The sequence below is a fragment of the Cyrtonyx montezumae genome, unplaced genomic scaffold, assembly GCF_038088225.1.
Source record: "Cyrtonyx montezumae isolate F1298 unplaced genomic scaffold, pur_monq_1.0 scaffold_21, whole genome shotgun sequence".
NCBI classification, from domain to species: Eukaryota; Metazoa; Chordata; class Aves; order Galliformes; family Odontophoridae; genus Cyrtonyx; species Cyrtonyx montezumae.
The window spans coordinates 5,501,501-5,572,222 of record NW_027071948.1 but is presented as its reverse complement, the minus strand read 5'-3'; the positions used below and the strand labels follow the sequence as shown (position 1 = coordinate 5,572,222).

The following is a 70,722-nucleotide window of genomic DNA, read 5'->3' as shown; positions in this document are numbered from 1 at the left end:
TTTCAGAGCTGAAAATTGGCTGCCACTGCTTCACCTTCAAGTAGGGGTTACCTCTGCCAGATATCTTTCTCAGCTCTCCACGTGGAGTCTTGCAAGACTGAGAACTTGCTTTTACTAAAAAGGTGTATGAGATGGGAACAACAGCTCTCATGAGTTCAGCTTCCAAGTTTGGAAGGGAGATTCTGTGTACATTCCATTTATTTGTATGTTTTCATGCTTGTGTTTGTGTACACATCTTTTCTTGACTAATGTCTCTGAACTAATGCTGCAAGGAGTCGTAGAATCACAGAATATCCCTTGAAAGGGCCATCGAGTCCAAATCCTGGGCCCCTGGGATCCTCACTGTGCTTTGTGGCTTTCAGGACTTGTGGGCTCACAAGTTGGCTTTCAGCATCTTACACACACATATAATCATAGAATAGAATCATTAAGGTTGGAAAAGATCACTAAGATCATCCAGTCCAACCCCAACCCATCCCCACTGTGCCCACTAAACCACATCCCTCAATTCCACACCTGCTCTTCTCTTGAAAACATCCAGGGATGGTGACCCCACCACTTCCTTGAGCAAAGAGTGATGGAAATGAATGCAGGGTGTACACTCTGCAGTATGTAGCCTTTTTTCCATAGACCATGCAGCAAAATGGAGGTGTTTGCTCCATGACACTACATTGCTTTGAATCTGCTTAATTCAATTTAGATGAGTCGGCTATGCATTTTCAGCTGAATTATTCCTCTTCTATAAGTATGTTGCTGCAGTAATCAACTGGCACATAATTAACAAACAATAACTGTCCTATTAAATCTAAATGAAATGCAAATGCAATTCGGATTCATTTAGATCCTCAGCAGTGAGTTCCTCTGGCTCCCCTTCAGCCATTGCTCCCCTTGAAGGAGAGCTGCTGCTGTGGCTGTTGCTATAATTGGCATGATGCCTTCTGGGTCAGCGTTGAACCAATGTTTCACGCACACCTTGTGCTTGCACAGCAAGTCACTGTGGGCAAAGCTGGATCAATGCACTCATCAGCTGTAGGCCACAATGCACTGTGCTTTATTAACCCTCTAATCCTGATGCTTCCCTAAAGGGGCACTTCAGACAGCACAGAGATCAAGGCCCTTTCTTTTCACTCCATGCCACCAGCTTTGTAGCTGCTTTCTTTGCCATAAACTGTGGCTACTGTCAGGTTCTGTCCCAGACCCTCTAATCAGTGCTTTGCACTGAGCTGGTGTGCAGCTGTAGCACTTCCCCAGGCTGAAGCAGCAGCTGTTCTGTGTGTGCTTGCTGCCTGCCCTGCCACTGCTGGCCCTTACTGCAGCTGCTCCAGGCTGGATTAATACAATTTCTGCTTGGGAGCTGTTGTGTTGCTGGGAGCCCTACTGAGCAGTCTTTGCTAGCTATCAGATAGTGCTTTGGTCCTGATGAAATCTGAGCTCAAATGCTTATCAGTTGATTACCATGGGTTGGAGACTGGAATTGGATTACAGAAATTAGAGAGAGTGTCGGGGTGGCAGTTGTCCTAAACTGCCGTGTATCATTGGTATGCAGTTCTCACAATGTGAAGTTCAGCTGAGGAATGGTTGTGCTCAGTGGTGAATGAGCTGATCCTTACCTCATGTCATCCAGAGCATTGGAACAACACTTGAGGCACTTGAGTGTGTTTTTGGCTCAGCCAGTGAGCTGCTCCACTACCTTGAGCATGTCATTCAATTTCTCTGTGCTTTCATTTTCCTGTTTATAAAATGGCCATAATGATAGATACTTGCTGCATGAAAAGCCTAAATACCTTTTACTGAATAGAGCTGTGCAAGACTAGATGTTTTCTTTAAAATCCTCTAGTTTGATGTTTTGCTAAAATAAAAAGCACCACAGATGAGAAGATTAGATACAAATTTGATAAGTGCTGACAGATTGTTATTAACAAGAAAGCAACTGGAAAGCATTCCTTGCTGATTTAGACCATCGCGGGCAAATTCTATTCTATAAGTGCACATTTCACAACTTCCTTGTGTGTGGATCACCTTTGGACCCTGCTTACACCAATAGAATTGATGACTGACAGATAATTTAATTAATTAGCAGAGAAGCTGAAGATAGCAATGGTGTGCTGACAGGGAACTGTTTCAGTTACACAGAGTGATTGAAAGGCTTTGATGAGTTGTCCTGTTGTTGAGTTCCTTGTTGTCTTATATGCATCTACAGCAGAAGGCTTCTCCTATGAAACTAAGCTGTGTCTGAACTTACTGCAAAGCAGAGGCATACATTCATAAAAGGACAGACACATTTCAACATCTTTTAGAGAAGTACAAAGTAAAACGTAAAATTCTGCCTTAAATATTCAGACTAGGGTCTCCAGGCCATGCTCACACAGCTTTTAATTAACTCCTGGCATCTTGCAAGGTAAGTTGGTCCCAAAGTACATCTCAAGCATGTCTTAGTTCCTCGTGCTGCTTTAAGCTTCGTTCTCAGCCCAAAGGAGCTGAATATAAGTTTATCATAGGCTTCAGCAGAGCAGGAGCTAGCTTTTTATAGAAGGAAGTTTTGATTATAGTGTAGTGATGGAAAGGGTCACAGAGCCAGAATATTTCATAGAATCCTAGAATGGCCTGGGTTGAAGAGAACCTCAAAAATCATCAAGTTTCAATCCCCCTGTCGTGGGCAGGGTTGCTAACCACTAGACCTGGCTACCTGGAGCCACATCCAGCCTTGCCTTGAATGCCTCCAGGGATGGAGCATCCACAGCCTCTTTGGGCAACCTGTTCTGGTGCATCACTGCTTTCTGTGTTTCAGCTGTGATGTCTCTGTAAGAAATCTGTGCATGCTTTCTACATAGAATGGACAGAGTGAGTCCAACATTCAGGATCCACCAGATATGTTGTGCATAGGCTATGGTGGCAACATACCATCGATTTTCGCCATGAGGAGACTTACAGCTGCTATGGATCTGGTGATAAAGTAGAAAAAATACATGCTTTTGTCTTTTATGAGACACTCTGTATTTATAGGATATGTAGCAACTGCTCAGATTGAACTGTGACTTTTGGGAGAGTAGATACAAAACTGTAGGAGTGATTTCATACCCTGTAATAGTGGTCCAGGATCATTAAGGAGCAGAGTGTCATCTACTGCATGCCAAGTATCTTGTTTATGTACCTACATCCTGTTTTAGGAATTTTAATCTCAACACTTGAAAGCACTTGCAAGTCACATTGGAGATGAAACTGGGAGGATGCCACAGGGAACTCTGATGTGAAACCAACTGGCTCATGCATTTCAAAGTAGAAAACTATTGCCAATGTAAATCGTAAGGGGGCAACTGCAGGGTCTGCCTGAAAGCACTAGAACAGTCCAGGGCCAAGAAAAGGTTATAATGCCAATATTTCTGCAGCTGTTGGCCAACCACTGTGTGGGGAACCCCTGAGGTCTCCTTTCAAATGTATGCTGGTTGCCATACAGAATCATAGAATCATTTGAGTTGAAAGGGACCTCTGAAGGTCATCTAGTCCATCTAGGGTTGATCAGCCTTAGCCATCAGTTATCAAAAGGACACCAGATGGCCTTCAGAGGTCCCTTCCAACTCCAAATTCTATGAAAACCAACCTGATTTTCTCAGTGGGGCTGACCCTCAGCTCTCGTAACAACTAGGCCTCTTCAATTTAAAGCACCCAGGGAATTATGTCCTTCTGTTGTTTCAGGTGGAAAGAGCAGTGGGATGTGCAGAGCTGATTACTTGGTGGCTCAGCCCCAGCAATCATTGCCAAGCAGTTAATGTATGCCAAGTCACTCCTGTAGCACTCACTTCTAAAGCACCGAAGACTTGTGGCAAGGCAGGGTCAGCCTCAGCTGCTCGCTCCCTTCTTTATTTTTCTTCACTTTAACTGATGGATTCCCATGCCAAAATGAGTTCCAGTGCAACATGCTGTACACAAAGCAGCAGTTCAGCACAGTGAGGCTACTCACACCGAAATGGGTTCTTGAAGGTCTGTGTCCCTTCTTCTAGCCATACCTGAAACGGGTGCATTTTCTATGTGCAAACAGAAAAAGAAAGGGAGAAATTAGATTTCTTCCCTGATGTTTTGTTGATGTTGCTCTGGAATGTGTTCCACCAGTGCTGGGTTCCCTCCCAGTGGTGACAGTTCACAGCTGCTTTGTGCTGCTGTAAATTGGGACGCAAGAACAAGGTGGAAAATAGACAAGGCCAGTGCCTGGTGGGAGTTTGGGCTGGAAGTTCTCTGTACTGAAGGCCCTTGCCCTGTTCTTTATCAGAAGGTGACTTGTGTAAGTAAGGCAGCTACTGTCTCTATTACAGAGACATTAAGTAGATGTTCCTGAAATAGGAGCAGATCAATTGATTCATGAGTAATTAATGCATTCCCCTCCCCCTAGGCAACACAGGATCTACAGCTCAGGAATTAGATAACGCAGTTAAGCACTGTTTGGCTGAGAAAACACTGGCACTAGTATTCCTCAAGCCCTTGCACATGTCACTGTGAGAACCATCTCTCCTATTGCTTTCCCTTCTCCTGTGGAGAACCTGGCAGTTATCTCTTGCATGAACTGGAGCACCTCCTTCTGTGGCTGCAAAGCCTGGTACATCCATCTGCAGAGGCTCTGGGACACAGAATTGGGGATGGGATTGAGTTCTTCATAGGTTTCTTTATCTCGTTGCAAAGCACCAACTCTGCATCTGTGTACCTGGGAACAACTTTTCCTAAGCTGCTTTGCCTTTGACTTCAGAGTAAGGGTAGGCAAGGCTTTTCTTCAATTTCTGACCATAAACAACCTTCTAATGGCAGCGGTCCTTGTTTGAGAGCTGTTAAGCTGCAAAAACCATTGAGCGTGCAGTGTGGCCAGCAGGATGGTGTGGGTCTTGGGAATTCCAGTGGTGTTCCCTCTGATGCCAGGGTCAGTTGGACCAAATGAAAACAAAGATCCTCAAAGGCCCAGGCTGAGTTCCTGCAGCCTTTCAACACTCTGCAGTGTCTTGCAGAGGCTCTGACTCAAGCTCCCCAGGCATGTCCTAGGGACTGAGCAATGGGCTTGCATTGAACAGAAAAAAACGAAGCTCCTAATATTTCCAAGGCTTATGGGAATACTATTATTTTTATTTATTATTTGCAGTCACTACAAACACTAATTAGCAACTTCCCAGGGGAATCTGCTAGCTGTGCATCCTGCTGGGCTTGAAAGCTACTGCATTCATCTTGTGTTTAAGTTGATGTTTTAATTAAACTGTCCCCTAATTATCTTAACTAGCTTTTAAGTAATAACTTTCCACTGAACCATTTGCATTGGCTGCTAATTGGCTCCCTTCTGTTTACACAGATTTTTTTGGCTCAGGCAAATGTGGCAGTGGAATGGCAGGTGGGTTTGGGAAGGGGCTGTGTTTCATACGCTGTGCTGTGTTTGCTTTCATGGTGATGAATCAGATTCCAGAGTGAAATGGAGATGGCTGTGCTGAGGAGCACTTCACTGTTTATTCGTGGGCTGTATGTGATAAGAATATTAGGTGCTGGTGTTTCCTCAGGTTACTCTACTTCAGGGCATCTGATCCTTGGGCCAACTGCAAATTATTCAGTTTCTCAGTTCACCCAGTTTGGGCTAATTCACAGTGCATAATTAATGCACCTTGACCTCAGCTGGGAGCAGGGTCAGTTCCTGGCACAGCCAGTGGCATTAATAATGTACACAGCGGCTGCTGCAAATTGTAGAGGTCACCACAGAAGCTCAGTGGTTCATGGGCTTGCTCTGTCTTGTACGCAGTAGGACTGGAAGGAGGAGTAGCACATCCTCCATTCCAGGCATCCCTCAGCATGCTCATGCCCTTTCCTTCCCTGGGGCAGTACTCCTTGTGCTGGGAGAAGGCTGGATACTGGATGTGGTGCCGGTCACACCACCAACTCATACAGCTGGGTTGTGGAGAGCCTGCAATGCAGACATGACACCTTGTTCAAGCACATGTATGTGTATTTTGGTGATGACGAGTGCTGAGGTTTGGGGTGTCTGCACGTCATTGGAGTACTGCCTGCAACTGAGGTGCAAAGGTGTAGGTCCTCAGATGAGCGTGCACCTTGCTGTGCTGTGCCAACAAAGCTTGTGTGCTTGTCTGCAAATGGCTTTGAGTTCCTGGAGGTATTCACACATACTGGTGGGCAGATACATGGCTACACACTTGTTAGCACGCAGGAATCAGATTTGATTCAGAGTTCTGAAGTCATGTGTTATTTAATGCTGGATTTCATTCCCAGGAGTCCGATTAACTTTATCATGCAGTTTGTCACCTTGCTTTTCTTTTCTTGTTTTCTTACGTTTGTTTAAAACTTCTACCACAAAACTAGCAAAACATGACATGAAAAAAGGTGTCCCAGAGGCAGCAGATAAATCTATGTAATCCTTCATTGCTTGTGTCACCAACGCAAAACCATCCTACATGCCATCAGCTCCCATTTAGAGATGTGTGCTAATTAGACTTTTATTACAACATGTGTTTGAAAACAATTCAAATTATAGTGCCAGCATGTGTCTCATTTAACATCAGGATGTTGACAGAGTCAGCATGTGGTGACTCAGTATGATTACCAGAGAGCATGGCATGGCCTTTAGGTGCCACCGCAGCCACATGGGGTCACACACATTGGTCAGTGCTCCTTGGCATCCTACAGGTACTAAAAATCTGTCTAGATTTTTTGGTGCAAATGTCTCAAGACTCCTGAACATTTATGTTGATCTATAAGAAGAAAGTGTGCGTGGTGGATGGCATGCCAGGTGTGCTTGGGCCGGATGCAGGCTGTCCTTTACCCTACCACCAATCAACATTTTCATCTTCTGAGGGCTGTGGAGCCTGTGTGTCAGTACTTGCACCCATGCACTTCAGTGCTGGGCTGTAGTAATGCAACGATGGTTCAGCTGGGGGTGGAGCAGTGTAGGTCTCTGTCACAAGTTTCTTTCAAGTGAAAACTCTAAGTGCACTTTTAGAAGATAGGACAAGAAATAATGGCTCTAAGTTGTGCCGGGGTGGTTCAGGTTGGATATTAGGCACTATTTCTTTTCAGAACGAGTGGTGATGCACTGGCACAGCTGCCCAGGGAGGTGGTGGGGTCACTGCCCCTGGAGGTGTTCAAGAACCATGGAGATGTGGCACTGAGGGACGTGGTCAGTGGGCATGGTGGGGATGGGTTGATGGTTGCATTCAGTGATCTCAGTGTTCTTTTCAACCTTAATGATTCTGTAATTCTTTAAAGGGACAGTTCTGTAATTGCTGACAGGCATCTGTTTCCATGGTTTTCCACAGCTTTGTGCAGTGTAACAGAACTGAGACCACCAATTCGTGTGACCTGAAGCTGTCAGTAAACCTGGAGCCAGTGATCTCTGCTGTCTGACTACACCTGTTACCTGAAAGAGAAAGGCTTTGCCTTCATGGCTCTTCTCCTGATTCACTTGGCATTGCTCCAAATGCCATTTGCATTCAGTGATCCTCATCTACTCTTGTTAACTTCCATGTCACAAGACAAAATAAAGGCCTTCATCCATATCTCTTAAGTGCAAAATTTTCCTGACTTTATAGGGGAAGCCTGAATCCTCCTTTTGCCATCACAACCATTTGTTTTCAAATAGACAGGTAGGAGGTCAGTTTGGGTTTGACAGAGAGGGTTTGCTGTTTGTAAATTCTCTCTTTGTAAAACCAGCACTGTTGTGACAGGTTTAACCTCTGCAGCTGCTTTTCTGTGCTTCAAATCCTGTATGTATTTTTTTTAACCTGTGTCTGTGAAATTCTGTACCTCTGATAAAGGGAGAACAAGAAGAAAAAGGCCAAGAGTTTTGCACAGGATGGCTACTGATGTATATGCACGGTCTCCCCAGCCTCCTCCTTCGAATGAATGCATTGGCAGGTGCCTTCTTTGGCAGCTTCCAGTTTCTGCCTGGATTAATGTAGTGGTAACTCAGGTTTTAAGCACCTTGCATTCATGTCAATGGCTATAATTGTCAGTTAAAATTTGCTTCTGGAATGAAGTAAATACCCCTGAATGTATAAAAATCCAAAGCTGGAGATAAGAAGCTGCTTAATACTGACTTTCATTCCAGAGGCTGGAAGAGGAACATAGTTTTTTTGTAATCTGTGCAAAGCTTTTATGCACCAAAAAGGACAGAAGAGCAGAGAGAAATGCAGAGATTGATGAATGAACAGGAGGAGAGAGAGGAGAACACACGGAAAATGAAGTGGTGAAGGGAATCACTTCCTATAGTTTCCATTCTATACATCAGATATTATGTTGCTTCTTCTAAGGGCACCTTCACAATTGCAGAGCGATGCAGATGTGAACACTATGGTCCTTCAGCCTTTTGCTGGCACCTGAGGGGAGCTTATGGGGCTCCCACAAACGTCTGATGAGAGAACTACCAATTTTTGCAGGCAGGCAGGAAAAGGACTAGGATGAGCTTTGTTCCACCTTTGCACTTCTACTACAGAGCACAGTGAGATGTGTCCTTTTCAAAGGGTTCTTTTTGCCAGGGATATGAGGAAAACTGAAGCACTGATCTGCCCAGTGCTCACCCTGGCGAGCTGTCCTTACTGATCTTGATGTGCAGAACATAACCCCAGGGACGGCAGAGCTGAGACCTAGGGAAAATTGTTTAGCTTTGAGTCAGTAAGTTAAGACTGCAGCTGAAGTTTTCCACTGAAATTACTGACCATTTTAGCACCATGTTCAATAGAATCAGTTTTTACCTTAATCTTTCTGAAAAGCCAACCACAGGCTGTTGTATTCTGCAGCAGTATCTGGCTGAAGTGCCATACACTGTCCTGTGCTAACTAGACGACTGCAGGACTTATTGCTGATAGTATCTTTTATCAAAAGACAGCCTCATTATTTACAAATGTCTGTGCCAGTGGATTTGAACATGAGATGTGAGTTGCCTTGCACCCTCAGTTCAGCCCTGCAATTCATTTCCTTTCGTAGCTCACCACACCTGTCTATTTTAACTTTCTCTATGTTTGAAACCCAGAATGTGCTGAGGACCTCATTTTTCCTGTCCACAACCTCATGCTTTCCTTCGTCTTTCAGGTAGGCTCAAAGAAGTGAATGAAATTTTTGGACTTACTTTGATGTAAAACAGGTTGTGCTCATTTTCTTTGTTAATAAGTTTGAGCTACTGACACTGTAATACAGAAACAATGGGGCTTTGTGCCCATACAGGAGTCAGATTAATGAGTACACTAAAGCTATAACACAAAGGAACTTTGCTGTGAAGACACGTCTTCTAAGAGCTCATGTGAGTGCCAGGTGTTATACTAGAGCTCTGCTATCCTGGAATGATGGAGGCACAAAAAACTCATTGGATTTTGCTGTAATGGAAAAGCAGATCTTTGGGGATAGTTCAGTCCCTTTACAGCTTTAATGTTAGAAGAACTTGTACGTTTTGGCCTGTTACGCTTCATTGTTAAAATATTGTAACAGGAAAAAAAAAAAAAAGAGAGAGAAAGTGAGAAATGGAAAGATTGGATTTTCTTGATTACATAATTCTCTTTTAAAACAAACAAACCATTTTGCAGCTGAAAGGATTTATGTAGATACTTAATCTGGAGCTAATCACAATCTCTAAAAATGCAGCTTCCTGTAGCTGGCTTGCTATAATATCTGAAGTTTATAGAATTGGTGCAGCGACTGTGGGACCCTCGGAGAATCATATCATCTCAGTTCCTTCAGCTGAGAGAAGCAGCTTGCTTCTTTTTATGAGCTTCTCCTACCCCTTCATCTTCCCTTGATTACTGTTTTCTTGAAATTAGCTCCTTAAAATTCTTACAGCCAATCTCCTAGACCTCCCAGCTGACACATCCATCTTACACTGCTGTTCTCCTCCTTCATAAGAATTCACGTGGAGCATGTGAAGTGCTTCACATTTTGTTTGCTAATAAAGACCATGGAGAGATGTTAAACCAATAGAAACTACCATACAAGAAGACGGGTTGAAAAAGTGTAGACCACCACATCCTTTCTTTGATTCATAACCCCAGCTCGCAGCCTGGCCATGTTTTTAAGCTTGATGTTCCTAAGAAATGCAACCAATAGAGGTGGAAGTAGAAGGCACTGTGGTTTAATGGTGAATGCACCAGATGCCAACATTGCCAACAGCTCAACTCTGTGGCTTCAAACCATGCACTGTCTTTGTGTGCATTTATTTCTGCGTGTGTGGAAAAATGATGTCATTTTGCCTTTTCCTCCTCTCTCTCGTGTTAATCCCCCCTCCAAGGTATTTCTGGTATTTTATTCAGTTTACTTTAGTAAATCCACGGCATGCAGACCTGCTTTAAAACTTGAACTACCATGGAGATGATGGGGTAATGCCTTGCAGTTTGTTTATCTTTTATTTAGGATTCCGGGGGAAGCATCTGGAAATCATTCCCTCTGCCATGCTCTTATCTTTTCATTTGATCTATTAATTAAATATTTCTTTATTTCATAATTTCAAGGTTGTTTTTTTTTTTCTTGTTTCTCTCATCTAGACAAACTGAGAGAGATATTTAATTCATTGTCTCCTGCATATGTGCTGTTCTCTCATCTCTAAGATGTCTCCCAGGGAGTTCTTCCTTATGAAAGCACTGGGCTTCTTTGTTGTCATTTCTGCAAACTTCTGTATTTACTGAATTTGCCAAAGGTGATTATGTATTTAACCAGAAGGAAAAAAAAATCATAAGCATCTGGGATTCTTTATTTGTACTTGTGTTTCTCTTCTCAGATCTGCAGTTTGTTAAGGCGCACTGTATGTGAGTATTTAACAATCTTTTTTCTCCTCATGCAATGCTTGTTTATGTGAGGAAAAATAGACCCTGATTGCATGGTGTAGCTGATTAGTTAAATGAATGTTCCACAAGGCTAAGACGCAGTGGAGCTTTGTATCTTGGCCCTGCATACTATTTATCTGCATATAACAAATAGTGGAGTGGTCTGTATTCACACTTAGCAGAAATTGGCATAGCAAGTGCTGCTGGCTTACACCACCTAAAGAAATATTTACGCTGCTCATAATGATGGATTTTGTCAAAACTCCAGATGCCACTAGCAGGGCAGATTGCAATGAGAACAGGATGAGCTGGGATCAATAGCATTTTGATTTCCTTAGGTCTGCAGTCCTGTAGCAAGCACGGCTTTCTTATTATTATTATTCTTTCAGAACCATGGCCAGCAGCCAGAGCGGTTCCGTGCGCAGCTCCGGGCTCTCTGAGGGATTAATTCGCGTCTCTTGGTTACTGACGATGGCATTCGGGTCTCTGGTGTGACTGTATAAATTCCCTGCAGGCCTGAAAAAATGGAGAAATGACTCCCTCAGGACATTTGCCTAACCCAGAAATTCAGCAGAGTCAGAAGCAACAAAAGAAAACAGATTCTGCCTTGTTCTAACAAAGTTTTGCCATTCCCTTATCTCTGGGGATCTGGTATTCTCATTACCACTAAAGTGATGGTAGCAGTCACAGGCACAGATTGACTGGATGCATAGGCAGATACTCATTTATTCTTACAGATGAGGCAAGTGCAGAGAGAGGAGGCAGGGGGGAGCTGGCAGGGAAGATGCAATACTGCCATCCCCAACTGCTGTAACTTGAAGACACATCTTTAGATGTTCCCGAGGTGCAATTAGGGAGGTAATTAAATAACCCTGTGAAAACCATCCTGGCAGCTAAGTATGTGGTGAGCTAGGAACTGAAGAAGTGTTATACTGCTGTCCATGGCAGGAGGTAGGCATGAAAATTATCTGTTCCCATTTTTGCCCTTGCAGCAGTTTGTAAAGTCTAATCATAGAATCATAGTATCATTAAGGTTGGAAAGGTCACTGAGATGCTCTAGACCAACCATCAACCTGTGCCTGTAATCTCTTTAAACCATTCCGTGCCACTGTGTTCTTGAAAACCTTCAGGAGCAGTGACTCCACCACCTCCTTGGGCAGCATTGCCACTCCTTCTTAGAAGCTGTTCTTCTTAGTATACAACCTGAGCCTCCTCAGTGCAACTTAATGCCATTAGGATTTGTCCTATTGACAGGTTCTAGTCCTAGTCTTGTCCCAGTAATTTATTGCATTAAAATCCAGGTAGGACTAAACTGTGTTGCCAAAAGTGCTGTTCATCCAAAGGATTTTAAGATAACAGGTTTGTCTAAGCCGAAATCTTGGATTGATATTAACTCACAGTGTACATAGTATTTGCACCTTCCATTTAACTGTTCTAGATAGCAATAGCAATGCGAGTGCAATTGCAGAAGGAGGCAATGGGTTGAACATATGCCATGCACACATACAACACCTGGAAGGCATGTGGAGCACATGCTGAATTTGCTGCTAATCCTGCTGCGTGCTTATCTGAAGCTAGCTCAGGGATTCACACTGCAGGCAGGCTCCAGCAGTACTGCAGGTGAAGGTGCAGGATAAACCAGTTGCTAGCGCTCATTTTTACACAATAAGCGAGTGCAGAATTCCACAGTGATCACATCCAATTGGAACAACTTCAAGGCATAGGCAGGACTGTTTGAATATGCTGGGTTGCTTCTTTGTCAGGGGACCTGAATACTCTGAATTGTGTAGCAATTATGAATATAATAGCTTGACAATGTTAAATATCATTAATGACTGATCTAAGGGAACTTGCAAATGACCATGTAGTTACACAGTGTTGGCAGCATAAATACCAATTAATGTTGTAACTGTAGCTGTTTGTACTTAGTAGATTATATCAGGGAATCCCACAGAGAGGGAAGGAGTGTCAAATGATCTAACACAGGAGAAAATAATAATGATAGTGATAATATGAAACTGATAATTAAGGAAATTGTGTGTCCTCCCTCTGTTACATCCGCTGAAGTGATGCTCAGGAGTCATATGCAGAAACCTGAACGATGGTACGTGTGTATCCATGTCTGTGTCCATCCACCTGTCCCTAACAAATTAAACAAGGCAAAGGAATTGCTGTGACGGTTAGATGAAGAAATGGTGCTTTAGCTTAAGCTGCAGAGGTTTATATTCTTGGAGGAAGAAAAAGCGTGGGATTCTGGGATCTGTTCTCTGTGATGTTTGCAGTGATTATCTACAGTACGCAAAACTTAGATTTGTTTTTACTAAAAGCTGGAAAGTGCTCCGGTGCAAAGCTAGTTCTGGACTCACTCCAGAGCCCATACTGGCAGCCAGTGAGTGTCTGTCGCAGTCACAGAGCACCAAAATGATGCACCAGCTCATCAGCTGCAGCGAAGAACTTATATCTCTGTCTGATGTACTGGTCAGGAAGATGTAAAGGGGAGAAAGCAGCCAGTTAGCCTGGGTTTGCTTCACAAGGAAGCTTGGGAAGAAGTGGTATTTCATTGCAGATAGAAGTTGCTGGTGCTGTTTTCTCCCTTTCTCTTGTCTATAAGTGAGATCTGGAGGGAGGAACATAGAGAGCAAGGAACACATTGATAAAATGCCATCCTGATCTTTGGTCAGTACACTTGTTTCCAATTGGGAATGACAGCAGCAGCAGGTGCACAGTGTATGTTCTGCTACAGAGTACTCATTGTAATGGTAAGAAGCCAAATTTTTCTAATACTTGCATCAGCATGAATGTGAAGTAATCCGTGTGAAATCATGGCACTTATCCTGGTTTTATACCAATATCAAAGTAAGTAAAATCTGTCTGATTTATGCAAAGAGCCTTCTTTGCTGTAATGATTAAAACAGCCCTGTACTGCAGCTTTCTTCTTACAGGCTTAAGGATTCCCTCCTTTTCCTTAGTATAGGGTTTGATGGTCTCATTTCTCAGCCCAGTGGTAAATGCTTTGACTTTTGCTACAGAGACTGGAATTATTGATTTTGTGTATGTAGGTATTGCTCTGTGCTGTGACATCATGGAGGCGACATCTTTGGTGCCTGGTGTCCCTGTTGTCTGATGGGAATACAATAGTAATAAAGCATTTGCATCTGAAAGGGAGAAATAATAAAATGAATAAAGTGTGTGGGGAGAGTTTCAACTTGTGTGGAAGAGGCAGGAAGAAGAGAGGAGAGATGAAGCAGTAGATTGAAGTGAGAGTGTTGGGCATGAGGTGGTGCAGATGGGCAGATGGAGTTCTTCCAAACCACGTCTTAAGAAGTCCTGTCCCAAAACACCCACCCTCCCTTCTCCATTCCAATGTCTGAACCAATGTCCATCAAGCAAATTAGTTTCAGGTGAATATTGGCAGCAAAAAGCATGTTGTAGGGCGGAGTCAAAAGACCTGGATGGGTAGGTGCAGATTCAAGTGCAAGTGAGAGATGGAAAAAAGCTTTGAATTTAGTGACTAGGACATGAGCATGGGAGAGCAGCACAAAGGGGCAGCATAGGAAACACTGTGGTCTCCAAGTGTGTCAGTATCACACAAAGGTGACAGCTGTCAAGGCAGATGACATCCTGATGAATTGTCATCCGCATTGACAGAGAACTAAACTCTGCTTATTGTGGAATATTTTTGATTTAATGGTACACTGAATTGTTTTTTCTGTTTTTCAGAGTTGGTCTAAATTCTGATCTCTGCTAGATGCTGTTAGTGATTTCCATTGAAATCAAAAAGCCTTGTACACCTCATCAGCAGCATGGTTGGCCGTAGGTCCATTGGTATCAATGGAGCTGGTTCTCTCTGAGTAGATCTGGAAGGATTCTATAAGTTCATAAGTTCATAAGGTTAAAGGTTGGAAAGGACCTATAAGATCATCTAGTCCAACCATCCTCCTATCACTATCCCTACCCAACTACTAAATTAAATCCTTTAGCACCTCATCTAAACGCTTCTTGAACAGCGCTAGGGATGGTGCCTCAACCACCTCCCTAGGCAGGCCATTCCAGTGCCTGACCACTCTTTCAGAAAAGAAATGCTTCCTCAGGTCTAATCTAAATCTTCCCCGGTGCAACTTGTGGCCATTCCCTATAGGCACAAATGCTTTCAGGAACAGGGGGTGAGCAGATAACCTCAACAATGCACTCTTGCACAGCCTCTCATTAGCGTATCCTACCAGTTTGAATCATCTATTATTCTTTCCCCTTCACCATTCTCCTTCATGGAGCTGAGGAGAAGTTGAACTATGCTAGCTACTAATTCAAAAAGGCGTATCTGTATCTCTGCTTTACTGCAGTAAAGATGGTTTTTGCTGAGTATTTATGTAACTTTGTTATTCTCACTACACAGGATCAGGATGGGGACAGGATCAGGGGTTCAGTACTTTGCAGGAGCTGACCCCTGGTGAAAGGGCACAACTCAGGTTATGAAAGAGGTGGGGACTGGAGACAGGAAGGAAATCTGCTGATATTTAACATTCCTGCTCCATGGGCAAACACCAGTGAAGGTCTCTTTCATCCACCAAGAGCAGGAAGTCATTTTACAGTAGGGGAAACAGAGGCAGGGAGATAGCAGTGGTCCATTTTTCAAACAGGACTCAGTTTTGGATGTCTCTGTTTCTTCCTAAAACATGGCCCAAGTTTGTCGGTCTGAGATCCTGGATGTTGTCAGTGGAAAGCCAGAAACAGAACCCAGGGGGGCAGGCTGCCTGAACCAAGAGCACAGGGTCAGATCCCAAAGCAGCTGGAGGTATAAAACCTACATCAAAGGCAGGAAGGGATGAGCAGCTGGGGTACAGGCAGAAATAGTTAATGGAAGAAAATATTCACCTAAACTTTAATTATTTAGAGGCAGAATTAATTTTGCAGTTCCTCTGGCAGGTTTCTCTGGTCATTAGGGCATTGGCAGTGAGTCTTTCCCAGCAACCTGGCTATCGATCAGTCTCTCTGAGGGCTAAAGTGTCACTGGGATGTTGGAGATATCCGTATCTCAGAGCAGAAGCTGAGTGAGGCAGAGTTTATCTGTGCTCTTAAACTATGTTTTTCTTTCTTTCCTCACCCTCTTTTCAGAGAGATGATAAAAATAAAGACATATAAACTCAAGAAGAAAGAATAATGGCTTCATCCTGCTGAGGGACTGTATTTGGAGGCTTTGGCTGGCTTTCATTGTAAGTGTTGCTGTCTTGAAGAAATTTTTTTTATCATCTAAACCCTGGCTGGATTAAATTGCCAAATCCCATTAGATTCCTTGGGATTTACAACAGAGCTTGAATGCAACATTTCCCTGTTGCCCACCAGGCCTGCAAGGCCACCCAAACCTCTGCCATCCCCGGAGGCACAGAGCAGCATTGAGGGATCATCTCTAATCCTTCATCCATTGTGCAAAGGGCTGAGAAGCTGGAGGGGTCACTCGATCCCACCCAGGGCACGAGAAAGGGGGTTCTGGGCAGGGATGCTCTGGCCTCACTTGGTGAGGGTAAATCTTTCTGCGTGAAGTCCAGCCCAGAGAGGCAGGGTAGCAGCGTGTTTGAAAAAGGAATGATTTCTGGGCAGCCCTTTGCAAGGTTTGTTTGCATTAGCTTTCCACCTTCTTGCTTTCTTCTCCCGTGTGCACCTTTAAAGGCTTGGGAGCAATGGGGAGAGCTGATATGTGGCAGTTTAACTGAGCCATCACAAAGCCAGCTCCATTCCATTCCCTCTTTACTCTTTCTCTGGCTTGACTCTTCTGCTTTGTATGTCTGAAATGATCAGAGATGAAGCGAAGTGAATTACAGCCTCTCCTGTTTCATGCTGGAGACTTAGAGGGAGAGTTAAGTCTCACTGTCGCTGGCTCACAGTTTGTGATTGCTGCAGCACAGCCTTTCTCCAGCAAGTGCTAGTGCAGAATCCTTCTTCCCCATTCAAAACCTGCTTTGCAGGCAGCATCTCTCTCCTTTCTGCTTTGCCTGCCCCCATGCTATGTACGCTTTTCCTCTCCCAATTGTTCAGTGTTCCCTGACAACTCCAGCAGTGCATAAGACCACACCAGGAGTCCAGATGTGGTAAGTGAACTAACACACACCTCCTCACTCAGAGGGAACTTGATCACAGAAACACAGAATCAGAGTTGGAGGGGTCCTCTGGGGACCACCAAGTCCAACCACCCCTGCTAAAGCAGGCTCCCTGCAGTAGATTGCACAGGAAGGTATCACTGGGAACTCAAAGGAAATTTTGCCCGAATTCCAGAAAAGCTAACACTAAAGGAGAAAATAACAGTGGCATTCAATTTGACGAGGCTTTGTTTCCCCAGGATACAGGTGTAGCTTGCATTACAATTGTAAGGTAGACACACAGCATCCACTGTCCTCCTGGGATGAGATGTTGAGGCTTCTGCCTCTCTGTGTTGTTTGTAGAAGTTGGGTATTCTGCCCGGAGCTAGGCAGCAGCAGGAAGCCATTGCACGCTGGGTCTGCATGGAGGACACCCGCCAAGCATGTCTCCTCGTGCTCTTTCCTGGTTGAGAAATTGTTCTATCCTTAAGTTTTAATCCTTCCCATACAGAAGCTTCCAACTGGTACAGCTCATTCTTCCTGCTTAGCTAAATGTATTTTCAAACACTAGCCTGGAACTTAGTGGATGGTAATTACACTTTGACATTAATATTTAAACCACAAACACAGTTAACACACTAATACCATCCCCATAGGCTACTGCTCATTTAAGTTTCATCCTTTTGAGACTTAATTATTGTCAGGAATGAATCCTAAAAGGTAAGAAATATTACAACTGGAAGACTAAACATTCCTTTGATTATTAGAGCTACAGGATTTGGGCACAGAGTGTGGAAAGAACCTTGGCTGTGGTGGTAACACTCACATTGCTACTGAAATCAGGTGAGTTTTTAAATCCTAAAGCCTGTTTTTTAGCAGCTCTTGAGATTTCTTTGTACTTACACTTTTACCAAGGCCTCAGCTGCTGTGGCTTTGCAGAACTTGCATGTCATTTCCCCTGTTGTACAGATGGGGAAACAGCTGTTTTTTAAGGGCCTGACCCAAGGCAGCATCAGGGCCCTGCAGTCTTCACCTTTCCCTCTCCGGAAAAAAAAGTGTCTGAGCTGGTGATAGCAGCAAGTGTCTGATGTTTCAAGCTTGCCACTTAACTATTCTTCAAGGTATCTCTCCAGTGTAACCTCTTTATAGACCTTTTATACTGAAGGACCCTGGGATCACACATTTTCAGATGGGTTTTTGCAGCTGCAGCTCGGTTCCCAGAACGCAAAGAGCTGTTCTGCAGTTTTAGATGCTTTTTGGCATTCTGAATCACACTTTATTGTTTGCAGTACAATAGGGCAATCTGTTATAGAAACACTGGTTAAAAACTTACATTTTCAAATGGTATAATTCCACAGGCATCAGGAGAGCAGGCAGGGAGGGGAATTTGGCTCAACACCACTGAGCTGATCCTCTGCTGAAGATGAGTCTTCTCAGCTCCCCTCTGGATGCCTCGTGTCTCACGCTTCTGGAGGGATATCATGAATTCCCAGAGGTCTGATCAGAACTGAAACCAGGTTAACATTTGCTGCTCTCTGTTTGGAAATGGATGGTGTTGCACCGGACCCAAGTTTGCTCAAAACTTTTGCAGTTCTTGGCAGTCCCTGAGCTCAGCCTCGCATGCGTTTCAGCCCTGAGGCTGCACCCCAACACAAGGGAGCTTTTCTATTTTGAGATGCCACTATTTACATTTTGCACAATTCTTGTAAAACTCTACCAGGAATTTGAATATATTTTTTTGCTCCTGCTTCCTTCCCCTTCTCTCTTGACTTCCCTTTCTCCATCTGCATGTGCTGGTTGTGTAGCAGTGGTACTGTGTGTGGTGGGAGCCCCAAACCTCATGGAAAGAGAGGAATGCTTTGATGTGCATTTTTCAATTAATTACTATTTTTTTAATAGTCTCAAAGCCTTTAATGAAGGGCAGTGCAGACACTGCCACCTGGGTCCAAGGAAAGGCAAGTCTGCTGCCATCTGCTCCCTCAGCCTAAAACTAATGAGTGCATTAACTTCCAAAGAGAGATTCATAAACTTCCACTGCCTGAGGACACTACGAGCTGTTGATGTTTAAAGAGTAGCCTCCAAAGATTGCTTAGCCAACTGTGCCCCATTTTATGGAGTGAAACCCATCAGAAAGCTCCCATTACTCACAAAAAGGCATGTGAATTTCTGGGGGTGATAGCTATGTTACAGTAGATTAAATCCATCATTTAGATTGCTCAGTAAGCAAGGCTAGCAAGCTCACTCCTACCACTCTGGCAGAGGATTTGAAAAATAATAAACACAGGCACTGTGGATGTGAGGTCCGTGTGCTCCTGCATGAGTGCACAGTGCGTAGGATGCTGGAGCTCCAGAGTGACCGTGTGTTGATGTCAGTGATGAACCAAGGAGCAGCAAAATCAGGAGGGCACCAAGGACTCACACAAGGAAGCGATTCTCAAGAGCAGAAGAGAAGTCACTGGTCCTGTCCTGCTTCCACTTCAACCACTGTGAAAAGCTTTTTTCCATACGGCCGAAGTCCTGCATTAATTTTCTCTGTATCCTCCTAGTCAAATTAGATTTGTCCTCCCTTTGAGTGTGTAATTATTCTCTATTTAACATGCAAGTGCAATGTATTAGATGAGGAGCTTTGATTTGTAGAAGGAGGCACTGACGTTCGTTCTGTTTAAATTCAAGGGCAGACTGCCTGTGGACAAGCTGACAGTCATTGGAGTCCCCATGGAGGCTGACACTGAGGGCCTGAATCAGTGTGTGCTTACCCCCATAAACTGATGGCATAAATCCAGATTATTGCACGGGTGACTCAGATTTCTTTGACTTTAACCCACGTTGTTTGGGTGGGGAACAGAATGATGTCCTGCTCTGAACGTCACAGCTTGCTTTGCCTTCTATCTCAGCTGAATGCCAATCCACACTGTGTAATGGGCATTTGTTTGCTCGTTGTTAAACGCCAAGCCTCGACATTTTCCAAGTGGCTCTTTGGAGTTTTAGCCATGTGAATGCCATGAAGGGAAACAGCAGTCATGGTGTACATTTTCCAGCACAAATTTATCCCGGGGCTTCCTGGGATGCAGCTACTGGGAATCATTCTGCTTTTTGGCAGCTGCCAGTTGGGGAAGGGTGTGCAATGCACAGCTTTCAGAGCGTGGTCTCCTGGCCCCTTATTTGTTAACCAGCTGTGCCTAGGCAGATGTCCGCAAAGCAGTCGTGTAATATTGGAGATGATAGTGACCTGGTGCTGGTTGGTATATAGGAATTTTGGAAAGTGACAGAGCCTATAAAGATAAAGATGATAAAGCTCAGTTTAAATCTCATTTTGGAAGAGACATGACACCATTTCTGAAGGGCAGAGGTTAGGTTTTTTCCCTCAGATGAAGGTGTTTAGTGCTTTAAAGAAAATATTGAGCGTATTTTCTCAGAGCAGATCTTCCATCCCCAGTTGAGAGGTGCCCTGGGAATACTGATGATCAGACCAACTCAATGAGGGGCCCAGTTCTGTCACAGCACCTGACTCCATCTATTTGTTTTGGCATAAAATCCTACTGACAACTGTGAGATAGACTTACCAAGAGATAATAAAGAATAAAAGTTGAAGAATGCTCATCAGCAATTACTTTCACTGCTTTCAGTAATGGAACAATGAGTAATTTTGCATGCAAGACCAGTTGCACAGAGATGAATTTGGCCTACAGCTTTAATTGCTTTAATTTTTTGTGACGTCTCTGTACATTTTTCTCTTCAAAATCTATTTTTCTTCACACTATTTGCAAAGTGAGATTGGCCACGACACAGAATGAGAACACAGGACTTGTAGGAGTAGCCTGACGGGGTGTTTATCCTTTGATTTCAAAGGCACACCAGATAGGACTGCTTTTCTGTTTCTCCTTCTGTAATTCCCCCCCTTTCCTACTTCCTTTTGCCTCTTCTTGCCAACTATAACAGTAAAGTTGTGCTGTAGCTGAGATGTTTGTGGCCAAGTTGTAACACAGGAGTAAGCTTTCTGAGTCACAGTGTGAAATAGAAAACCCCAGAGGAAAGAATATAGGGAGTTAAGATGGAAGTGCTGATACGACCTTAACTCTAGTGTCATCCACAGCAGCGCTTTAATTTATTCAATCAATTTCAGGGCCCTTAGGCTGGAAAAGGATAACGCTGGGATATTAAATCTGTCCCTCTCGCCAATCTGTCACCAGTGTGTCAGAACACATTGATTCTTCTAGTCTTGCTTTTATTAACTGTCTCCTCGATGTGGCCTCTCAGTCTATCACACACTAACCTGCAATTGCTGGACGAGTGCAAGACCTCTGGAAAACCTCTGGGTTCTCTGCTGACCCCATTTTTTAGCGCTGTCAGTGCAGATGGGATGCCCACGTGTCATTCATCCCAGTGTACCTGGGAACTGCTGGGGAAGACTAGATTGGAAGTCTAATTTGTCTTCACTGAGACTGGTGATAAGCACATCAGAAGAAAAGGAGCACTGTGCCTAACTAACTGCTGCAAATCCTGTGGCATGAGGGAGCATGGCCTGAGGGATGTTCCTCCCAGGTCCCAGTTGATGACCTGCAGGAAAGAGCTGGTCACCCTCCTGTTTTGTCTGCAGCTCAGTTAGCCTAATTGCATGTGCCATTCCAGCAGATGGCATTTCCAGCCTGCAGCAGTGTTGGGCCCTGGGGCCATTGCAGAGGAGCTCATTAAAGAGGTCAGGATTGGACGCAGTGCTTTAGTGACCATGCTCCTGTTGAGTCGTGGTCTCCAGGGGTATGGGCCTGGAAAAGAGCACAATCAGAACCCTGAACTTCAGGAGAATGAGTTTTCATTTGTTTGAGGAGTTATTGGATGGAATCTCCTGGAGGGCTGTCCTTAAGGATATAGGAAGGGAACAGAGGTGGAAGCTCTTGAAGGACACCTTTCTGAGAGCAAAAGAGCTCTCCATCCCCCAGCAGAAGAAATCAAGCAGAGGAGGCAGGAAACCATCATGGCTGGGCAAGGACCTGATGGTCAGACTGAGGGAACCGAAGGAGCTGCCCTGAACTGTGGGTGCCCCATCCCTGGAGGTGCACAAGACTGGGCTGGATGAGATCCTGGGCAACCTGATCTGCTAGGGGCCACCATGTCCATGGCATTGGAGCTGGGCAGGCTTTAAGGTCTCTTCCAGCCCAACCGTTCCGTGAGTCCATGATCTCTGCAAGGAAAGCGGTTTCGCAGCCTCTCACTACACAGTTCAGCACTGAAGGGCAGGCATTTCCCTCTGTGGCTGACTCCAAGCTCCTAAGGGTGGTCTTACTCTGTCCTGTAGCCCCAGTAGCACAGTGAAGCACATGCCCATGGACATCAGCACGCTTTAGGGACAGTTCCAGTATTTTTAACATTGCAAAGCCAGGCACTGACAGTGGGATTTTTTGAAAAACGGTGAGTTTTTGCAGCTCCTGAAAATTGTACTGTAAAGAGAGTTACTTTTCCCCTCTGGAGCCTGCATAATTGAGACACATCTCTTTCTTGATTTATTTGCCTGTAAAAGTCCAGATGCTTTTAGCACTATTTCTTTTCCCTGTGGTGTGAACAAATATTTAGCAGCAACTCCTCACCTTAATTTCATTAATTATCTGCTGGGTCTGGAAAGCTCTGAAATAATGTCTGAATTTAAAAGAAATTTCACAAGTAAAATAAGCACCAAGTGCTTCTTTTTTCAAAAGGTCTTTTTCTCCCTTTGCTCTGAATCTGATTTTAATTCCCTCTCCTTCACCTTCCAAGGACATTCAAGTTACTTTGTTCTCCTCTCAGTTGGAGAAGAACGGGTAATTGAGTTCCATTACCATGTGCAATGTGGTCTGATTCAGGGTTTCTCACCCCTACAAGTAAACAATGAAATAAAGTCCCTAATTCACCCAAGTGATTTTTCTTTTGCAATGATTATTCACCGTGCCTGACTGTGAATATCAGGTTGGAAAGAAGCAACCAAAAGAAGCCATCTTGCTTTACTGTACACATCTTAGCATGAATAATATACAGAATGAGAGAAGTGGGGAATAAACAGGTCTTCCTGAAACGATGCTATTGAGGCTGCAGGCTGTCATTAGCTGAAGTTCTGGCTACAGACCCTAGAGTAGCTGAGAAATCAAAGTATTTTCTTCTAGAGAAGTCCAACAGGTATCCTTTTTTTGTTCAGGGCTCTGCTGGGTTTCCAGTTAGGGAAGTTGTTAGCTATCACAGCAAATCAATCTCTCGCACATAAAATATCACTGTAAACAGGGAACACATATCTCATCTTGTCATTCTCTCTTCTGGGACAAACAGGCAGATCAGAAATTTCAGAAGAATGCAATATGTCTCGCGGAGAATAGATCGATGTGCTTATTTATGGGGAAGAGCAGAGTGAAGACTTGGTGTAAAGGAGTGACAGCTGCTATCAAATGCTTTCCAAATCCTATTAAGTATGCTGTACTGAAGAGGGGAGAAGGATCTGTAAGGAAAGGGATGAGGTAGTCAGAGAAAGGAAGGAACATAGATTTAGTTGAGAAAGTTGTCTTCTTTTCACTCCTGAGAGCAGTGTGATAACGTGTGAAGACGTGGTAGATCGGTGTGCTAGTGAGTTGAAGTGAGAAAACTCACTTTTGTAGGAAATACTTTAAGATAGGATTTCAAGCACTGTGGGCATGGAGAGCACCTGTAAAGAGTAATTACCCAGAGGAAGGATAGCCATCTCAGAACAGGGAGAAATCACTACAGGAGCGCTGTGCCATCACTTCCAGATCCTTCAGAATAATTCAGCACCTGTCTCATCCTCATTCCTGAATGTATTTGTTGGTCTGTATCTTTTTTCTTTTTTTTTACCTGCATCTCATTTTTTCATGGGCATAATGGGGTTATCTGGGGCTGTGGGCATGATGACACGGAGAGCCTTCAGTGGACTGAGGTGTTTGAGTATGCTTGGTTGGGAGTTGCTTCCAAACTTGGTGCCTCTGTCAAGCTGGGTGTTGCAGCAGTCGTTGCAGTCATAAATCATAGAATCACAGAATCCAGACAACTGAGAGCAACACGTGTTTCTGAAGAAGTACATTGCATGAGGACATAGTGCAACTCAGATGGAAGAAATCAGGGCTAACTGATTCTGAGCCTTGAAGTGAGAGAAGAATACATGGGATGGAAGAGAAGGGTGTAGTCCCATAAATAGCACAGCAGGCACCCATTAGTGTATATCCACAGCCTAGGACGTGTTCCTAATTGTCCCTCATCTGAACAGTTGCAGCCTCAAATTGAATTGCCTAGTTAGGTCATCTCTGCGTCTCCTAATCATGTGTGACATTAAACACTTATTCAATGAAACTCTTTTCTCCAGCGCTAATTATTAAGCATGAAAAGTTGATATTGAGCGGGGCCATTGAGCCAAGACAATTCAATAACTAGCAGGGAGGAGAGATTATTTCAATAATATAAGTTTGCTAGAGCCAGATGGAATTCCCAAGATGCACCAGGACGGTATGATACATGAGATTGTCCTCTGGCTTGTGTTGACAACTCTAACTGTGCTATTAAAAAGCCATCAACGAACTGGAGTGAGGAGCAGCGAGATAGAAGACAATGAGGGGAAAATTGAGGGCATTTCAAACAAAATGTGGGTGAGTGGTGGATGTGAAACACAGAGAGCCATGGCTGGGAGACTCCACTTTCTCCTGTGATGTTCAGGGAGAGAGATAAAAGAAAAAACACTGTATTTCTACGGAATAATGGGAAGCCACAATATGACGTGTCCCCATATTCAGGCTTGTCCGCTCTGAATTTCTACTTAAAGACCTTTGCGTACTGTCTCAAATTTAAGAGAAGAGAAGGAAAAGCTTCGTGTTTGTGCTAGCAAAACCCTTCAAGTGTCAGTTTTCCCTTTCCACTTGGAGGCTGTGTTTGTTAGACCGGTGCCAATGCATCCAGGACCACACGGAGGGGACACAGCTCTGTGCCCCTGCTTTGTTCTCCACCCGTCATGGGACCTTTCCCTTGTCCCCTCTGTCCTGGGATGCTGCTAACAGCCTCTGCAGGGATGGAAATGCCATCCTGCAAGAAGTCGGGTGGTATATGACATCCAATTATCCAAACAGAATATAATGTAATTTCACCCATGGGCAGCGCTGAAAGGAATGAATTTCCTCTGAGTGTGATGTATGAAGCCGCCTCTGCTATCTCTGTTTGCTGAGCCTCTTGCTTCATTCCTAGCTCCCTGGCAAATCTCTAAAGCTCAGAAGACTCTGGAGCACAGCACGTTTCACAGCTGAAGAACTAAGATAAACCAGAGACATAGCAGCTTGTTGTTTAAATCCCAGAGCAAACAGAGGGAAATTAATGGGTCTATCTATATCCCTCCCTTTCACTCTTCTGTTTGTATTTTCGCTTCTTGTTTTCTCTCCTCTTTCCTTTTTCTTTTGTTCTCTTCCTTCTTTGTTTCTTGTTATGATAAACATGATTCATGCCATGGTGGCTTTCAGCCTCAGGGGCTTTGCTTTGCATCAGGGGAATGGTGAGGATGAGGCAGGGCTGTTTGGGGGATCTGGCAACTTGCATTTACCTCCTTGCTTCCCCAGGGATGAGGTGCTGTGTGGGAGTGCTGTGGGTTCCCCAGGGCAGTGGGCACAGCCCTAAGCTGCCAGAGCTTAGGCAACTTTGGGGCATCGCTCCGTGGTTTGGATTTTGGGTGGTGATGTGCAGAGGCTTGGACTTGGTGATCCCTTCCAACTCAGGATGTTCTGTGATTCTGTGGTTCTGTGACTGCGTCGTCAGGTTCCAACAGCCCAGAGACCGTCTGGCCTCATGTTTTAGCTTTTGCTGCTGGATGCAGGAGCCAGGTGTGCTGCCTCCACTTGCACTGAGAGCCTGCCCGCACAGAGCACCTTGCCTCTGCTTCTGAGTTAGAAACACACAGCAAAACATTTCCCTGAATGTACGTTATCCCAGGCAGCTTTGAGAAGGGTAAGCAAAGACCTGGATCCTATTAACACACAACTCTGAGCATCTAAAGCTTCTCTCTTAGAAAATTGTCCAGGTGTAAGCAGCAGATTGTGCCATGATTAAGGAATCATGGGTATGAGAAAAGGAAGGGGAGGGGAGGGGAGGGGAGGGAAGGGAAGGGAAGGGAAGGGAAAAAGAAAGGGAAAAAGAAAGGGAAAAAGGGAAAAGGTTAAAGGAAGGGAAAGGGAAAAGAAGGGAAAGGAAAGCTGGGTGCTGGCCCAGGGACTGCTGAGGGATTCCACCAGCCAAAACTAACTCTGATGTGACACATCTTCTGCTTTTCCTGGTGAGCTTCTTGTGACAGAATGAAATCAGTGGGGCTGGTTGAATTTAGACTTCTTGATGCCCTGTGCCTTGCATGAAGCATTTGGGTGTTTTGCAAGATTTTGACACTTTTGTGAGCTGAAGGTGGGGTCAGTAATGACTTACTTCTGTACTCACTTAGCTAAGTCCAGCTGTGGGATTACCAGATCATAACAGTGTGATGGGATGCCTAATACAGGACTGTGCCCCTGGAAAAGGACAGTTATACAGACTTCAGAGGGAAACATCAAACATACACTGCACAGCATTCATACAAAACAAGGCATGCAAGCAGAGAACTGAGGGCTGTTTGCAGGACACTCTCAGTGTGAAATCACATTGGTGAAAGCTCTGTGGCTGTGTCTCCTCTCAGGCATTTTTCTGATTGGCACTACCCCTGACTGGCTGTAAGGCCTGCAGTGGGCTATTGGTAGCTCCTTCCCTTCTGAAGGCTTGGGATAGGGCAGGGGAAGACTCCTCTTTGCAGCACTGGTGGTAGGGAGAGCTGTGTGAACGAAGCACCCAGCACCGCCCTGCACAGACAGAAAACATGAAAGCAAAAGTTGTGTTGATCCTTCTGGGCCAGGCTGTGATACATCCTTTAATTGTAAGATCACACACCATCTCCTGCATCACGCACTGCATCAAATGGCATGCTCCACAAGCTCCAGCTGTATTCTCCTAAGCCACTGCCTTCATGTTTATTTAAAAGAGCTGGCTGTGAAGCTTGTTAAAAATACATCCAATGGAAAATGACAGCAAATGGTGATGAGAGCATCTGTGCTGAATGTAAGGGAAACCCCTTCCCTATGGGAAAGGCACGGGGAGGATCCAGGAGAAACAGCCCTGCAGCCCTTTTTATCGTTTCTTTCTGGTTAAGGTAAATACCAACCAGTTGCTTGGGGCATCTTTGGCCTTTTGAAGTGGTGGTGCCTATTTGATCTTCCATTTGAAAGGACTTTGTCTGGTTTGGTATGTGTGTGTCTTCTCTGCTTCCTTGCTGTGCCTTTGTCAAGGGTATAATTTAGGACTAATTAGTTCTCAGCTCTCAGGCCTCACAAAGGAGCACCAGCACGTGGTGGATTCTATTTGCTAAAGCCTTCATGAAATGGGAACACAACCCTCTTTCATCTTATTGTGCAAATAATTAGAATAACTTAGCCAGAGTCCCCTAGGATGCAGTTTGTGCTTAAAGCACTTCCCTTTAGTGGCTGGCTGCTTTGGCAGGGAGGGCACAGGAGAGCTGAAGAGGCTGAGATCTCCTGTCCATAGAGGCTGCCGATCTTTTATCTGTGTCCCTGGGACTCTGGTTAGATATTAGGAGGAAATTCTTCACTCAAAGAGCAGTGAGGTCCTGGCAGTGCTGCCCAGAGCTGCAGATGCCCCATCCCTGGAGGTGCCCATGGCCGTGGATGGGGCCCTGAGCAGCCTGAGCCCACAGCAGAGGGTTGGGACTTGATGATCTTTAAGACCTTTTCCAACCCAACCATTCTATGATTCTATATAGGCTTGAAGTAGATGGATGACAGATGTTGTGTGTGAATGCAGTAGATCCCCTAACAAGTCTTCCAGCTTTATAGGCACATGCACTGTTCTGGGACCTTTCTGTCACACCCTCAGACCACAGGTGGCTGTGGGTCACCCATCAGCTCCATACAGTGGAAGGGGAACGTGGCATTGGCTCTGGGGTGCCTTAGCATCTTTGAGCCCAGTGGAGTTCTCTAGTAAAGGTAACACTGCCTCTATCAAACAGTTCTGCTTGCTGCAAAGTTGAATCCCATTTATGTCCATAGAGATCAAGATCTCTGATATCTTTTTTTTTCCTTTTTTTTGACATCTTGTCACAGAAGGGCTGAAATGTTTCACATCACTGGGATTTCAACCTTTCGCAGTCCTTCCCCTGTCAGTAATGTAATCCCTTCACACATATTCAATTGCTGCCTTGGGTGATAATTTCCTAGCTTTTAATGTATATGCACATAGAGGTTGAGTTACAGTTGCTGTGGGAACCCTAACTTTGAGCTTTATGATTTAAAAAGAAGAAAAAGTGTATTTATAGACTGTTTATTTTGCTTATGAATCTACATGTTAATATTGATGCAGTGTAAGAAGAAAGAGAAACAAACTTCTACACAGAAAGCATAACACTGAATATACTGATCTGTTTATTTTCCTTTCTGTGATGTTCTCGTAACAGGCAGAATCCCCACAGCAGAAAGGGGAAAATTACAAACTAGGAAGCAGACAAGGGGGAAGAAAGACAGCAGCAGAGAGCTGAGAAGTTAAATTGAGTTGCTGAGAGTTCAGATGTGTGCCTTTACCAGCCACAGATCACAATGCATGGGGAGCCCTACCTAAAGCTAGCCTATAATTTGAGGTACTGAGATTGACAGACATTATTGTGGGCCATTTGAATCACTCTGTAGTCAAACAGGGGAGCTTGTAGGGAAACAAAGCAGATGTTAAACAGCATATGGAGAAACCTAAAATCTGTAGGGCAGGCTGCCTGGGGAGGTGGTGGAGTCACTGTCGCTGGTGGTGTTCAAGAAACATGGAGATGTGGTGCTTAGGTACATGGTTGGTGGGCATGGTGGGGATGGGTTGGGGTTTGATTGTGATCTTAGTGGTCTTTCCAACCTTAATATTCTTTGCGTTGGTGTCAGGTGGTGTAAAGCAGGAGTAATGAGGGAGAGCCAGGCCATGCAGTGTACAACATTGGTGCTCACTTCCCAGAAGTGGCCAACGCTGTGTCCCAGTCACCAGCTAAGTGTGATGCAGGATGCTGAAGTGCGTTCTGTACGAGCCAGTACCTTCACATCATGGCCACTGCTTTTTTTTTCCTTTCAATTTCTCCTTAATTTTGAAAAATACAAACTCTATCCCTCTCCCAGCCCACAGTCACTCTTTCACAGGCCACTGCCGACAGTGGTTTAATTTGTTATTGATTTTTACTGAGGTGGTGTCCATAATGGAAGCACAGCAGCCTAAATCATAAATCGCTTTTGAAAATTGTGGCCAGCCTCATCCCAGCCTGGGAAGAATATGATTAAAACTGATTGGAAAGACAAAATCAATCAGTCCCCTTCAGAAAGCTGTTTGGGTGCATGAAAATAAAAAGCAAACATTAGCAATATTAAAATCAGATTCTTTCAAAAGCTTCAGCTGGGCTTCTATGTGGCAGAAATAGCTTTGTTTCCTAAATACAGAGCAGGGATTTATTTCCAGAGCAGACAGTGGTGGCTGAGGAGAAGTCATTCTGGTGCGTCAGATAAATAACACGTGTTCCTAACATTATTTTGCACTCTAAAACCCACACAAGTCATAACAGACTCTGGGGCAATATATCTAGAGAGCAGGCTATAGATTTAACATTTTAGCTCCTGGATAGCTACTGCAAAAGAGATATTAAATGGGCACTCTGATGGATCAGTAGGCTCTTGGGACCCGTATGGTCCTGCTTGGCTGGGCTCTGACACCATGCTGGGGAAGGCACTCCACTTTGTAGAATTGTTGAATACCCCAAGATGGAAGGGACCCGCAAGGATCATCAAGTCCAACTCCTGACTCCACATAGGAATGCCCAAAATTCAGACCACGTGCCTGGGAACACCACTTCAGTGGTATGTGCATAGAACGCCATGTTCCTAGGAGCAAAGCATGGGGATATTTATAGATGTAACCTCAGAGCAGGTCCTGGGCAGCAGTGAAGCTACCCAGTGAAGAGAAGCAGTGAAGGACCAGACACATGCAAGCGTTACGTGACTTACCTGGTGCTGCAAAGGTATTGAAGGTGAGGTTTCTAGAGCTTCCCCTTCATGAAGCATAAAATCACAGATAGATTTTGAAGAAACTCAAAAAGACAGAAACCACTGGGACAGGTTGCCTAGAGAGGTGATGGGTGCCCCATCCCTGCAGACCCCCAAGGTCAGGATGGAGGGGCTCTGAGTGCTGATGGAGCTGTGGGTGTCCCAGCTCATTGCAGAGGGGTCGGACCAGATGACCTTTAAGGGTTCCTTCCAAATCTTCTCCAACTTTAATCATTGTATGATTCTATGACATGGTTAGTAGGCATGGTGGGGACAGGCTGATGGTCGGACTCGGTGATCTTGGTGACCTTTTCCAACCCTCATCACTCTATATATTGTGGAATGTTGACATCAAGTGACAGCAGCAAATGAGATCCAGCAGCACCTCTCCATCTCCTCTTGTAAGGCTTGGCCAGTGCCATTTCTGTTCTTGCTTGTCAAATATGCTAGTTCTGCATTTCCATTACATCAATTACAGCCACAGCAAATATTTGATTTCAGTGAAACGTGAAAGGAAAGGAAGCGATTGTTCCTTTGTGGCTCAGGGTGGGCTGGATGTGCGTTGGAGGAAAGGAGATGTGGAGAGGTGGGGAAGCAGCTCGCACTGTTTGTCTATGAAGTGGCATGAATATGTATGAGACTGTAATTGGCTCCCACACGTAACCAAGGTGCCTCAAGGCCCAGGTGTCCTGGCTAATTGTTGTAGACAATTAATAACTTAGATTCTGCTAATTCCATATCGTGCTGTGCGACTCATTACAGAAGCAGAGAGTGAAAATCTCTGCAGAAGCTGCTTGGAAATATGGAGTGTTTGGGGAGCCAGGCTCGGGGGCAGAGAAGGTCACAGGTGGGCTGTCACTGCTCTTGGATGAGACAGCAGCAAAGAGTGGTCATAAATCACAGCCACAGCAGTGGACAGTGGCACTCCGTCTCCCTGTCACCCAGTTTTGGAGTCACGGTGATGGAGAGCTCTACCCCTCAGCCTCTTGCTTCTCCCTGGAAGTTCCTACTTTAATTTTCTTCTTTTCCTTCCCTTATTTTTTCCCCAGAGTTTCATGCTAGAAAGTAAGGAAGTTCTCACCCTGCAATGGTTCTTTCTATCCTGCACAAAACCTTCAGCAGAGATTATGGGAACCAGTGCTGTACTCCATCTGTCCACTTCAGTTCTACCATTTTTTATGCTCTCAGATCCTTTGCTCCTGGGAGTTTTGCCTCTGAGGGCTGAAAGGGTCTCCACGTCCCATGGATTGATGCCAGGGTTTGCATTACAAAGGGGACTGTGGGAGAGACCCTGGATGCCCAGCTTTGAGGCAATCACGTCAGTTACACTGGATGGTTTTAGGGATCCAAGTAACAACATTTCTAAAATGTAACTGCAGGGAAAAACGGGAAATAATTATAAATGAATGAATGTAACAGACTGCTGATGGGCACTGGTGGACCTTTAATCTCTGGGCTTTATTAAAGTAAACACATCCACACCACCCACTGGCTCTGGCCATCCTCACTGCTCTGCCATCTGTTGCAGGAAGGCTGGGTGGACGGCATTTCCATAATTTGCAGGATGTCCTCATGCGAAGCACAGTCAGAGGACTGCTGGTAGATTTTGGCCTTCTGGCTGTGAGGAGGTGAAGCTGACTTTTTGCTACAGGGAGGAGATCCAGGCAGCTTCACATCGAACTCTGTCTTTTGAGTCTCAGAATTTGCACAACTTTGACGGAATTGTACGAAACTCTCCTCGTTTTTCCCCAGGGACAATACATCTCCAAAACCTCCCATGCTCTGAAACTTCAACAAAACAATTGTCTGCCGCTACCAAAGGCAGTCCGGGAAGCAAAACAAACAAGTGAAACCCAAGCCACACACGCTGCCTGAGCTTAATGCAAATAAATCACAGAAGTATTAAGTTCAGTCCTAAATCCCTCTCTCCATCTTCCTGTTTTCCGCTCTGTCTGTTTCTTGCGGACAAATATTTTATCAGTCCACCAGTCTTGGTTTATCTATGGTTCAGCTTTTTCCCTATCACTGTGTTTTGCCTGTTTGTGTTTGTAAATAGGGACATGCCACCAGGTGCAATTACAAACGGTATTGCTCCAGCCACACCTCCCAAAGGACATATTTCTTCTTTCGTCATGAAATATCCCAAGTTGGAAGGGACCCGTAAGGATCATTGAGTCCAACTCCTGGGGCTGAATGGCATTGATTTATAACACCTATGAGGCTGGATTGTATTTCCCCCAGCACTTAACTTTTTGATTCCAGAGGAGTGACATTAACATTAACAGGAAAAATACCTGATACAAATGTGTGGAATTGGAGTGACATCTTCTCTTGCATTAATCACTAGACCAGAATGTGCGCTGGGTTTTTACGCTGGAACATTTCCCACATACTGCTCACGGTGATTTACACCAGGAGAGAAAGCTCTTGCTTTCCAGGAATCATTTTCCTCTCTAGGGACTTCTGACCTAGAGCCTTCCTGGGAATTTTTCTGTTTTCTATGAATTTCTGGAGCACCTTGCCTTTATTTTTCTTTCTTATGCCTGGGAATCTTTTCTGTGTTATAGAAATCTTTGATTTTCAGTGGTTCTCTCACCCACTTCTGCAAGCTTTCTTGGTTCTCCAGTAGATAAAGAGATAGGCAGCATTTCTCAGTGTTTCTGGTTTTGGTATGTGCCCTCAATTCAGTGTGTGAATGGTTTATTTTGATTTTGTCATCTTTTGGTGCTCTATAGGTAGATGTGAACAAGAAAAGTTGAGCAATTGAGGAGGGGTTCTACATGTTCCTGGGCTCAAAGAGGAAACCAGCTCCATAGCAAAACAAGAGAGACATAAAAGCCAGGAATAGGAATGGGAAAGGGAATAGGAATAGGAAATGGGAATAGGATGAGGAATGGGAATGGGAACTGGGATAAGAATAGGAATGAGAATGGGAATAGGAACAGAAATAGGAATAGGAATAGCAATCAGAATAGAAAAACCAATAGGAATAGCAATAGCAAGACCAAATTTTGAACAGCATCTCCCAGAGAAAGACCATTTAGAACGGGGCAGCATGATCCCAATTCATCAGTCCCTGGAGGGAGACACCTGCTACATTTATTCTGCTGGCTTCCACCTTGAAATAACCTGTAATATGTAACGTCACCAGGAGCACAGGTTTGGCCTCATCCCTTTCCCTCCCTCCGTCCTCTGATGAGGGCACTGAGCTGAAAGAAAGGATGTCATCTTCAGGGTTGCAGAGGGAGTCAGTGGCAGAGCTAGCTGGGGACAAGCCTTGGGTCTTCTCCAGTCCCTGGCCTGCATCCACTGTGCATTCACAGGCACAAAGTAGCTCTGCAAATCCCGCATTCATTACAAGACAATAAAGCTTTGCTGTATGGGCCTTTTTTTCTCAATGTCTCTCAAAAACCCAAGGCTGATTTGCATTTTCAAACCACCACTTCCAGCTCAGGAAAACGCTATTCAGTAGTTCCCAGAGCTCAGGAGTAAAGATTCTCTCTCTTATTCTCATCTGCCTACAATTTATTTCTGTCCAAATTGTGCAATGCTTATTGCTAATGTTTGTGTTGTGAATATTCCTGGCGTCCTGGGGCTTTGAGGAGGGCAAGCACAGGAGGCACAGCACCCTAAACTCCACACTCAGTGCATGGAGGGCAGAGGTGTTGGGGTGAGGATGCTCACTTGGTTTGGATGCAAGCTGCAAAGTACTACTAATACAGCCTGCAAGCTTAAAACTCCATTAAACAGAGCAACTTCCAGCCTGCAGCTGAGCCTCCAGCCCCAGCCAGCCTCCAGCACTGCTGTGCATGACCGGGGCACGCTTCCCTCTGGCTGCTGTGGCTGCAGGCTCCGGGCTCACTGCTGTTCAGATGGTGCCATCTGGCTCTCTTGAAATATACAGAAAGCGTTATCCAATAACAGAGGGGACCGGCTGGCTGCGTGCCCTCACCGCTGTGCTCGGAGGGGAAGGGATTGTTTCTGCATCTGGGAAATATTTGACATAATTTTTTGAGTGTGCATGTAAGAAATATTGGGCTAGCAGCTTGAATGCAGGTCTTACCCAGCGGCAGCTAGGAGCTGTTTTGTTGTTTGGTTCAGAGCTGAGGTTTGTAAACACGTGGCTCACAGAAACAATTAGAGATGTGGCTCTGTTAGGTCAGTGGACAGTCAGGAAATGCACTTCCCCTAGTGGTCTGTCCAGCAGGATGTGCGGGTTAGGAAAGATGGGGAAGAAAAGCCCCAGCACTAGGGAGGAAGGCACCGGGAAACAAATGGCACAACTTCAGAGAGGACAGGAAAGAGCCTGGCCCCATTCACCTGACACCCACCCTTTATATACTTATACACATGGCTCACATCCCCTCTCAGCCCTCTGAACAGCCCCAGGGCTCTCAGCCTGTGCTCATACAGGAGATGCTCCAAGCTCTGATTATCTCTGCAGCCCTCTGCTGGGCTCTCCCCAGCAGTTCCCAGTCTGCCTTGAACTGGGGAGCCCAGCACTGGGCCCAGTGCTCCAGAAGTGGCCTCCCCAGGGCAGAGCAGAGGGGAGGAGAACCCGTCTCACCCTGCTGGCCACGCTCTGTGCGATGCACCCCAGGGTCCCATTGGCCTTCCTGGCCACCAGGGCACACTGCTGGTCAACTGTTGGTCGACCATTGGTCAATAAGAACACCATTGGCCTCCTTGGCCATAAAGGCACACTGAGGGTTCATGGTCACCCTATTGACCATCAAGACACTCAGGCCCTTCTCTGCAGAGCTTCTTTCCAGCAGCACAGCCCCTGACCTGTACTGATGCATATGGTTGCATTCCACATCCCACCTCTCCCAGATTGGAGCCAGATTGCTGCCCAGTCCTCCTCCCTGTATGGCCAAACTCAGGCACAAAGTGCCTTCATGCAATCAGGCAGTGATAGACCTTGTGGAAGCTGAAGGCCCCCGGACAAAATTTACAAGGCCTGAGAGAGCCTGCCTGGCATTATTTAATGCTTTAGTAATGAGCACCTGAGCAGGAAAGATTGCCTGGGTAGTTTTATTCTGCATAGATGAGCAGTCAGAATTTCAAAGAGGGGTCATAAATACAAGCACGTGGAATGGAATGGCGGTGGCTGATGTTGGTGTGGAAGGCAGCACTGAAGGAATGAGAAGGTCAGAAAGCACAAAAACGGGGGAAGATGTTTTCCTTCCATTTCCCAACCCCAAATGGTGAGAAATGTATCTACAGATCGGTACCGTTTGTGTTTACATGCACAGATACTGCTGCTCACGTGCACTCCTAACGTGTGCCTGAGTAAAACACATTCAGCGTGGCTGATGTAAACTGGTATTTATTCATATTAACACGAGTTGTTTTGCTGAGTTGGTTGGTTGGTCGTGGTTGGGAACTGAGCACCGAGGGGTGGGGAAGAAGTGTGAAGGCAGGCGTGCAGCTCTGCACTTCTGGGTAACGTGCTGCCCAGGGAGGTGGTGGGGTCCTCATCCCTGGAGGTGTTTGGGATCCGTGGAGAGGTGGCACTGAGGTCAGCAGGCACGGTGGGGATGGGTTGGGGTTGGGCTGGATGGTCTTAGAGGTCTTTTCCAACTTTAGTGATTCTGTGGTTCTGTGAGGGGAGCGGGAGCTGTGCTACTGTTTGTGTTCCCAGGATGCTACCTCCCTGCTAGCTCCTGCTCTTTGCTGGCTCTGCTGTGTGACTGATTGAGCCCTGTCCCTCACATCACTGCCAAAGTTACAAAAGTGATTTTTCCCCTTACTGTATGCTTGCAGTTTCCAACAAAACTGCTAACCCATCACCATCACCTCCTCTGCAGAAACCTCCGTCGTTGGCAGATACACACTATGCTGGTGGAATGCAATTTTACTCCAGGAGCCTCATTAAATTTGTATTCCTTGGAGCCTACAAGGAAGATGATGGCCTGGCTTTGTCTGCCTGGCTTCCTGTTCCCATTGGGTGATGCATCAGAAAGAACACGATGACACCAGCACCGGCCGCCTGCCTGCAGACACTCAGTGATGGACACTTCGTACTGTGCTATGCCCTATTTGTTGTTTAATGGGCAAATCTGCCTAAAAAGTGGGGTGGGAGATATCCTAGGCACAGTCAAATAAGCACAAATATTGGGCAGAACAACCTCGGGTCAGCTCTGTAATACAGCCTGATTAAAAGCCATTCCCATCAGGCAGCTGTTGAGCAATTTGCCCACATAATGGGAGCCACGCTGGTTTAAGATCACTGCATGGAACAGGGCAAGGATAGGGGAACTGGGACTCAGCTTTTCTCTCCCTTTCTCCAAAACCAGAGTGCAGCACAGGGCATGCAATAAATAAATGCAAGAGTGCCATTTCCAGCAGTCATTAGAGACCTCCTGTCAGCACAGAGCAGAGCCCCTGTAGTTGGGGATGTCTTTATCAAGGACTCCTCCGTACAGGAGGGACACGGACCTGCAGCAGGTCCAGAGGAGGACCACAGTAATGCTCCGAGGGATGGAGCAGCTCCCTGCCAGGACAGGCTGAGAGCTGGGGCTGTGCCGCTGGAGGAGAGATGGCTGAGAGCAGCCTGTGTCTAAAGGGGCTGTAAGAAAAAGGGCACAGACTCCGAGTCTGCGGTGATGGGATGAGGGAGATGGATTCCAGCTAAAAGAGGAACGATTCAGGTGGATATAAGGAAGAAGGGAAGTGAGGCACTGGCAAAGGGTGGTGCAGACCCCCAAGCTCAGGCTGGAGGGACATGAGCCCCGATGGAGCTGTGGGTGTCCCTGCTCAGTGCAGTGGGGTTGGACCTGGTGGCCTTTAGGGTCCCTTCCAACTCCAACCACGTTATGGTTCTGTGACTGCGCTCCTGAAAACCAAGGCAGAGGTCTGTGGTCAGACGGAGGACCAGCTGTGCAGATTCCCAACTGTGCTAGCAGCACGCATATATTATAAAAAGAGATTTCCTCCACCGCCTTCAGCTTGCCCCCTCGTGTTTAATGCCTCCTATTGAACGCGGCCGCACAGCTCCGCCTCGGAACGCCGTTATCCCACTGGGAGAGCATCGAGGAGCCGCGCTACATCCCAGACCTCAGGACACAGAGCCACAGCGCCTGCCACAACTTCCCAACACTTTGACGGCCGACATTCCCTCCTCCCGACGTAACCTCACCCCGAAGGCCGCCCCTCCCGCGGGGTCCGGGCATCCCACGGAGCCGCCCGCGCGCGGTTCGCCCTCCTCGGCTCCGGTGCGGGGGGGGGGGGGGGGGCGCGGGGCAGCGTTTATAGCGCGGCCGCAGCGCCGCCCTCAGCCCGGAGGGGCGACAGCGGCACAGCGCGCCGAGCTCCGCGGGCACCGCAGCGCCGGGGGCTGACGGCCGCCCCCCCCCCCCCCACCCCCACCCCGGGGAGCGGAGGACCGCGGTCGGAACCCGGAGGAGAGAAAAGAGACGGCGGCGGAGTGAGGGCTGCGGGCGGGAGGAGAGCGGAGCCGGGGAGAGCGGCCCCGCGGCTGCGGAGGTGAGTGAGTGCGGGGCGGGGGGAGCGCGGAGCTGCGGGTGGGGGTCCGAGGGGGTCCGTTCCGCCCGCAGGCCGTGGGGCGGGCGGTGCTTTCTCGCAGTCGCTCCTTTCCCCTTTTCCTCCTCTTCCTCAGTTCACTTCCCCCCCCCCCCCCCCCTTTATTTATTTATTTTTTTCCCAGCTCAACCCCTCAGCTGTGTGCGTTCAGCCAACTCTCTCCCTGCGAGCTCGGCAGAGTTCATGAATATGCACAAAGGAGAGCGTTTCCCGGGAGGCTGCCTCCACAGAGCGCCGTTCTTCTCCCGGGGGAGGGGGGAAAGTTGGGTGCCAGCACCCCGTATCCCCGGCCCGACGGAGGGGCGGCCCCATCCCCGCGTTTCTATGGGCTCCGGGGTGTCAGTGGGTCCGCTCGCTCCCCACCTCTCCCAGCAGCTGCTGTCCAGCGTCCAGGGGATGTATGGGGCAGGGTGGCCTTTCTGTTTCGTACCGACTCGTGGCAGAATGGGTTTTTCCTCCCTAAAAAGCCCGGGTCGCTTGGTGGGGGCACCGCATTGCTTAGCAGCTGTCCCCACTGCATCCCACTCCTGGAGCCCTTTGTGTTCCAGGTGCTCTCCAAAGTCACCCAGCAAAATAAAACCCAAAACAAGCAAGGACAGCGAACCCGGAGACAACACAGCCATGGTGTTGTGTATCCGGTGCTCTGCTGACCCTCATCGGTCAGCACATCCCCAAAACGAGCAGGGCCACGGGGCAGGGCACTGAGATGGCTAAAAGCACGCTGAGTGCTCGGGAAGGAGTGGGAGATGGGGGGAGGACACAGTGGGGGCACAACCTGCACATCCCGTGCTGCTTGCATGCTCGTGCAGCTGTCGGGATGGCATCGCCTGTTGGGGTTTCGTGTGGTGCCGGGGCTGCGTGCCCTCCTCGTGGTGCAGGGTGGGATGAGGAGCTGTGCCTCGGGAAGGGAGCAGTGCTGCAGTCCCAGTGGCAGTGAACAGAGCCGTGCTGCCCGCACAGCCACGCGTGCACATGCTGAGCTGCTGCCAGAAAAGCTCCGCGATTTTTTCTTGTTGTTTTGTTTTCTTAAAACAATTTCGAAGGAAAATGTGGGTGAGCTTTTGAAACCAGTTCTCTATCCTCAGCGGTAGAACTTTGCTCAGGGGACCCTTCTCCCTGCCCAGCCACCTAGTGAAGTGTTGATAAAGATATTATCCGCAGCATCGGCTTCCTTTGATTGCTCTTTTCAGCTGTGTGGATGGAAACCTAGCAACACAATAACCGTATTGAAGGGAGACGTTTCAGTAGCTGCACTTCTTTTATCACATCGGGTGCATCTTCAGAGGTTAGCATCATCAAGTCGGTCTCTTTACCCCTTTGGAGCCTGAGAGTTTGATGGGGCCCCGAGCCTGGAATAAAACAGACGTGAGCTAGTGAGGAAGACAACAAAGGTGGAATAGAAATGCGTAATGCAGTGAAACATCCATCTGTCCATCCCCCTTTTCTTCCCACTGCCCCTGAGAACACCCGCTGTATTCTCATGGGAAGTGCACTGCTCAGAAGGGGGGGTACCCACGAAGTAGTTCTCAAGGAGGAAGGAGCCATCCGTGTTTGCTTCACCTCAATGCACGCGGGGGAATCTGAAGGACAGACGGCCCGGAGCAATGCTCAGCAGCAGTACGGGGTGTGAGAACCTTTGGGAAGCAGCCTTGTGCCAACCACCCGTTGGGGAACGTTGTGACTCAGTGTTTGCAGTGTACGGGGCCAAATCCATCCTTGGGTTAAGAAACAAACACAAGAAAGCCGAAAGTCTGCCCCTGGATTCAGCTCGCTGGCACTGCGCTGGTGTTCTGACAGATGCCCTTATTGTGCTGCCTCCATGCAGTGCTGCAGGAAGGCACTGTCACAGGGAGCCAGGGGGACAGCACCTGTGTGATCAGGTTGGGAAGTAGGGGAGATTTCTTCTCTGGAAAGACACTGTCAGGCACTGGCACAGCTGCACAGGGAGGTGGGGGTGCTCAAGGAACGTGGAGGTGTGGCACTGAGGGATGCAGGCAGTGAGGATTGGCCTTGGGGATCTCAGGGGTCTTTTCCAACCTTCGTGATGGGGAGGAGCCTGAAATGAGGGACTTCACACTGAAGTCTCACTGTTTGGGGAGCAAACCTTTGCTAGGTGCTAACATTCCTCCTAATACCCACTGTTTCCATGGCTGCTCCTCCCAAGATCTTGTGCCTGCTACGCATTTATGAATTAAACATCACAAACGCCTTTGTCAGGCCGAGAGGAAAAGTGCTCCTGCTCCGAGACAACTTTGAGAGCTCTGCATCTGTCATTTCTGCACTGTCAACAAGAAGTGCTCGTAACGTGCCACTGTTCAGGCTGTGCTGGGGGTCAGTGGGACGGGTGTGTGGGGGACTGTATGGAGTGCAGTGGGACCTGGCACTGCAGGAGTGTGCAGACACTGCATTACCACCTCACGTCCCCAAAAAGCATGGGGTCTCTGAAATCCTCCCGTGATATCAGCGCTCTGAGATAAGAGCTGCAGGAGCAGGGCTTGCCTGTTGGGTACAAGTGCTTAGTGAGCGAGCGTGGCTGAAGCTGGAGAGGGATTGGAGTTCATACCTTGATGGCATTTGGGAAATCTGGATAAGCAGTGATTGTGAATTCTGAAGTTTGAGCAGGTCCTGCTGCGTGTCCCCGGGCTCTGGGCGATGTCACCACGATCTCTGCATACCAACGTGCAGTAAATCCGGGCCCAGCACTCTTTAGCACAGAGTATTTAGCATACAGTTGGTTTAATCCTCTAATCTTACCCAGCACTGACATAAACGAGCACTGAACAGATTAACTCTGCGTGGAGGGGTGGCAGATTTCTCTGTGCCTCTGCATTTCTAGGTTTGTGGTGAGGTCACTGTCCCTGGAGGTGGGCAGTGGGCACAGCGGGGTTGGCGTTGGGGTTGGGCTGGATGATCTTGGAGGTCTTTCCCAACCTTTGTGACTCTCCATAGTGGCAGTGGTGCTGTCACTTGGGGTGGGACTGCAGAATGGGAGCAGCAGGGTGGGGGCTTGGGGCAGTGGGAGTCCCAGGGGTGGCACAGCACTATGGTGACAAGCAGCCTGCGTGTTCCTTGCGCTGTCACAGAGACCTGGATGTGCCCTTTGCCTCCCTCCTCTCACTGCTCTGTAGGGCAGTGCAGCCTCCCCCCCGCTCCCCCCCCTCACCCCCCCGAGGTGTGTGCATCTCTTTGAGTCCATGCCCAGGGGCTGGAGAGCGTGCTTCCAGACCTCGTGATGAAGCCCAGCGATGAAATATGAGTTTCCAGCTCTCCCTCACATCTCCCCTGTGATGCCACAGAACAGGCCATCTCTTTAGATGATGGATTTCACACAGATTTACTCCAGTTCATTCATCTTGATGCAGGGTGAATTCTCTGCGAGTTGTGGCCTTACTGATGTCTTTTCTAAGGGCTGGATCCTGCCTCATTCCTTCCGCAGAGCACCTGATTTCATGAATAGCTGCACTGCATTCAGTGAGGCCGTTAAGGAGTGCTGTAGTGCCTGTGACTCAGACTAATGTAAGTCAATTTAAAGGACAGATGAAGCGCAGTGTGAGTATGGATTGCCATGTCTGGCCCTTAATGAATAATTCAGGGGCATCACAAGAGTTAAGAGCTTCATCCAGCTGTAGGTGAAGTCAGCAACAGGCTCCCTGCTGACCCCAGCCCGTAATACATCTCAGTTTGTGGTTAGCTGGCTTTAACCAGGCCTACCCCCAGCCTGGCTCAGCACCTGGAAGAACATCACTTCAGGCCCTGCTGCCCATCACGCTGTCATTAACTGTCCTCTGCAGCCCCAGGACAGACGTTTTCTGACATCTCAACGCTGCCTCTGAGTCATACTTCTGTAGTATTGAAAAACAGGAGAGATCCATCACTGGAGTACAACGCCATCAGAAACACGGATGGTGAGAACGAGTTTGGCAAGGCATGTCGCAAAGATGTAATAGATGTTGGGTAGGGATGATGGGACAAGGGGAAATGGAACAGGACGAGGGGATATGGTTTCAAACAGAAGATTTAGAGTGGATATAAGAGAAAAATAATTACAAAAAGGGCAGTGAGGCACTGGCACGGGCTACCCAGAGGTGGTGCAGACCCCCAAGCTCAGGCTGGAGGGGCTGTGAGCCCAATGGAGCTGTGGGTGTCTCTGCTCAGTGCAATGGGGTTGGACCTGGTGGCCTTTAGGGCCCCTTCCAACTGAAACCATTCTGTGGTTCTGAGATGCTGTCCTTTTACAAGAGCTTGGGTTTTGCTGCAGCTGGATCTCCACACTTCACTTTGGATCCATTTGTGCCCTCTCTGCCATGGCTGCTGCAATCTGCCTCCATGGGGGGGCTGCACTGCCTGCCCAGATGGCTGCAGCCTTCAGCACCTGACCCTTTTTTCCTGTTTTGAGTTCTCTCTGCTCACTGGGGGAAGCAGTTTGGGGAACAAGGCTGGGATGCTTTCCCTGCCATCTGCCTTAAGGCAGCAGGCTGCAAGCTGGCACAGTTAATTCCCTGTCTTTGCCAAGCTCTGTTAATAGAGAACGGCTCCTCCTGAATAGAAGGCAGTTCTTGTTACATAAATAGCAGAGGAGGGGGAGAGGCCAATGTGTTTGTGGGGGGTGAAAGACATACTGGCAGTCGTCTGGTTTATAAGCTGCTGCTGATCTTGACTATCTGCTTCTATATGTGGGAGTGGAAGAGGTGAGCATGATTTACTTTGTGCCTGGACTTCAGGCTGGGGATGTTAGTGCTTCAGTGGCTGCGATCTCACTCCCCCTGTGTACATGCGATCCTGGGATCTGCCTGCTGAGGTGACCGTGTGGGTGAGCTGGAAAGATGCACGGAGGAAAAGGATCTGGGGGTGATAGCTGAACACGAGCCAACAGTGTGCCCAGGTGGCCAAGAGGGCATCCTGCCTTGTGGTCAGGCATTGGCACAGGATGCCCAGAGAGGTGGTGGAGTCACTGTCCCTGGAGGTGTTCAAGGACCATGGAGATGTGGCACTGAGGGACGTGGTCAGTGGGCATGGTGGGGATGGTTGGGGTTGGACCCAGCAGCAGAGAAGGGAGTTCACGTGTCAGTGTAACTGAGCTCTGCCACGTGTTAAGTCCTTTACACTTCATGATGTGGAGCATGGGAGGCAGTGGGAGATCTGGTTATTATCACAGGGGTCTGGGAGGAATTGGGTTTGTTTTTGCTCTGCCACTAATGACTTGGAGCAGATCTGGAAGGTCACGCACTAAAAATGGCTCTGAGTTTTGGACACACCGTTTGTCAGTGCCGGAGCTGTGGGTGCCATTGCTGCTCCCCCAGGGGCAGTTAAACCCAGGAGCCATTCAGCAGCGTTAGTTGTGACTTGCCTGGTCTGTATTTAGCTTCTGTTAAAGTCAGCAAAACTTGTGGCTCAATTCCAGCAGAACTGGAGCTAGACAGCAGAGCCTAGCTTAATTCATTGGTAAACTTGCATATAATCCGCCCTGTGTCCCCAGAGGAATGAGGGAATTGGATCTGATAGGTGTTTGCAGAGGGTTTATGCAGTCTCCGATGAAAGCTGGTATGATGCACAAATGCGAAGCGCTCTTTGCTCCTAGGGGGATGTGCTATATGTTGACTTGTTTCTTGGCTCTGTTTTGTGCCCAGGAGCTGAGAATGAATTGCTTCTGAGTGCTGTATTAAGGTCTGTGGAAACCATTTATAAAAAAAAAAAAATTATAATAATAAAAAAAATCCTAATCCTCTCTGCTGCTTGGGTACTGCTGAACGTGCAACGCGCTTGATTCCTTGAATTGAATCGTTTGTCTTTTTGTTCCCCTTTTTAAGAAGGCAAATGAATTCCTGCAGAAGACAGGGCTGCAAACTCAGATTGAACGTAGCCCGAAGTTGCGTTGTGAGCCCAGCACAGCCCTGCCTCCTGCTTGGAAATCAGGTTGGGCAGACGCTGTCCTCACACGTCCCCTGCCTCCATGCCCTGCACCCCTCCTGCTTGCACTCCAACCAACAACTCAAGCACCAAGTCCCATCTCCCGGCCAATTTTTATGGCTGAGTTGAAATGGAGAGGTAGACAGGCCCACGGGAGCGTGAAAGTGACTCAATAAAGCAGTGGGCTCCGTTTAAACAGAGGGTGGTGAGCCTGGACAGTGTGGACAACAGCTTGTTTTGAAATCTCTGTTGCTGGAAAGCTTGGGGTGTTTCTCGGACTGTGCAGGGTTTGGCTTATTGTGGTGCACGGTGCCAACACATCACAGGTTCCAAACCAAAGGCCCAAGCATGGCAAACTGTGGCTTTGCAGGACCCACTGAGCACTTCTCAGTGCCTCCAGCTCCTCTGTGTGTCTGATAATTGATGTACTTGTGCACAGAGGAAACACAGCAACGTCACAGGGAGCTGTAAAACACCGTCCTGTGACAAGGAGGAGCAAGATTCATCTGCAAGTAAATGTTTTGTCCCCCGTGGCACTGCTTAAATTGAAAGCAAGGAGCTTCGTTCCTGTAAGTCTGCTGCACAGAGCCAACTGGTTGATGGGGTTTGCCCAGCAGTGATGTCGTTGGGTTCGTAGCACACATCTCTATGGAAGTGGTATTGACCTTATTTAGATTCCAGGAGAAAGGAGCTGCTCTGCAAGAGGCAGAGGCAGATTAAGACTGTGATGTCATTTCCTTTACAGTCGTCTTGCTATTTCTTGTATTTCTCTCTTCTCTCATGTAGTGATGCACTGTAGGGGAAGTCATTCCTTCGGGATCCAGATCTTGCACACACAAGGCCAAACCATCCTGCGTGCACCACCTGCCCACGTTCCCACCAGCTCTGCTCTGCGTTTCCATTCCTCTGACTCATCTGGGAAGAGGTTGCAGGGAGTTTGCTCCCTTCCTCAGCCAACTGGGTCTGCTGGGCACAGTTCCACTCCAGCATGGGGCAGCAGAGCTGAGTCCCTGGAAATCACAAGAGCAGACTGTGTTTGCTTGTGGAGAGGGATGCCAGAAGGCTCTGGGACAAGGCATATCACAAAAGGATGGAAGGTTGGGTTTCAGCCTGCAGTGTACAAGCCCTTCACAAGCAGGTGATGTGACTTGCAGCAGGAAAGCTGGAAAAATCTGTTGTCAGTCCGTGAATCCTCCCTGCATTTTTGTTTCAGTGCTGGAACTGCACGACTTGGTCCTGTAATTAGCACAAGTAACATCTCAGCTTGGGGATGAGAAGCATGGGATGCAGTAAGGAACAGGGAGCCGTCTCCTGAAACGTTTTCCAGATGGCAGTCCCCCAGTAGGCTTTGGGCTGTGTGGTTGCCCTTCACAAACCTGAGCTCCTGCAGCTCACGTGGCTGTTACCCCCTCAGCTCCTGATGGCACAGAGGGAATAGGGGTGAACTGCCTCGTGCTGAACTGTGCCTGTGCTAGAAATAATCACGCTTCTGTGGGTCTGTGCTGGGAGGAAGAAGGGGCACTGTGGCTTTGCTGGCAGCAGTATTTCCCTCCATTGCTCAGGGACTAACAGCTCTTTGTTGTGGCTCCTGCCTGTGTTAGGAAGCATCCTGGACTCTCCCTGAGATTAATGTGTCATTAAAGCCTGTCTGCTTATTCCAAGAGCCGGCCCCCTCCACTGCTAGCAGTCTGCAGGACTGTGCTCACTGAGCTGTGGTAGCATTTAATGTGAGTTTCTGCATGGCTGCTGCAGCTGGCAGCAAGCTTTAAGCCTTTGTGCCGGCAGGGGATCTGCTGACGTGCTGCTCAGGCACAGAGGCTTCCCCTCTCATCTCCCCTCAGGAAGTTTTCCCTCTTGTGTTCACCCAGGTCCTGCCTGGGAGCATGCAGCTGCGGCACTCAGAGCCTTTCCAGTCTGTGGGTTTTACGTTTCCACTTCCAGTTTCCACTGATCCTGAGAAGATGGAGAAGCAGTGCAAATTAATCTATTTCCAGAAGCACCGGGTTTCCATGGGAGGGGAGCAGTAAGAAAGATGTATGCCTGCCAAGATCCAACCTTCTGAGCCCCCCTTGTGCAGGATTAACATTGCCATGGGTGACAGCAGAGCAAGGTTTGCTGCAGTTACTTCCACCCAACTTGTCAGGATGAACTGTCACCAAAAAAACCAGCCCCACACGTTGGCAGAAGTAAGAGGCCGTGTCTATTAGCTCAGTGCACAGAGCTGCAATGATACATCTATGGCAATGGGTATGGCTTTACTCCCTCCCTTAGGGGGAGGTGAGGCTCTGGTAGTGCTGCCCAGAGGTGTGGGTGCCCCATCCTTGGACGTGCTTGAGGCCATGGATGGGCCCTGGGCATCCTGAGCTGGTGGAGTACACACAGCCCACGGGGTTGGACCTCTGTGATCTTTAAGGTTCCTTCCAACCCAAGCCAGTCTGATTCTGTTATCGCTCATCCCTCTTTCATGCTGCTATGTGGAAAGCTGTGCTGAAGAACCAGATGTGGCTGAAATGCCACAGATGCCGTGTTCCCACCAGACCTTACAGCCTTGCTGGGGTGAATCTGGCAGTTCTTGAGGTCAGTAAATTGTGGCACTGAAAAGGCAAGACCTGGGATCCATCAGAGCGAGGTGTCCCAACCCATCTGGCTCACCTCCTTCTGCCTGTACCTCCGGAGCACGGAGCAGAGCCCGTGCAGAGGGGCAGTGACCCTGCCACCTCCCTGCGCTGCCTGTGCCAGTGCATCACCAATTCTGAGAAGAAAGTTTGTGACATCCAACCTGAACCTTCCCTGGTGAGACTTAAGGCCTTCGCTTCTCGTTCTGTCAGTGTTACCCAAGAGAAGAGACCAACACACCTCTGGTTTGCATTTTGAAGTTTCCTTTTCTTATTGCTGTTCACACAACCAGGTCCCCCCAGCACACACCGCTGCTTTGGCTGCTGGCAAGAAAGTGCTCCATGTGAACAGCGAGAAGGAAACTGCTCTCCTCCTTCTCAAGAGTGGACTTGCAGCTTACAGGGAGGGCCCTTCAGGAGGGAGCACTGGGGTTAGTGCTGGGAGCACAGCGAGCACACTGTTCAGACTATTGCTGGGGGCTGCAGATGGAGCAGAGCACACAGCCAGCCCTTGTCTTCGTGCTTCCTCCCACTGCAGGGAGCAGGGTCAGAGCTGGGAGCCATGCAGCTGAGCACAGAGCAGTGCCAGCAGTCGTGGTGATGTGAGCTGGGGAGCCTGGAATAATGAGTGCCTGGCAGGGGCTGGCAGCAGGACAGCAGCGTGGGGAGCTTGAGGAGAGCAGCATGTGGGCTTTGGGGGTGGCAGCTTATTCCAGAGGATTGGGAGCTCGTGATTGCTCCCTGTGGCCTGGGAATCACAGAACGGTTAAGGGTGGAAAGAAACAACTAAGATCATCCACTCCAACCTCCAGCCCATCCCCGCCACGCTCACTAACCCTGTCTCAGGGCCAGAGACTGAGTGATGCTCCCTGGGACAGCCTCACAAAGCCCTGCTCGTGACAGCCATCTGTATTTAATGATCTGTGGCAGCTTTGTTACCAACACAAGTGCTCAGTGGTAGGCACAGGAGCTTGGGAATCCATCCCCCTTTAACGAGGCAGTTAGCATGGGCTGCAGCTCAATGCAACCCAGGGTGCTTTGAAATCTGTGTCAGGACACCCAAAGGCACACAGCATTTCAGACCAGCCCTTCTCGCAGCAGCAGCAGGTGGCTGGAGCTCTGACAGAGCCCAAGTCATTTCTGCACCATGCAGGGCTGTTGCAGCAGAATCACATTGGTCTCAGCTTGCTTGTCCATCACAGAGTGACAGTGGATGCAGGGTGAGTAACCCAAAAATAATAGCATCCACAGGAAATAATGGAGTGGGTGGTATATGTTGAAAGGCTTATCTGAGTGGTAAACAGACAACCAGTTAATAAAGAAAGGCTCACTTTTTGCAGACAGTCAAGGCTCACTCAAAACACTCTTTTTGGGATCTCCAACAAGAGATCTTTCCCCAGGGGTGGTCAGCCCTTAAGTGGGGTCTGGGAGAGGTGGAGCCAGACTCCATCCCTTCTGGTCACACAGGTGCATTGCCTTCACCTGTGCTCCTGCAGCTGACTCAGTGCTCAGCTCAGGTGATCCATCAGTGGTTCAGGCCGTGATTCAGCAGTTCCCATAGAGTGGGGCATTAGCACGAGCAAGGAGCTCAGGTGGTAAACATGACATGGAGCTGCAAGGCGTGTTTCCTGAGATGGTAAGCTGCCTTCAAACACCTGCAGTCATTAGTTGCAATAAGGTGTGTGCCTTTTTTTGGACTCCTTTGGGAAGTGTCACTGAGGGATGTGGTCGGTGGGCACAGTGGGGTGGGCTGGGGTCAGACTTGGGGGTCTGAGAAGTGTTTTCCAGCTGCAATGATTCCTGTGATCTCAGAAGGCAACAGAGATGTTGCTTGTGCTGCACACTGCTGCGTGGATCACACCTTTCCCACCAACCCCTCGCCAGATGCTGACATTGCATTCCCTTTCTCCATCCTGTCCTTTGTCCACGTGGCTGTTCTGGAGGTAGAAAGAGCTGATGTCCATGCCATCTCTGGCACTCCTAGGCCTTACCAGGGTGCCCCAGGTGCTGGCTGGCAGAGCAGTGGTTAACACCTCTTCATGAATATGTTTCAAAACCATCTGGATGTCGTGGTCAGGGACACGACTCAGCGCTGGGTTGGTAGAGTTAGGGCAGCATGGTTTGGTTGCAGTTGGACTTGAAGGTCTTTTCCAACCTGAGCCATTTTTTGGTTCTGTGGGATTGGCTCATTGCAGAGCTTGGATGTCTTTACCCAGCACAGAGGTTGTGTTGCACGGTCACGGTTACGCTCGATGCTTCCACTCGAATTACTCTTGCAGAACAAAGTGTGCAGTTTGCAGTTTGTTTCACATCTGTGCCGTTCTGTGCTCTCTAAGAAATTGGGTATCTTGTTGTTTCAAACAAACAAACGCCTCCTTTTTTTTTTTTTTCATTCTTCTGATCTCCTGAGCACCTGTACCTGCCAGATGGGTGCTGCAGCACCCCCTCCTCGGAGACAGCTGGGTTCAGCTCTGCGTGTTCAGCCCTCAGCCACTGTCAGGAGACGCAGGGCTGAAAAAGCTCATGAGGAAATTAATAACTGTGGCTCTGAGCTACCAGGCTCGAGCAGCGTGCAGGAAATGAGGCGTGAGACCTCACGCTGCACAATGAGGAGAGAACAAGGCAGCGAATGGCTGCTGGGCTGGGGAAGCATCATCCATTGCACACACTGGCAGAGGTCAGAGCCCCCGTGTTCGGGCTCTGGGCTTGGAAGAAAAACTGCACTGCAAAGCGTTTACAGAAGGGGAGTGAATTAAGGATGCTGTGTCAGCCCTGATTTTGGCATTTCCTGACTGGTGAGTGCTTGACTTTACAGCTAATCGTTCCACACTGTTTTTGGCTTGTAGTTATGAGTAGGCCTAATCAGAGCTTGCCAGACACCATGCAGGTGCCGTCAGGAGAGCTCGGTGGCACAGGTCAGTGGAACTGACTGCCTCCTTCCTCTGCCAGATGCTTTCCTGAGCCAGGGGGAGAGCCTCTGCGAGGGGACACAGACAGCAGCCAGAAAGGGGCACCTTGTTGAGTTAGTGCATGCTGACTTCTTGCACAAAGCCAGGGTGCTGTGCCAGTCCTCCACCCTCTGTAGGGCCCCGACTACTACTTTGCCTCCTCCAGGCGTGTGAAATGAAGGATGGAGCTTTGCTATACACAGATATTTAAAACCATGTAGTTGAACTTCTTTATTTTGCCCCATCGTTGCAGTGCGATCCCAACAGCACTGCTGGGTCCTGATGTCACTCTGAGCTGCAGAGTGCTGGGGTCTGGCAGTGGTTTTGTGCATCTTCCAGAGGAGGGAAGGGAAATGCAAAGGGCACAGAAAGAGATGAAAACCTTGTCACTGCATAGTGCTATGCAGCTGGAAAAGATCTGTTTGGTTAATAATGGAGGAGGCAGCCCAGCCAGCAGTTGAACCGGTCTATTTTAGCATCGTGTGCGTCTCCAGGCTCGTATCACACTGAGCCAGGTTCTGAGCTGTGTGTTCAGGCTGAATTAAGCTGCTGTTTGCAAGACAGTTCCAGGAGATTCGGGATCAGGAGCCCAGTGTGAGGTGCCCTGAGCTTGCTTTGCTTTTCTGGGAGTGCAACACCTCTGTAAGTCAGACCTCCAATTAAGGGGCCAGAAGTTGCACCTTGTACCTCCTGCTGCCTCATTTGCTGCACTCATGATAGGCAGTGAGACTTGTCTGCATTGGCAGAGGGCATGGCAGCACTCTGTCACAGCTGTGTTGATAAAGGGAGAGCAGGGACCTGAGACAGCATTTCGTTGTTGTTTGTGTAACTGGTACTTCCCCACCAGTCTTATTGACACAAGCACAGAGGAAAACTCTGGGTCCTGAGCCTCAGCATCACTGTGGAGCTCTGCTTTGGAGTGGATGTGCATTAATGATGCCCTGCAGCCACGTTGCGTGGCCAGAGCTGTGTACTGCATCCTTCAGTATGACAGGGCCTGGGAGGAGCTCTGTCCATCCATCAAGTGCACATCATTAGAGATGTGGCTTTTTTTTCAGCAGCTGGATGCTCTTAGGTTGATTTTGCAAGCACAGAGCCCATTTCTCTCCCTCTTAGAGGAACTTTACATAGCTCGTAAAGGGGCTGAAAGCTGCCTTTGGTAGGAACTCAGAGAGTTTTCAGGAATACAGATAGGATCACAAAGCTGCTGTCTCTGCTGTGAAAGCTTTGCCCATGGGAGAAACAAATGTGAAGTTTAATTATTTTGTCGATAGGAATCTCCCATATTACAGAAAGTCTTCCCTCCCCTTCCAGCCTTGTGCTTTCTTTCCTTTTTTCTCTCTTGCTCACTGATGCACAGGGCTCCTTTTTTCCTCTAAGAAGGAACAACTGAGTAATTGAAATGGAACACTGGTGAGGATTTTTTAATCTGAAAGTTGGCATTAATTAGTCAGGTCGGATGTAATTAGCTTCCTCATCTGTCACTGCCTTTCCCTGGCTTGTCAGTGACTTTCTTCTATCCTGGAATTCATAGAAAAGAAAGAATTGTCATGGGTGGTTTGCGTGGTTGGAGAGCAAGTGAGTGACAACACCCTCAGGGCTGATGGAGTCTGAGCTGGATTCCCCCATCTGCAGCCAGGGGCCAAACTCCTGCTAATCTCAGCTCTCCCAGGTTTGGGTTTGTCCCTTCTATCTTGCAATGTGCCAGGCTCACGGGAGATGTCATTATTTCAACCCTGTGCTCCGTAGCCCTGCAGTGTTTTAAAAGCTTCATTCATTACTCCAGTCTGGGAAGTTGCAGCAAGGCATGAGGGGTGCCTTGGATAAACAGGGAGTGCAGAGATGGAGGTGTTAGGATCATAGAATGACTAATGCTGGAAAAGACCTCTAAGATCCTCCAGTCCAACCATTCCCATGCCACCAATGCTGCCCACTAACCGTGTCCCTGAGTAACACATCTCCACAGTTCTTGAACACCCCCAGGAAGGTGACCCCACCACCTCCCTGAGCACCTGTGCCAGTGCCCAACCACTCTTTCGGAGAAGAAATTTTTCCAGACATCCAATGTGAACCTCCCCTGGCACAACTTGAGGCCATTAGCTCTTCATCCTTGGTTCATCCATGACTGCCATCCCCTGGGCTGTGCAGTGCTGGTGCCCCGTGTTCAGGCTGAGAGAGGAGCTCAGATCTGGTGTGAGATGGCCTCTGTGCTCCTTTGGACAGCAGGGCCCATTGCTACTGAAAAAACGGCTCTGACAAGGAGACCTTCCTTGTCTTCTTTCTAACCCGCAGCGCTGCTGTGGCCATGAAGAGGCAGAACAAGTTGTCAGCTGGATGCCGGCGTTGCTGGCCCCTTCCATAAAGCTGTGGGTGTTTGTGCCCATGGGAGGTGTGAGTCTCTTCACGGCCATATGTCTTTTTTCTGCAATGGTTTTTCTGAGCCCAGATCTTCAGGTCAGGCTTTGTGGCATCTGGGCTGCGTGCTGACACTGCCTGTCAATCCCAACCCAGAGGGCTCAGTGTGAAGGGAGGATGTGTTTTCAGGTTATCTTTCTGGATTTCAGTAAAGCTTTCCAATACTGTTTCTCACAATATCTTTCTGGACAAAATGTCCAGCATACAGCCAGACAAGAATACAATGAGAGGAGCGAGCAATTGACTGATGGGCAATAATAAACCAGGGTTGGCTGGTCACTAGTGGAGTACCCCAGCCTACAATGGAGCTGTCCCTAGCACAGCTTTGTGAGGTTCTGCCCCATCTGCTTTCAATGGCGTGGACTTGGGAAGCTGAACATGCCACGCAGGGGCTGGGGGAGGTCTCCAGTTAACGTGTACAGGAGGTTTGCCACTCGTTCTGCCAAGTCCTGCCTGCTTTTGACAGTTATGAGCCCCTTTGCTTAGGAAAGGGCAGGGGGAAGTCCAACAAATCTCAGTGCCTACTCCAAGAGGGTGAGTCAGGGCCTCTTCTTTGAAGAAATGTGTCCAGAGCTGCGGGGAGCGTTCTTATCCTCTTTTCCTTCCAACCTGAAAGTGAAACAGAGCTTTGGTTGGAGCTGCAGGATTAGGTGTACAAATCCTGAAAGTGGAAAAGTAATTGGGCCGTGCTTCAGCATTGGGCATCCCTGAGTAGTATGGGAGATGGAGGAGGGAAATGAGGCCAGCCCCGAGTAAAATTCGAGCAGAGAAAATGCATTTCACTCCTTCTGGCCGATTTCAGGGTTTATCTCCCCTGCCACTTCCATTTGCTGTGTGTTGGGTTGCAGAAGCTTTCATCCTGACCCAGGCAGGATCTGAGGAAGGCAGTAGAACCAGACAAGTCCCAGGGGCAATGCTAAGTGGGCTGTGTCTGGCTTTGCAGCCAAATCGTGCAGTAAACTCTTTTGAAGGGAGTTCAGAGCTGTGCTGGAACCAGGGCAGGATGCACACAGATGCACACAGATGCACACAGAGCGAAGCTGTCCCCTTCGGGGTTGCACAGCCCAGCTGCCTTCTGCCAGGAGCACAGCGTGAGCCTTCCAGAGCCCCGACTCAGTTCTGATGTGGGTGCAGACAATCCTGGGGCTTTTCCAGCATTTGCTGCTCTGGGGTTCACATCAGAGTTTGCACGCAGTCTTTAGGTTGGGATTAGTACACTGTGACCTTCACACGTTGTGGGTGCCCATCTGTCACAGTGGGGTTTTGCAGATATCCCGAGAGTGAGTGGGGAGAGCCAGAGGAGATGCCTGAGGTCTGATCCTCCTCCTTTAATCGAGGATTCAGATTTTGGTTAAAAAAGAGGATGGTGTGATACTGCTTCTGATGGCTCATTACTACCTCAGTCTCTCTTGCTTCCCTTTCTTGTCACGTGCAGGCTCTTGTGTTTCAGGATTACAATCTTCTCCTTCCTTCTCCTCACTAGCTCAATAAATGGGAAATGATTATGGCCCTTTACCCTCTTACTTTCTAAAAAGAGACTAAATATGCTTGATCAAGCCTTGCAGTAACTCCCTCCTCTTGAAGGGCAGCCCAGGGCTGTGAGAGGAAGGGCAGCAGTGGAAGCCACCATGTTGTGAGACAGCTCTAGCTGTAGATTAAAGCCTTTGATGGGCATTGATGCTTCCCCCAATGTGGGCAGGAACACAGAAGCTGAGCTCAAAGGTTCTCCATGGGCTGGGAGTGCTGTCCTGCAGGTGCTATCCAGAGCAGAAGAAATCCTGTGGCCATTGTGCAAAGCCACAGGCTTCCCCTGGGCTGCCCAGAGCCAGGGATCACTGCTCCTTTGTACATCCTTCTTCTGCCAGGGAGCATTTCTTTCCCCTTTGCTTTTCCTGAGTCTTTGCTTTTCCAGGGAGCCGGCAGTTCATCTTTCTGCAGATAGAAATCCTGTTAAATAGAAACACTGGCTAGGAGTAAAGCTCTTAAATTGCTTCTGGCCTATGTGTAAATTGCTCGCAGCTCTCAGAGTCAAGCAACGAATTGAATGTGTTCATTCGTGCAGAGGGGTGTGAGGCTTTGCAGGAAGGCATGGCACTGTGATGGGCATTGCTTTTGGGGACCACTGCTGTCCTGGAGATCTTCAAGAGCGTGGGGATGTGGCACGGAGGGACATGGCTGTTAGGCATAGCTGGGCTGGATTGGGGTCAGACTTAGAGGTCTTTTCTAATCTTAATGATTCTTTGATTTTATAATGGAGCCTAGAACCAGCCAGCTTCCTTCTCACCTTCCTAGAGCAAGGAAGGGCTCGGGGAAAGGCTGAGAGCCCAGCAAAGAGAGCATCTCCCAGCTCGTGTCCTTTTCTTTCCTGCTCAAGTGTGAGCTGATCTGGGAGGGAGTTTTTTGTTTGTTCCCTGGGGGCTGTGCCTGCTTTTGCATCCTGCGTGTTCTGCACTTCATAAACAATAGCCATAAACAATTGCAGGGCTGAGGAGATTTGTCGTGGAGATCCCTGCCTGAGCCCGGGGTCATTCAGCCCTTCCCTTCCTGCTCTGCTGAATGGGGATCCTGCAAGTTCACAGTCAGAGCTCGGTGGGAACATTCACCTCTGCAGGTGCATGAGATTTCTGTGTGCATACAGAGCATGCTTTGTGGGAAATGCAGCTATAAATACCTGCAGGGAAATCTATTGTCCGTTTTAATGAGAAGAGGATGGAGTCTCTTGTGTTTTCGTCTAGTAGCTTGAGCTGATCCTAAGCGTGAGAACCAGGTTCACTAATTAATTAACGCACTCTGAAGCCCCTGGTGCCGCTATGCTGGTGTTCCTGGAGCTGCACAGAGTCCCACAGGGCTCTGTGACTGTTGTTTGAACTCCTCCTGCTCTGGTTCCTCTGTTAGATGAGCCGTGGGGTACTCCCTGAGCAGCTGCTCTTTCAGTGCACGCGCTGAATCTGCACGATCCAAAAGGACTTGTGTGTTACCATCAAGGGTGCAGGGTTGGGAGAGCCCCCGCTCTGTTGCTGAGACCCTTTGGTGATGCTGTGCACCCACAGATGGGGCCTGGTGACCCCACTGCTGGGCCTGGTGACCCCACTGCAGGAGCATCGCTGACCGCTTTTCTCTGCCCTTTGTTCAGGCACTGGACATGGACACAGAGGATGACCCCTTGTTGCAGGACGCCTGGCTGGACGAGGAGGATGAAGAGGTTGCCTTCAGCTCGAGGAAGAGGCGGGAGGGTGCTCTGTTGTGTGGTAAAAACCCCTGCAGGGTCAGGCCCCTGCGTGTCACACTGCCAGTGAGTGGCTTCTGGAATGTCGTAGGCTGGATCTTTACCAACCCGTACTGCGCTGGCTTCATCCTTTTCCTGGGCTGTGCCATCCCTGCTGTGCTCGCTGTCGTCATGTTCCTCCACTACCCAGCCCTGGACATTGATATCTCCTACAACGCCTTTGAGATCCGTAACCACGAGTCCTCGCAGCGCTTCGACGCGCTCGCCTTGGCCCTCAAGGCCCAGTTTGGGTCGTGGGGGAGGAACCGCCGTGACCTGGCCGACTTCACCTCCGAAACCCTCCAGAGGCTCATCTTCGAGCAGCTCCAACAGCTGCACCTCAATGCTTCCCACCTGCAGGTCGGCACGCGGGCCAAGCGCAGCCCCCAGGGCAGGACTAGCCCCCCTGAGCCCCGTGCCCACCCGCACCCGGGAAACGAGACGTCCCGCATCGCCAGGGCTGCCCCGCGCTGGGACTACTCCAACACTTACATCAGTGCCAACACGCAGACACACGCGCACTGGCGCATTGAGCTCATCTTTTTGGCCCGAGGGGACTCTGAGAATAACATCTTCACCACGGAGCGCCTGGTTACCATCCACGAGGTTGAACGTAAGATCATGGACCACCCTCGCTTCCGGGAGTTCTGCTGGAAGCCGCATGAGGTCCTGAAAGACCTCCCCTTGGGCTCCTACTCCTACTGCTCCCCTCCCAGCTCCCTCATGACCTATTTCTTCCCCACGGAGAGGGGAGGGAAGATCTACTACGATGGCATGGGACAAGACCTCGCCGATATCCAAGGTGAGCTGGGCTGCTGTGGGCACAGGCTAGTGAGATCAGGGCGTATGTAGAGTCATAAAATCATGAAGGTTGAAAAAAGACCACTAAGAGCATCTATAGTGCAACCACCAACCCATCCCCACCCTGCCCACTAAACGGTGTCACACAGACCCCAACAGGTGAGCAATGGGGCCGAGTGAAGGGGGATCATGCACTGTACAGGTGCCTTCCACTCATTCACTCGTGAGAATGAGAAGAATTGGAAGAATGTCAGGTCTTGGACAGACAATAGGGACGAGCTTCCCTGCACTGTGGAACAGAAGAAAGAGGTCTGTGGGCTGCTCTGCAGCTTGAAAGGCAGCTTGTGAGTCACCAGCTGTCTGTAAGGAGAAGAGGAGGAAGGCCCTCCCTCCTCCTCCCAGCTCCATTCCCTGAAGGATGCCCCTCCAGCAGAGCAGAGGTGGTGAGGAGGTGAATCATAAGAAGGCTGTGGGTGTGATGCGTCTGTGGGATGGAGCATCCATCTGTCTCCCCAGCACAGGATGCAGCTGGTAACTGTCCAGGAGCCATGCTGGGAGCAGGCAAAGGCTGAGCTCCATCTGCTCCAGTGTGAGTAATAGTTCTGTTACCAAAACAGGAAGGAGCCCAGTTCTGAGTGTTTCTGGCACAAACTCAAGGGAACTTGGGTTCTGGGGACAGAGGGATTGTCTCTTACTCAGAACTGGCTTGCTCTGGTCTTCATGGTGTGCTTAAAGAAATTGAATCTGCTCCTTACGTCTTATCTCTTTGCTTCGTGTGCAGATAATCGTATTACCATAGTGACTACAGTCCCAGCTCTCCTTTGTCAGACCCTGTGCCTGGCCAGGCTCAGCAGGACCTCACATGAGTGGTGCTTCCCTCCTGCAGGGTCCCTGGAGCTGGCCATGACCCACCCCGAGTTCTACTGGTACGTAGATGAGGGTTTGTCTGCTGAGAACAAGAAGAGCTCCCTGCTGCGGAGTGAGATCCTCTTTGGGGCACCGCTGCCCAACTACTACTCAGTGGAGGATCGCTGGGAGGAGCAGCGCCACAAGTTCCAGAACTTTGTGGTCACCTACGTGGCCATGCTGGCCAAGCAGTCCACGAGGTGAGGATGTGTGCAAGCAGGGAGGAGGCAAAGGCAGGGATGGACAGAGGCTGGAGAAGAGGACGCTTCCTAAGGCACTAAAGGGGCAGCTGGAGGAAGGAGTGAAAATATCTTCAGAGTTGGGCTCTGGCACTTTGCTGTGAGTGGAAGTGGGGAACAGAAAACCATTTACACACTTCAGTGCCACTTCCTACTGCAGCAGCATGTCAGAGACATCAGAAATGGTGGTGGCAAGGCAAAGATTGAATCTAGCGTCTGCCTTTCTGCTCAGCCCCTGTGTGATGTGGGGTCTGTTTGCTCCATCTCACAAGTCCAATTGCACTGATTCCAGCAGAGCTGCTGCTCTGTGTTCCTGCTCTAAATTTGGCCTCAGCTTGTCTGATGTGGGGAGTGAAATGGGAGTCAATGGCATCAATCTGGGGGGAATGGGGTATTTCACCACCTGCTCTGCAGGGCTCTTGTGGAAGAGAAAGGGTAAAACAGAAGTCAAAGAGAAAGGGCAGACCAGGAGAGCTGGGGGAAGGCACTGCAACTTCTCAGACTCCAGCTCTCTATGGCTCTGAATCTCAATAGTTCCCGGTATGAAGGGACATTCATCTTCAAATGCAGCCAGCCCTTGTTAGCCCTGAAAGCATCTGCAGCGTTCTCAGCACTGGGCTGGCACAGTGGGCTGCAGACAGTGGAAGCTGAAGTGGAACTGGGGCTGAGGCCCCGTTCTGAAGCTCGGATTCCTATGATGCAGTGCTGTGGTACTCCTGCTTAAATTATCTCGGATTACTTCCGCTCAGAGTCAGCTTCCAGAAGCAAATCATATGGTTCCTGATGAGCTCTAACTCTGCCTGCATCCGACGGTTATTACCTTTGTGCTTAATATAAAAAGCAGTGATTAGGATGCTAGATGGAATCAGCTTTGGAAGCTTCAGAAGCTGTTTGCTGACAGCAGGAAGTCTATTAGTGCCACAGTCCCACCATACACTGGAGGAATTCTAAAAATGTTAGACCTGCTCTTTTATTTTTCTCCCTTCCTGTGTGAATTTCACCTCCAGCAGCAATCTTGTCCAACCTGCTCTCACTGCTCTGAGCAGTTTATAGAGTTCATGGGAGCAGTGACATCCTTTGGCTCCGGGGGGAGATGATGTGCTTTGTTAAATCCCCTCACTCCACCCCCTGTACACTCAACTCCGCCTGCTCCTCTTCCTCCCTATCTTCCCACCCTAGCAAAGTCCAGGTGCTGTACGGAGGGACGGATTTGTTTGACTATGAAGTGAGGAGGACTTTCAACAATGACATGTTGCTGGCCTTCATCAGCAGTAGCTGCATAGCTGTGCTGGTTTACATCCTTACCTCCTGCTCAGGTAGGCTCAGGGTGCAGTGTGCCCCAGCAGGGCAGGTGGGAGGTGTGTATTCTCCCTGGGAGTGGCCATCACTGGTGGTTTTTTTCCCATCTCTCTTTCCTCCTGCAGTGTTCCTGTCATTCTTTGGCATCGCCAGTATTGGGCTGAGCTGTCTGGTGGCTCTGTTCCTGTACCACGTCGTTTTTGGGATCCAGTACTTGGGCATACTCAATGGTGTGGCTGCCTTTGTCATTGTGGGGATTGGTAAGCATGTCCTTGCTCAGACCTACCTGTGCTGCCTTGCCACAACTCCTGCATGCAGGAGAGAGGAAGGTGATGGTGATCAAATTTTCAAGCCCATTGCCTCCATTGTCTGTAAGCGAGGGATCTTCAGATCTGAAACTCAGGGGAAACAAGGATTTCATCACATGTCCCTTTGGTGTGAGCAGAGTATTGAACTCTCCCTCCTTTTTTCCCTTAGGGGTTGATGATGTCTTTGTGTTCATCAACACCTACCGCCAGGCCACCCACCTCAAAGACCTGCGCCTGCGCATGATCCACACTATCCAGACAGCAGGGAAGGCCACCTTCTTCACTTCCCTGACCACAGCTGCAGCTTATGCTGCCAACATCTTCTCTCAGGTACCCTGCAGTTGTGGGACTGGGGGCTTTCTATTCCTGCCAGAAACCCTAAAATAGAGGGAAGCTGCCAAGCTCTGACTCAGCTCCGTACCAGCTTTGCTGACTATGACTAAGATCGGCATGAGCTATTTTCAGGTTCCTCCAGATATCTTTTTGTCTCTTTAGATCTCCTGCCCTGGCACTTCTCTGATCCCAATCTCATGTTCTCTTCATGTAGATCCCAGCTGTGCACGACTTTGGGCTCTTCATGTCGCTGATTGTGTCCTGCTGCTGGGTGGCTGTGCTCTTCACCATGCCAGCTGCTCTCGGAATATGGACCCTTTATGTGTCCCCACTAGAGAGCTCCTGCCAAACCAGGTGAGCCCTGAGTTTTGTGAGTAGGAAGGTGTTGTGCAGCATGTGACCAAGACAGTGTGCAAATCCTTACCCAATCCTCTCTGTCATTATCACCCCCCTCAACTTCCCATTCACTGATAGTCTCTAGCATGAGAGAAATTCAACATCTGTCCTTCCAGATGAGAGCAGAAATAGAAGGACCAGATCCCAGTCTCATTCCCCTTGGGGTAAGCACACATGCCACTCTGGGGGCAGGCTCAGCAGTGTCACCCGTTCCTCCTTGTTAAGTCGTGTGGAGTGTGGGAGCCATCCGTGTCCTCAGAGCAGGGCCACATCCCTGAGCTGTGGTCACACAAGCCCAGCCCGACAGACAGAGCAGAGCTGCTCCTGCCTGTGAGCACAAGCAGTGCATGCAGATTCCTGTTGGAAGTCAGCACATTTCCCTTCCCTTGCTCTTTAGCAGCACAGATGACCTGGCCTGATTTAATTCATTAGCAGGCAGATGAACTGCTGAAACTTCCATCACTCGGCGCCCAGTGTGTGTGGCTCAGCTCTGTTTATTCAGCCCAGACTGCTGCTGCTTTGCCACAGCAGCTCAGCCCCTGACCTCTCAGCACTTAGCAATGGAAATAGGACGCAGCACTGCCTCTTGTTGCCTTTCCAAGTAATTGGAGCAGGCTGCTGCTGTTTTCCTTCCTGCTAAAAGAGACCGGTGGTAACTCTTTGCTGGGTGCCTGACTCAAAGCTCGTGCCTTTGCCTCCTTCCCTGCCCCAACACAGCTGCAATCAGAAGTGCTCCAAGAAGAGTGCTTTGCATCTGACTGAAGATCTCTTTGTTGCCTCGGGGACCACCTCCAGAGCAGGCCGAGAGACACTGCCCTACCTCGATGATGACATCCCACTGCTGAGCGTGGAGGAGGAGCCCGGTACGTGCCTGTTGTGTCAGGATGACCACGCTGTCCTGTTCATCCTGAAGCTTTTCCCAGTTGTTCCTCAGTTTCCTTACTTTTGAGCAGGAGGTAGTGCTGTCACGGAAGGTTGTAGGGGTCTGCAAGCTGCACTGAGATCTGCAGCAGCTGTGGATGCGTGGCTTGCTCATTGCTTTGCTAATCCACTTGGACTGGTCTAACATGAATTGTATTTTCTGCCTGGAGTCAGTAATTGCCAAATGGATGCAGCCATGAAACATCTAATCCATAGCACCAGAACAGCTCACCTAAAGGATGTTTTCCCTCCTTCCCTGCTACTCAGAGCACTGCATTTGAGGAGGCAGAGAACACTTCGTTATTCTCCAGCATCACCTCCTCAGAGCACCTTCTCCCTATGGCAGAGAGAGAGCAATGACTTGCCTGAGACTACACAGGCAATCTACAAAAAGGGTGCCTAGAAATGCCCTATCACTTGTTAGCAGGAGATGTTCCTTCTAGCACTGACTGGAGATAAAGACGCTTACAGGGTCGTGCTCTTTCTGCGGTACTTGTCTTTTAAAACTTGCTAGGATCTCTTCCTTTTAAAATCCATGATGGAATTGGTCTGGGCAGTGAGTAGCTTTCACACCTAGCAGCAAGCTGGAACTGGGGGCACGTGGATCCGTGGCTGAGAGCCCATCCATCCCATGGCAGTGCACAGACCCTCTCCCTGTAGATCTGGAGACAACTGAGCTTTGGCTCTGCATTGCAAGAGCTGTCTCCTTAGCATGCCAGAGACACATGCAATGGTAATGTATGGAAATCACTCCTTCCCTTCTGAGCAAACAGCAGAATGCTTTTCTCTGAGGGCCCGTGGGCATCAGGTTACTCATGAAGTAGCAAAGCAGCTTGTTCCAGTAGGTGACCAAGCGTGGTCTGTGTGTCAGCTGTGCAGCACAGCACGCAGTCCTTGACCCTGCTACAGCAAATGAGTGTTTCTCACCTGTAGGGAAGGGGCAGCTCCCCAGGCATCCCTGAACTGGAGTGGAGGAATGGTTCAGGAGCCAAGGAGAGGTGAGCTGTGTGTAATCAGCTCCAAGACATACTCAGTGCAACAGGGGGACAAACTGCTTGGCCCAATAAGCACACAGTGTCCCTGTAGCCATATGCACAGTGTTAGTGGGATCTGGCAGTGGAAGAACAGCCTGAAGCATGGCTTTGGACTGAGTTATGCATTTAGAAGTGTAGCTGTCACATGGATGTGACTTGCCAAAGATGCTTCCAGTGACATCCTGGGCAAGTCTTTGCTTGTGTCTCATCCCACACCTTAGCACTGAGCCATACAATACATCACATTTGTGAAAGTGGGCAGGGAAACGATGAGAAACACTCATGACACTGACACATGCCTTTGATTTTTCTCTCTTTCTAGTCTCTCTGGAAATGGGGGATGTTCCCTTGGTATCTGTGATGCCAGAAAATCTGCCTGTGGAGAAGAGCAACAGAGGTCACCTGATAGCTCATCTCCAGGAGCTTCTGGAGCACTGGGTGCTGTGGTCTGCGGTGAAGAGCAGATGGGTGATTGTGGGTAAGGAATAAAGGATGTTATTCCATCCTTGTGGATTTTAGAGGATTTGACAGCATCTCAGGCAGTATCCAAGCTGTGATTATTAGTGACAAGAGATAGAGAAAGGAGGTATAACAGGTGGTTTCTAACACAGCTGATGAGTGTTGCCAGAGCAGATAGTCCCTAAGGGGACTTGAGGAACTTGGAGACTTTTCCATCCCTCTCCTCTCACTCAGATCTGAAATGGCAGGTCCTCATGGGGTTATCCAAGCACAGGACTCAACACAAGAAATCCCAGCTGCCAAAGTCAGCAGTGCAGTTCCTTTCTCCTCCTTCCTCCATGTCTCTGCTAACTATATCATAAGAGGAATGTGCAGGGTCTCCCGTACACTTATATGGACTTTTCTTTGCAGGGCTCTTTCTCCTGGTTTTGCTCCTGTCCATATTCTTTGCCAGCCGCCTCCGCCCAGCTAGCCGTGCTCCAGTCCTGTTCCGCCCTGACACCAACATCCAGGTGCTGCTAGACCTGAAATACAACCTGAGTGCTGAAGGCATCTCCTGCATTACCTGCTCAGGTGAGAGCACTGGTGTCCAGGCTGCAGACCCTAGGCTGGGGGAGCTGGAACATGGGAGAGAGAGCTATGTTTTTCATGGCTCACTGAATACTGAATGGGTCCTATTGAAAGGAGGTGACACTCTGAGTAGGATGTTGGTGTTGCCTGTAGGAGCTGAGTATTTTGAAAAGCTGCTTTAGCCAAGTACTGCCTGAGTTGTTTTTTGTTTTTTGTTTTTTTTTTTTGCTAGAGCACATAGCATTAAAGTCTAGCAAAGCCAACTACTTTTACTCATAAGGGACTATGCCCGTGACCAGCCTGAGGTCTGTGGCTTTGTGCTCCCTGCTTGGGATTAGATAGTCTACAGTAGAATGTCTGATGTGTTACCTGCTCAAATGAATAGCATGCACAGTGATCATAGAATTGTTAAGGTCAGAAAAGACCACCAAGATCATCTAGTCCAACCATTAACCCATCACCACCATGCCCACTAAGCCATGGTAGGTCTCTTGCTGTGATTCTGTTTCCTCCCTGAGTAACCTTGTGGGACAGGTTTGTTTCAGGAAAAGCCCCACAGTTTGCAAAACAACTTCCGAACATCCTTGGAAAAAAAGAAGAGAGGCTCTGGATCACCCTGGGGAAGCAAAGGGAGCATAAGTGATACAGGGCAGCAAGGTAAGCAGGGCATGAGGGCAGATAAGTGATACAGGGCAGCAAGGTAAGCAGGGCATGAGGGCAGATAAGTGATACAGGGCAGCAAGGTAAGCAGGGCATGAGGGCAGATTTTTGGCCATGTTTCTTTAAAAAAAAGGAAAAAAAATCATATAACCTCTGAATAACTGATATGGAATAATTTTCTTCTGACACATCCCTGCTGAGCCCTGGCTTGGTGCTGGATGTGTAGGGCATCATTACCATGCCTACTGTTCTACTGGTCCTACAGTCCAGGTGGCAGGTGTCTAGTGACAAATCCCTGTGGTCTGCCTAGTATGAGCACAGGGCTGGGAGCTCTGACCTTTTGCATCCCTATCCTGTGTCACAGCCTTGTTGGCAGGCCATGAAGAAAGTAAATTCAGCTCACTTTGCTGGGGATTTTGAGGATAAAAGAGTTATTGGGCCAGGTCCTGAGCTGACATGAATCAATAAGCCATCAGGAATTACTGCAGCTCAGGATATGCTTGTGAAAGCCTTTGAAAGGTGTGCTGTGCTGCTAGAAGGCAGAGCCTGTGCCTGCTGCCCCAGAGGAGAGAACAGGCCAGAAGAACCTCCTCCACTGCTCCCCACGCCTGTAAGATTTGCTGATGGAGCAGTACCACAAGCCTTCATTTTCTCCCTCTGTTTTCTGCAGATCTGCAGGGGACTGTGTATATCTCCAAGTCCAGAAGCAAGGGAAGGCCAGCCATCTACAGATTCTCTCTCAATGCCAGTATCCCTGCCCCCTGGCAGATGGTGTCACCAGGAGATGGAGAGGTGCCTTCGTTCCAGGTGAGTCAGTCCAGGGATGGTGGACCCCTCTATCAAGAGTACAGCACTCAGCAGGTGAGCACAAGAGCCTCCTGTCTCTCCACGGGGCCCTGGGTAGCTCAGGGTGAAGTGTTCAGGGCATTGCAGTAAAGGAGCTAGCACAGAGGGCATTGCTAGAGATGATGCCTTGCACTGCCTCAGTATTGGCCTGTTGCAGTTGCAATGTGACTGTCAGCAATGAGAGCAGAAGTGTGGGTGTCTGTGGGGATCAGATGAGTCCTGGCATCATCAGCTGAGCTCAGTTTAGTAGAAACTGCAACTGAGACATCTGCATTCCCACCGCTTTCTTCTGTCCTTGCACAGACAGTTGGTAAGCAGGCAATGCTGCCTGTGCACGTGTTGGACACGGACACCCCCAGCAGAATTTTGTTTCATTTCTCCCTCATCCTGAACAGAGCAGCCACCAGCCAGCTTGGGCACAAAGAATGGGGGTGGCAAGGGGTCCCATCACACACACCCTGGGGAGGAGGCAGGCTGGGGGCTGGTGGGGTGTGTTCCTACAGTGCTCATTCTGTATGGCTGTGCCAGTGCCCTGGGAGGAGGGGGAGTGTGTGATGCTAACATGTGACAGGCTGCAACCTTGTGGAGTTAAGTGTCTGTTTTCATTAATCCATTGCTTAGGTGTATAGAGTGCCTTTCGGTAACTTCACCAGGAAGCTGACAGCTTGTGTGTCCACAGTAGGGCTGCTTAAGCAGACGAGCCCCAGGAAGTGGATGATGACTACCTTGTCCTGTGATAACAAGAGAGGCTGGAAGTTCGACTTCAGTTTCTACGTGGCCGCCAAGGAGCAGCAGCGAACACGGTAACCCTCCAAAGCCCACTCGTGGCCAGGCAGCAAACACAGTGCACCTGAATGGTTGAAGCAGGATGCCTCATGTCCAGTGCCAGTCCTGCTCTCAGCTGGAGACATCCCTGGCCTTAGGCCTCTTTGCTGCACACATACCCTATCTTTGCCAAGCTGTTTTACAGACCCACAACACCATTAACACCAGTCAGAGGCTTGCCACATGCAGGGTTGTCACTGTGGGACTCCTTGCCTGACAAAAAGAAATTGCTTATTTTTGTCTTGCAAAAAAAAACAGCTGAAGCCTTGGGCTGAACAGGCAGCACAAAGCACACAGTAGCTAGGGATCCAAGTCTGGAACTGTGCAGCTTTTCCTTCCCTCTGTCCTTGAAAACATCTGTGTCCGTGTAGTGCTGTGGAGACATCATCCATACTACCTGTGCCCAAACCATAACAAACTCTCTTTGCTGCACAGGAAGCTGTATTTTGCCCAGTCACACAAGCCTCCTTACCATGGCCGAGTGTGCGTGGCCCCTCCAGGCTGTCTTCTCAGCTCCAGCCCAGATGGACCCACCAAAGGCATCCTTTATGTTCCCAGTGAGAAAGGTGAGCTGCTGAGGAGCTGTTCAGCCACGCCTTGTGGCTGGCGATGCTAGAGAGTCAGCTGGGGGTTTGCCTTCAGGTGTAACCTTCCTTTCTTCTGCAGCACCCAGAGCAAGGCTGTCGGCGACTTCTGGGTTTAATCCTTGCATGAACATGGGCTGTGGGAAGCCAGCAGTGCGGCCACTGGTGGACACAGGAGCCATGGTGTTCGTTGTCTTTGGCATCCGAGGGGTGAATCGTACAAGGCACTCAGACAACCACGTCATCGGAGACATGGTACAGGAATGCTGAACGGCCAGCCTGGGGCTGATGGGCGAAGGAAGGGTCTCCCTGGATGATATTCAGTTGTTCCCTGCAGCCCAGGCAGTACGGTCCAGCACTCTGTGCAGATGGAGTAGTAGAAAAAGCAAAAGCTCACTCTGTTCAGAGCCTTCCCAAGTAATGGGGATGAAGAAGCCCTTTCCTAAAATTGCTTCAGACTTCTCAGAAAATCCCTTTCTGAGTGCAGTACCTAACCTTCTAATTTTGAGTCTAAGTGTGGCTTTCCTGAGGGTTTTAGAAGCAAACCCATCTTGAGCTCGGTATGGAAATGTCCCTACAAACTCAAGATCCAAGCAACTGATAGTCTTCTGTAATTGTTTATTTTGTTAAGAGATTGTAATATGGAAAAAAATACAAATCACTCTAGAGGAAGTTTCCTGAAAGTGATTTTTTCAGGACTAATTTATCACCCAGTTCAGTACACAGCCCTTCCTCAGCACAATTATGCTTAGCTGTGGCAGTTGCAGAATTTCAGCCTTCTGATTTGGGGGGCACTCTGCAGAACCTGTCCTTACTTCTTTCCCCTTGAGCATGACACACAAGCAGTGAAGTGGGGAGAAAGCTGGAATTAAGTGCAGTCCCCATAGTCAGACTGCAGCAGTTTGGGCATGGCCTGGTAGTCACGTATTCATCAGCACTTCAGTCACACTGCCTGATTTATTTTCTTAACGTAGCTTCTTTCTGGGTTGTCTGATGAGGTTAAGGTGTGAGGTTTATTTACCTATGGTATGAATAAGCTGATTCCAAGCTGTGTGCCCAGAAGATGATTGAGTTCTGCCTCCTCGTGCCACTTGCTGTGTGTACGTCTCATGTGTGGTGCTCTTGTTGTTGTGTCTCCTTGTGAAAGGGCAGCGTTATCTACGATGACAGCTTCGACCTCTTCAAAGAGATTGGCAACCTGTGCCGCCTCTGCAAAGCCATCGCCAGTAACACGGAGCTGGTGAAGCCAGGAGGGGCTCAGTGCCTGCCCTCGGGTAGGTAGGGTCCTCAGGGAGACCCTGGGTGGAGACTGCTTTACACCTCCCATTCCGAGGAGCATAGCTGCCAAGGGCTTCTAAACTTTCAGGTCCCAGCTTGATGAAGCAGGGCAAGGAAGCAAACACAGCAGTCAGTGATACGTGCAGGCACTTGAGAGGTGTTTCTCAGCAGTCGGCTCTCTGAGCTGGCTGCAGCATTGCTCTCTCTCTCTACTTGGCCCAAGCCACAGCTCCCATCTCCACGAGGCATTCCCCCTGTGTGTTGTGCCAGCTTCTGCAAGGATGAGAAATACACAGCAAGTAGGACAGCAGCATCAGATGCCTGTTCTGCAGCCCAGCTAGCAGCAGAGCTGCTTGAGTTGTGTTCATGTTCAGTGCCGACAGCACTGACTGTGCCCTCTCAAGCTGAGAACTCCAGTGCTGATACCTCTAGTGCTTTTACAAGTCAGAGTTACAAGGGGAGGCAGCTGCTACCAAATGCAGCCTGCAGTCTCCTTGTTTTCTTCCCCTTTGTTCCCATATGCTCCCTTTCCCTGTCCTGTCCTCCACTCCTTGCTCTTTCTTTCTCTCCAGGTTATAGCATCTCCTCCTTTCTGCAGATGTTGCACCCTGAGTGCAAGAACATCCCTGAGCCGAACCTGCTGCCTGGACAGCTCTCTCATGGGGCAGTGGGAGTCAAGGATGGGAAGGTGCAGTGGATCTCCATGGCATTTGAATCGGTGAGCATCACTGTCCATCCTTGGGACAGCTTCTTCTGTGACTTCTGGGGGGCTTCTATCTGTTCTTTCTGCACTAGCCACTTTCACTTGCAGCTATAAATTAGTGCTTGTTAGTGTCTGTGCCTGATTGCAGATGGATGCCTGCACTCACATGTTGCTAAGAAATAGCTGCTTATGCCACCACTGTGCACTTAGTGAGTTCAGGCAAACACCTGGTGGCTTTTTACCCCTCTAAGTTCTGCCTGCAACTCCAGCTGCTTGTTCTACCTTTACCCATGCATATGCTGCATCAGAGAGCAGGATGCAAGAGTAACACGTTCCTCTCCTTACAGACAACCTACAAAGGGAAATCTTCCTTCCAGACGTACGCTGACTATCTGAAATGGGAGACATTCCTGCAGCAGCAGCTCCAGCTCTTCCCAGAGGGTTCTGCTCTCCGTCGTGGTTTCCAGACCTGTGAGCACTGGAAGCAGATCTTCATGGAGATCATAGGCAAGTGACTGCCCTGTTTCCCTGAGGAACCCAAGTGCTCTGATGTATCTTCACAACACACTTTGCTTCATTTTATGCACAAGTGTTATCTTCAGTCACACAGTCCTAAAGTCTTCTTCTACTCCAAGCTGAGTACATACTGTCAAAATCTCTAGATAAGAGTTCAGGGAAATAGAGAAGGTGAGGGAATTTGCTGGTGGGGCATGCAGGGATGCAGTGCACCCTGACTGTCACCATCCCAGGCTCCAATTCACTGCCTCTTTCTCTTCCAGGAGTGCAGAGTGCTTTGTATGGTCTCATCCTTTCGCTGGTTATTTGCGTGGCTGCAGTGGCAGTGTTCACCACTCACATCCTCCTCCTGCTGCCAGTGCTGCTCAGCATTTTAGGTAAAATTGCCAACCTCGGTGTGCCAGGCCTTCCCTTTCTCTGGAATTTCGTTGGTGGTGGCTCTGCTGAGCCTCTGATGATTTGAACTGAGTTGTTATTACTCTGTTATTACCAAATCCTTTTGGTTTTCTGGACTCGGTCCTGATGTACTTAGGTGAGCAGAACAAACTCTCAACAACTGCATAGGAACCTCATTGGGAAAACAGATTTGTATATCTAATTCCCAGTGTGTTTTATCTACACAATCCCTTCTATTTGTTTAAATAAGGGGTTTAGCTACACAAATGCCATCCCTGCCTGTTATGTATAATAATGTGATTAAGTCCCACATGCTCTGAATAACAATTGCACTGCTTCCCAAGGATCTGCACCATAGCTGCTGTTTCCAAGCAGTGGGAGATTTTAAGAGCTGAATATTGGAGTGTTTTTGTTAGTATTTGAAGCAAATTTCTAAATAGCTCCCTCTCCCTGGCTAGTGATTTGACAGTATTATGGACTAAGTGTGTTGCTAAACTTCCCGGTTTCAAAATCAAATCTATCATTTTAAAACCACTTACTCTCCCACAGATGACTCACAAACAAACAGCACTCTTGCCTCTAAGAAAACCTCGTGCATGTGCTCAGGCTGCAAGTAAACTCTAGCAAGAAAAACATAGTGCTCTTCCACCTAGTGCACATATGCACACTTGCTCTTAGTCTGGTTGGCATCAGTCTGTCATTTTGCCTACTGCCTCAGTTGGGTGCTTTGCTATCCCCTGCAGATCTGAGTGCATTATTGGATGGCTGGAAGGTGGGGTTTGCCTTTGTGGGCAGGGGGGAGGATGTGCAGCATTCAGCCTGGCTGGCGTGCAGAGCGTGGGGGCATGATCTCCAAATCCCCAGTGACTGATCTGTAGCAGTAGGGCTGGGCAGCACTCCCTGAGTCCTCTAAACTTGCCTAACGTGAGCTTCTTCTCGCAGGGGTGGTCTGCCTGGTGGTGACCATCATGTACTGGTCTGGCTGGGAAATGGGGGCTGTGGAAGCCATCTCTCTGTCCATCCTCGTTGGCTCTTCTGTCGATTACTGTGTGCACTTGGTGGAGGGCTACCTGCTGGCAGGGGAAAACCTGCCCCTGCACCACGCAGAGGTGAGCTCTCTTCCTCCTAAAGCTTTGCATCTGCTTCCCTCGTGCCCTCTGTACCACCCAGCTGTGATGCAGGACCTAAGGTGTGCTGGGCAAAAGGAAATGCCTCCTGCCCCCCTCACAGCACACCTGGGTGGCTTTTCCAGCTGATGTCAGCTGGTGTACGTGCAGTCAGTAAACCCAGCTGAGCGTCCAACACACACTCCTGTCCCTCTCTCAATGGCTGTTGGACACACCTGTGTCCAAAGAAATGCTTTTTCACGCCCCAGTGGAGACAGTCCTGCCTTAGAGTAGCCCTATCCTGTAACTCCTGAAAATCACATTGGCTTGTGGCTTGCCCAGTCTGGCCTTGTTAACATCTTTCCCTCTTTAGGAAGATGGGCACCACGAAAGCTTGGGGGTCTCTGTTCGTTGGTATAGTGTCTGCATGCAGCCCTTCTGTGTATGGGCCCAGCACTCAGCCTGATGCAGCTGAAAGAAGGCACCAGTGGAGGCACAAAATCCAGCACTTAGCCTCTGCTGGGTTTTAACCTCATGGCTGCTCGCCTGCTGTGCCCAGGGATGGCGTGAACAGTGAGACCTACACTCACACAGAGCAAAGCCACCCTCTCAGAGCATAAAGCATTTCTGCAGCCCTGTGTGCTCGTCCCTGCTCCCCCATAACACTGCTGTCCCTCCTGCCAGGACCCCACGGCCTGCCGCCAGTGGAGGACGATCGAAGCCATCCGTCACGTGGGGGTCGCGATTGTCTCCAGCGCCGTCACCACCGTCATTGCCACCGTCCCACTCTTCTTCTGCATCATTGCCCCTTTCGCCAAGTTTGGGAAGATTGTGGCCCTCAACACGGGAGTCTCCATCCTATACACACTGACTGTGAGCACAGCCCTGCTGAGCATCATGGGGCCCGGCACCTTCACCCGGAGCAGGACTTCCTGCCTCAAGGCTGTGGCAGCAGTGCTTCTCGTCGGCCTGCTGGCTCTATGCATCTGCCTCGCCCTGCTGAAGGGTGGATTTAAGATCCCTCTCCCTAATGGGACAGCCCTGTAGACCCTACACCGAGAGCCACGCGATCTGTCCTCTTGCTCCTTTTTCTTTTTTTCTTTTTTTTTTTAAAGGATATTTTTTGTAAGAAAAAAAAAAAAATAAGAGGGGTGGGGAGGGGGAAAAAAAAGTCCCGTTTTTTCCAGAAGTTTTTCAACTCCAGATGCACTTTATTTTCTAATGGGTTTTGCTCTAAACTTGTATTTATTTCAGTAGTGATGGATGACGGACAGTGAGGGCTGCCCAGGGAATTCCTCAGCCCATGAGTAGGAGGGGAGAAGGTGCCCTTCTCTCAATTTTCTTTCTGCTTTTCTTTTTTTAAACGAACAGAGCTTTCTGGAACCACAAAGGTAAAGAAGTCAGGTAGGCTATCTGATCCCTTTCAGACTGCTTCCTTTCTGTCCTTCCCTTGGCCAGGGTCAGCACTGTGACAGTGGCTCTTGGGGTGACGTCCTGTCCCCATGCCAGGGCCGTGCATCAGTACCTGAGCCTTGTGAACAGCAGTGAGCTGATGGTCGGGCCTGGGGGCTGCGTGCACTGCTCTGCTCTGCCCTGTGCTCAGCAGCAAACTCGTTGAGCAGGACACAGTTCCCAGCTAGCTCCTACTGGAGTGGTTGTGCAATTAAAACAAGAGATGTTGGGGCAGCATCACCCGCTGGGACCTGCTTTCATTGTTTGTGGGGAATGCTAGGACATTGTGGCTCTCCCTTTGTTTCATAAAAGACTGTGGCCCTTTCACTGGGATCTCTTGGGAGCAGTCTTCAAAGCTCTGTCGGTGCCTACAGGTCCCTGTCCTCCTCTCCTTCTTGCCAAGGTAGCAGTGGTGTCCAGTCCCAGCTCCTGCTCTGTTTGTGACT

The 70,722-nt window shown here is 48.6% G+C and overlaps 1 protein-coding gene across 1 annotated transcript; it reads left to right on the top strand.

Annotated features, from left to right (window-relative positions):
- The first annotated feature begins 37,365 nt into the window (after positions 1-37,365).
- Positions 37,366-70,374, top strand: DISP3 (dispatched RND transporter family member 3). The gene is made up of 21 exons (XM_065738186.1): positions 37,366-37,437; positions 54,513-55,446; positions 56,332-56,551; positions 57,770-57,906; positions 58,015-58,149; positions 58,367-58,527; positions 58,745-58,884; positions 59,644-59,789; positions 61,204-61,359; positions 61,752-61,913; positions 62,445-62,567; positions 63,241-63,377; positions 64,038-64,219; positions 64,677-64,807; positions 64,908-65,080; positions 65,973-66,099; positions 66,676-66,821; positions 67,154-67,313; positions 67,586-67,699; positions 68,661-68,827; positions 69,509-70,374. Exons 2-21 carry the CDS (start codon positions 54,522-54,524, stop codon positions 69,869-69,871), a joined length of 4,005 nt encoding a protein of 1,334 aa, XP_065594258.1. The 5' UTR covers positions 37,366-37,437; positions 54,513-54,521; the 3' UTR covers positions 69,872-70,374.
- The last annotated feature ends 348 nt before the right edge of the window (positions 70,375-70,722 follow it).

Excerpts from the sequence above, each read along its gene's own strand:
- DISP3 (XM_065738186.1), top strand. The coding sequence starts at position 54,522 with ATGGACACAGAGGATGACCCCTTGTTGCAGGACGCCTGGCTGGACGAG. Across the intron at positions 58,885-59,643 it reads GAGAGCTCCTGCCAAACCAG|CTGCAATCAGAAGTGCTCCA; the intron begins GTGAGCCCTGAG and ends GCCCCAACACAG. Across the intron at positions 67,314-67,585 it reads GATCTTCATGGAGATCATAG|GAGTGCAGAGTGCTTTGTAT; the intron begins GCAAGTGACTGC and ends TTTCTCTTCCAG.